This window comes from Bufo bufo, chromosome 6 (genome assembly GCF_905171765.1).
Source record: "Bufo bufo chromosome 6, aBufBuf1.1, whole genome shotgun sequence".
NCBI classification, from domain to species: Eukaryota; Metazoa; Chordata; class Amphibia; order Anura; family Bufonidae; genus Bufo; species Bufo bufo.
The window spans coordinates 18,701,725-18,761,946 of record NC_053394.1 but is presented as its reverse complement, the minus strand read 5'-3'; the positions used below and the strand labels follow the sequence as shown (position 1 = coordinate 18,761,946).

At 44.8% G+C, this 60,222-nt stretch overlaps 1 protein-coding gene across 1 annotated transcript; it reads right to left on the bottom strand.

The window, feature by feature from the left end:
- Positions 1-21,898: 21,898 nt before the first annotated feature.
- LOC121006026 lies at positions 21,899-58,547 on the bottom strand. Its single transcript, XM_040438911.1, has 15 exons — positions 58,461-58,547; positions 48,852-54,017; positions 43,952-44,012; positions 42,896-42,978; positions 42,205-42,458; positions 40,875-41,035; positions 39,257-39,409; positions 38,381-38,510; positions 33,871-33,945; positions 32,672-32,761; positions 31,660-31,814; positions 27,826-28,005; positions 27,353-27,423; positions 22,763-22,867; positions 21,899-22,663 (listed from the first exon to the last, which is right to left on the bottom strand). The coding sequence occupies exons 2-15, from the start codon at positions 54,004-54,006 to the stop codon at positions 22,500-22,502; spliced, it is 6,837 nt and encodes a 2,278-aa protein (XP_040294845.1). The 5' UTR covers positions 54,007-54,017; positions 58,461-58,547; the 3' UTR covers positions 21,899-22,499.
- Positions 58,548-60,222: the final 1,675 nt, after the last annotated feature.

Sequence of the window (60,222 nt, the reverse complement as noted above, 5' to 3'; positions counted from 1 at the left end):
ATAGGACAGGAAACACGGATGCGGCTGCAAAACGGTGCATTTTCCGATTTTTCCACGGACCCATTGAAAGTCAATGGGTCCGCGAAAAAAAACGGAAAACGGCACAACGGCCACGGATGCACACAACGGTCGTGTGCATGAGGCCTTATAGGGTGAAAAATACGGTACAGTGCAGCAGAGACCATAGTCAGTTTATATAATCGTTATATAGTGTTATATATTTTAATATGCAACTTGTGTTTTGTTATGCGCGTGAATCAGTCAGCCCCGCCCACCCCTAAGCCCCCCCCAGAACCCCCCCCCCCCCACCCCACCCGGTCCCTGGGAAAATTGTCTTGCATGAAACTGGTCCTTGGTGCAAAAAAGTTTGGGGGACCACAGTTGTACAGGATATACCAGTAATAACCTTGGTTGGACTCCTTGACCGTCTGTTCCAAACCTCTGAAATATTACTTGGCTTAAACCGCACTTATCCCTTTCACTGCCCTGGGCCTGAAAGAGTTAATTGGCTGTAATCGAAAGAAATTATATCTGCATTGATCGGCGACATGGAAAATCACTCACATCATTCCCATGAGCAGCATCCATAGCCAATATCCTCTCCTGTTAAGCTGTCAAAAATTCCACTCAACCTTTACGTTTTCATCTGTCCCTAGGAAAGCTGAGTGACAACCAATATGGCTGCCATCACCACTCTTACGGGTGTTGACTCGTCACCCAGCTTTCCCAGTCTCCTGAGCTGCCGTTCAGAACTGTGAGGCCCCTTTCACACGAGGGAGTATTCTGCGCGGGTGCAATGCGTGATGCAAACGCATTGCGCCCGCACGGAATCCGGACCCATTCATTTCAGTGGGTCTGTGTACATGAGCGTTGGTTTTCACGTATCACTTGTGCGTTGCGTGAGAATCGCAGCAGGTTCTATATTCTGTGATTTTCACGTAACGCTGGCCCCATAGAAGTCAATGGGGCTGCGTCAAAATCTCATCGTATTCGCAAGCAAGTGCGGATGCGATGCGTTTTTCACTGATGGTTGCTAAGAGATGTTGTTTGTAAACATTCCGTTTTTTATCACGCACGTGCAAAACGCATTAAATCGCATTGCACGCGCGCAATAAAAACTGAACAACTGAACGCGATCGCAGACAAAACTGAATGAACTTGCTTGCGAAATGGCGCATTTTTCACTGAACGCATCCGGACCTAATCCGCTCACGCTCGTCTGCAAGGGGCCTAAGGCTGTGTTCACACAAGCAGGTGCTTGCCAGGAAACACGGTCTGCGCTATATTTATTTATTTTTTTAATCCGTGCAGCCTCTGCCGATCTGAGCTGAACTCGTGGCATCGTGTGAGGACAGGTCAGGACCTCATAGCATCACTAGGACGCGCGGAGCTCGCCTCATACGTGCAGCGATCAATCCGGAAAATGCATCCTTCATACGGAGTGTATTTCTCAGACCGCACGCACTCATTACATTAGGCCTCATGCACACAACCGTATCCGTTCTACAGCCTGCAAATGGCGGAACCGCAAAATACGGATTCTGTCCGTGTGCCCTCCGCATTTTTTTTTGCTGACCCATTGACTTCAATTGGTCAATATTTTTCGGCTAAGGCCACTGTCACACCGGCGTTTGTTTCCGTTTGTGAGATCCGTTCAGGGCTCAGCGGTCCAAAACGGATCAGTTTTGCCCTAATGCATTCTGAATGGAAAAGGATCCGCTCAGAACGCATCAGTTCAGTCTCCGTTCCGCTCTGGAGGCGGCTTGCAGCGTTGCGTTGTGCTGTCCGTCTGACGAAACTGAACCAAACGTTTTCACTGGCACAATAGAAAACGGATCCGTCCTCCATTGACTTTCAGTGGTGTTCATGATGGATCCGTCTTGGCCGTTACAGATAATACAAACGGAGATCAGTTCAGAACGGATGCAGACATTTGTATTTTCTGAACGGATCCGTCTGTGCAGATCCATGACGGATCCGCACCAAACGCGAGTGTGAAGGTAGCCTTAGACTACAACATCTTCTATCCTTTGTGGAACGGACCTACGGATGCGGAAGACACACAGATCGTCCGGCAGTTTTCCGGATCCATGTATGTTCCACAAAAGATAAAACATGTCCTATTCTTAGCTGAAAGATACAGACCCATTGAAGTCAATGGATCTGCAAAAAACGAACGCAACACGGATATCATATAGAACATCAGAATATATGTGTGAATTAGGCCTAAATCACGTGCAATCATTTGCTTTGATTATCTATCCATAGGAAATCTGCCTCATTTTTGGAAAGTGTTTACATTTCATCTGAATTGCAACGGATATTCTGCGCTTAAAGGGGAGTAGCCATGGGCTCTGCAGGCAGCACATGGGGGGCAGTGAGGGGCTCTGCAGGCAGCACATGGGGGGCAGTGAGGGGCTCTGCAGGCAGCACATGGGGGGCAGTGAGGGGCTCTGCAGGCAGCACATGGGGGACAGTGAGGGGCTCTGCAGGCAGCACATGGGGGGCAGTGAGGGGCTCTGCAGGCAGCACATGGGGGGCAGTGAGGGGCTCTGCAGGCAGCACATGGGGGGCAGTGAGGGGCTCTGCAGGCACCACATGGGGGGCAGTGAGGGGCTCTGCAGGCAGCACATGGGGGGTAGTGAGGGGCTCTGCAGGCAGCACATGGGGGGCAGTGAGGGGCTCTGCAGGCAGCACATGGGGGACAGTGAGGGGCTCTGCAGGCAGCACATGGGGGACAGTGAGGGGCTCTGCAGGCAGCACATGGGGGGCAGTGAGGGGCTCTGCAGGCACCACATGGGGGGCAGTGAGGGGCTCTGCAGGCAGCACATGGGGGGCAGTGAGGGGCTCTGCAGGCAGCACATGGGGGGCAGTGAGGGGCTCTGCAGGCAGCACATGGGGGGCAGTGAGGGGCTCTGCAGGCAGCACATGGGGGGCAGTGAGGGGCTCTTCAGGCAGCACATGGGGGGCAGTGAGGGGCTCTGCAGGCAGCACATGGGGGGCAGTGAGGGGCTCTGCAGGCAGCACATGGGGGGTAGTGAGGGGCTCTGCAGGCAGCACATGGGGGGCAGTGAGGGGCTCTGCAGGCAGCACATGGGGGGGGGGGGGAGTAGTCATAGGCTGGGTTCACACGAGCGGATGCCGTGCGTGGCATCCGCTCCGTGAAAGAGTGCCAAGACCCGATGCAGACTGCAGAGGCACGGAGCATTAACATGACTGATAACGCTCCGTGCCTCTCTGTGACCTCTTTACACAGTGACAACTTTATCTCACTGTGATTTCGTAGTAAAGAGGTCACAGAGAGGCACGGAGCGTTATCAGTCATGTTAATGCTCCGTGCCTCTGCATCGGGTCTTGGCACTCTTTCACGGAGCGGATGGCACGCACGGCATCCGCTCGTGTGAACCCAGCCATAGGCTCTGCAGGTTGACTCCTCATTGATCTGCTTTTTATTACTTTGCATTTCCCTCAATCAGCAGTAATGAGCAATACAATAATACAATAAATACGATAATGACGCTGATAATTGCTGAGGATATTACCCGGGGCGCAGGGCCGGCTCTGCTCCTTTTCCTCCAAACCTCCTCCTCCTCCTTCCTCTTCTTCCATCTTCTCCATCTCTTCACCTCTTTGCACATTTACCTTCATTTTGCACTAGGTTGCAACTTTGTGCAAACTTTTTGGACGGTTCCATTCTGTGCCGGGGGAGGACTCCGTCTCCTGTGACCGTGTGCCATCAGTCTAATACCCATACGATGGAAACAGTCAGCTATCCAAGGGAAGTGGAGAGGTGAGAAAGCTGCCAGCCCGGGGATACCCAGTGTACCATCACACACGGGGCACACAACACCCCCCTCCAGTGCAGGTGGTTTGGTCCTGGCTGGGGAATCCCAGGTGATTGAGAGCCCTCATTAGATCAGGTTTGGGGGGAGGTTGATGCCAGAGAAATATAGTGACAATTCTGGAGATCACGGAAATGAGACATTTTTAATGAATTGTAAAAGAAAATAATATAAATGGGGAGAATGAGAAAAATCTGCCTCTAGATGGGGATTTGCCGCGGATTTAACAGGAATTCCCCCCAATGTCAGGCAAAGGGAGCGTTCGGATTTTGCACCTTTTCTGGAAATCTGCAATTTAAATAAATTTGCTGAAATTAAGCCCCACATTGATTTACACTGGATCCACGGCGTTCGCGCGCACAACACTTATTTTTCCATGTGCAGACCTGAACATCAGTTCTGGAAGCAGTTTCCACGCGGAAGCCGCGGTGAAGAGCCGCACGCAGATCAGCCGTCTCCGTCCTGTGGGAATGTACCCCTATTGTAAAAAAATAAAAAAGTAAAGTCAGCATTTTAGGCCTCATGTACACGGCCGTTGTGCGGCCGTTCCGTGCACTGGGGACCGCAATGCACGGGCAACATCCGTGCAGCGGGCCGGACCCATTCAACTTTTATGTGACCATGGTATGTCCGTGCCGCGAATAAATATGACTTATCTTTTTTTTTTGTGGTGCGGAACCACGGAAAGAAACACCACGGAAGCACCCAGTAGTGCTTCCGGTGTTCCGTTCCGTGACTCTGTTCCGCATCTCCGGAATTGCAGACCCATTCAAGTGAATGCGTCCACATCCGTGATGCGGGGTGCACACAGCCAGCAGCCGTGGATTGCTGACCCGCGATTTGCGGGCCGCAATACGGCCATGGCGCCCAACGGCCGTGTGCATGAAAAATTCACTGGGGGAGATTTATCTAAACTGGTGTAAAGGAAAACTGGCGTAGTTGCCCATAGCAACCAATCCGATTCTGCTTTTCACTCTTCAGATCTCCTTTGTAAAGTGAAAGGTGGAATCGGATTGGTTGCTATGGGCAACTACGCCAGTTTTCCTTTACCCCAGTTTGATAAATGACCCCCAGTGTCAGCAAAAAATAGTGCGATGTTTATGGGGGCGACGAGTACAAACTCCCAAGTGCCGCACCTCACAAATTGAACAATTCACTGAATCCGAGAAACGCATGGTAGAGCGTCCAGTGATGTCACACACGCGCTGTACGTTACTCATCAGATTCGCCGCGGCGTGCAATGCTTATTGGTGGAAGATCACAGCACAGAAAATTACACTTTCTGCCTTTTGATGGTAAATGTTCAGATCTGGTGATCCAAAAAGTGGCTTTTTTGTTCTTTTTTTTTCTGTTAAAAAAGCCATAGAAAAAGTTAGTGTTTTTTCCATACTGCGTTCGCTATTTTTGAGTTTTTTTGTTTTTATGTGTTGGGGTGCAGCCACACGGTCATGTGTCCTGTCTTTTGCGGCACAGATGCTTCCGTGTGCTTCCACATCCATGCAGCCGTGCCGCAGAAGATAGGACATGTCCGGTACTTCGCCGCAACATGCGGACCACGGACTCATTGAAGTCAATAGGTCCGCACCGTCATGCGGCGTGCACACGGCCGGTATCCATGTTTAGAGGATGCACAGATTACAGACCAGAAAGCACTTACAGTTTTGGGCCTCCTGCACACGACAGTATTTTTTCACGGTCCGCAAAACGGGGTTCCGTTGGTCCGTGATCCGTGACCGTTTTTTCGTCCGTGGGTCTTCCTTGATTTTTGGAGGATCCACGGACATGAAAAATGAAAAAAAAAATCTAAGTCAAGTTTGCCATTGAAATGATAGGAAAAAACTGACACGGATCACGGACACGGATCACGGACGCGGATGACAATCTTGTGTGCATCCGTGATTTTTCACGGACCCATTGACTTGAATGGGTCCATGAACCGTTGGCCGTGAAAAAAATAGGACAGGTCATATTTTTTTCACGCCCAGGAAACACGGATCACGGATGCGGCTGCAAAACGGTGCATTTTCCGATTTTTCCACGGACCCATTGAAAGTCAATGGGTCCACGAATAAAAACGGAAAACGGCACAACGGCCACGGGTGCACACAACGGTCGTGTGCATGAGGCCTTGCGCTGAGAGGCCTTCCCCTGATTTTATAGCTCCAGCCCCCAATTTTTTTTTTTTTAAAGTTTTTATAGCTTTTTTGCCCAACCCATTATGGATCTGGAAACTTCACATAGAAAACATGACAGTGGATCATCCGTGAAGTCGTTCTGGTGACAGATCTATAGAGGGAGCGCTCTGAGACGCTGCATGTACCCTACAATGTGCATGACCACCATGGGTTTCAGCCGCAAGATGTTCTCATTCACAGACAGCAAGCAAGGATCTTGAAAATGGTGAGGAATGGAAACTATAGGAAAGCTGCTTTAGACTTTATTTGCGTTTATTAGTAAAATACCTGTTACTGCAGTCGCTGATCTTCCATCACACGAAATATCGGAAGGGGCTTCTGCTTTAAGGCCTCATGCACACGCTTTTGTCGCGGACCGCATACAGAACCATTCATTTCAATGGGTCCGCGAAAAAAACGGAAGGTACTCCCTGTGTATTCCGTTTCCGTATATCCGTATTTCTGTTCTGCAAAAAGATAGAACATGTCCTATTATTGTCCGCATTACGGACAAGGATAAGACTGTTCTATGAAGGGCCAGCTGTTCCATTCCGCAAAATACGAAATGCACACCGATGTCATACGTATTTTTTGCAGACCGCAAAATACATACGGTCGTGTGCATGAGGCCTAACTCTTGGAGGACCTTGTGATTTTCCATTTTTGAGTTTTCGTTTTTCTCTCCCCGCCTTCTTTTTATTTTTCCATTCACATAGCCTTATGAGGGCTTATTTTTTTACAGGACAAGTTGTACTTTCTAATGGCACCATTTACGGTTCCATACAATATAGTGGAACGCGGTAAAAAAAATCCAAATGGGGTGGAATTGGGAAAAAATGCAATCCTGACAGTTTTTTTTTTTACACCATTCACTATGCGGGAAAATTGACCTGTTACCTTCATTCCCTAGGTCAGTATGGTTACAGTGATGCCACACTTGTATCATTGTTCTTGCGTTTTTATACTAAAAAAAATAAAAGCCTTGAGAAAAAAAATATATATATATCACCATATATGTGTGAGGGCTCATTTTTTGCGGGGCAATCTGTATTTTTCAGTGATACCATTTTGAAGTCTGTGTGACTTTTTGATCACTTCGTCTGGGGAGTTGAAGTGCCAAAAAATGGCAAATTGCCTGTTTTTTTTTTTTTTTTTCCCGTTACGGCATTTGCTTTGCCGTATGGCATTAATATTGTTATATTTTAATTGTATGGGCATTTTCATTGAACACTTAATTTTCAATATAACAATACAGTGCTGACACCTAGTGGTCTGTGTTGGTATATTCATCTAATGGCCTCTGAAATCTGCTTGAGGCTTCGGGCTATTAGTGTACTGTAACAGGTTTCCCGATCTCAGCTCTGGAATGCTGTTTCCATAGCAGGAGCGCATGGCTTCCGTTTCCGGACTGCTCAGATGCTGTGGTCACATTTGACCACGGCATCTGAGGGGGAAAATGTATGCTATCAGTCTTAGGCCTCGTGCACATGACCATGTCGTTTTTTGCGGTCCGCAAACTGCGGATCCGCAAAAAACAGAAGCCGTCCGTGTTGCCTTCCGCAATTTACGGAACGGGCGCCAGCAATATTATGCCTATTCTTGTCCGCAAAGCGTGGCCAAGAATAGGACATGTTATATTTTTTTAGTGGGGTCGCGGAACGGAGCAACGGATGCGGACAGTACACGGAGTGCTGCCTGCATCTTTTGCGGCCCCATTGAAGTGAATGGGTCCGCATCCGAGCCGCCAATGCGGACCCAAACAACGGTCATGTGCATGAGGCCTTATGGCTGAACACATACATGTGCCGCGGGTGTCTTCTGTTTTAAACAGCAGAAACCTGGCAGCTATGGCGCCCACTCGCACGTGTGAGTGGGCGCCATATTTAAAGACACAATCAATGGTCCTGTCAATCAAAGTGCAGAAGGTGCAGCAGTTGCAGACAGCGCAGAGCCTCTAGGTGTAATGGTAACGCCCCCGTTGCTCCTAGAGGCTCATTTGCATATATAAAAACATCATTTTTCTCAGCAATGCGGGCACATCCGAACATGGGACCAACACAGATGCCTTCAGCTGCCAAGTGCACATGTAACAAATGAGCCAGTGTCACAGGTACAGATCTGCTGACAGATGCCATTTAATTGCCCATAACTCACCTTCCCAAAATGACAAGGATCGGCTGCTCAGGGATCTGGTCACATAAGGCTCCTCTTTTGAAAATGCAGCCCCTTCCGACATCAAGTCCTTTACCAGGTTTGTGGTCTGGACTGTGGATGGAACATCACTTCTGCTGTGGACGGGGCCAGAACTGTTCCTCTCCCTGGTGCATGTACAGATGAGATGGGTTCAGGAGGAGAGGAATAGTTCTGGCCCCGCCACATCAGAAGTGACATCCCATCTATAGCCGAGGCCCAGGGGAGGATGGGCCATAGACCTTACAGGGAAATTTCCCGGTGGGCTGATGCCCAGGGTGCCGCCTGAGCAGTGCCGGCCTTAGGGGTGTGCGAGCTGTGCGGCCGCACAGGGCGCCATGGCATCAGGGGCACCCGGCGGCCGACACAGCCACTGGCGGATCCAGGGGCGCGGTAGGGGGCGGCGGGGGCGGGGCACAGGGAGATGAACGCTTCCATTGTGGAAGCGCTCATCTCCGTAGTCATCTGTATCGCCGTCCTTAGGACAGTGATACAGATGGCTGTGCTGAGGCAGGGGAGGGAGAGGCGTGTCCCTTTCCCTTCCTCTGATAGGCTGCAGGCACTAGGCTGGCAGCCTATCAGAGGCCGGCGCAGGCGGCGCAATGACGTCATCGCGCCGCCTGAGCCGTACAGCGCGGGACACAGGCGGGAAGAGGCCTGCATCGCATCGCTGATATGGAGGTAAGTATAGGTGTTTTTTGTTTTGTTTTTAAATATGCAATACTTTTACTGGCACATTGGGGGGGGGGCTGTTATTACTGGCACATTGGGGGGGGGCTATTATTACTGGCACATTGGGGGGCTGTCATTACTGGCACATGATGGGGGGCTGTTATTACTGGCACATTGGGGGGGGCTGTTATTACTGGCAAATGATTGGTGGGGTTTCTCTTGTTACTGGCACATGATTGGGGGCACTATAGGGGCATCTACTGAGGCCACAAAGAAGGGGTATTTTATATGGGGGGCTCTGTACAGTAAAATGTTATACTGGGACACATTATGGTGGGCACTATGGGGAAGGGGGGAGAGGAGTACTATGGGGTCATCTACGGGGGGCACTAAGAAGGGGTATTTTATACTTGCAAATTAAGGGGCATTTTATACTGGTACATTATGGGGGCACTAGAAGGAAGGGGGGAGAGGAGCACTATGGGGGCACTGTATAGGGGTATTTTATACTGGCACATTATGGGGGCACTATGGGGACATTAGCTCAACTGGGGGCATTACAAGGGGGTATTTTTTGCACTGTCACATTATAATGAGAATTATTTCTACTGGGGGGCATTATGGTGGGCTTTATTACTCCCCCATTGTATGACCCCCTAGTAGCAGCACCAGCCTCTCCCTGCTCTGCTATCCCTCTGCCCCTTCTGCAAATCCTTATTATGAAATCTTTCTCATTAGGATAAAACACGACATCAGCTCCGCCGAGCCCCCGGCCAAAGTGTGGAAGTGGCGTCCGAGATCCCCAAGGGCCGAGCCAAGTAATTGTAAGTTTTCATGTGAAATATACAAAAAGTAATAAGCAGGTGGCTCACTCTGATTTGTCACGATAGGTGCACAGGTTCAGAGAAACACCCCCTAAGTTCTGGTGGATATAGTAAAATTGGATGGAACCGGCATTCAAACAATTCGGAATACACGTGGGAATCAAATAAAATTATTTATTAAACAATCAACGTTACGTCCTGTGTGCACCAGGATAAAATTCTAAAAATCACATAAAACGTATATACAGCTTATATATAAGCCAGAGATGGATATCTCTAATGTATCAAGTTCTGACTGCTGGCCGCAGCAGGCTGCATCCGTGTCCCTCCTGTTAGGTAGGGCTATTGGATCACAGTCGTCTGCGAAGCAAACAGAAGCTGATAGATACTGTGCTGCAAATAAATTCAATAATGATTATCTGATACAAATGTATTCAACACTTCATACTCTCATATAAAGCCACACAGTCCTAAATGTGTCAATTAAGATCTTATGACATCTTCTGGAATACAAGATATTGAATGGTCTAAGATGAAATGTTATTTTAGACCGAGAGCAGATTGTCCATCATCTATGGCGGTATCGGGGTCTCAGTATGCTAAATGTACAAGGTTAGTTGTCCAGCACGTTTGGAATCTCAGTGCTGATACCGCTTTTCTTGTAGCGGTTCGGTATATTTCCACTTATGTTTAATATTACTCACTGCGTCCTCTATGGGCTCACTCAGGTCTGCGGGAGGACTTCTGCCGTGGCGTCCCATGCTTCAGCCTTTCTCCACTACGCTTGTCTCGGGTCCGGTCTTTGCTAGGATCCCGTCTCAACTCTCGTGAGAGACCTGGATTGCCTACTGCGCTTGCGTGAGTCTTCCAACACTCCGTTTGTCTTTCGTGGGTAAGTGGATATCGTCTCCGTCCTTTAGTACATGGCCATGTACCGCTGTTATATTTTTCCCTGGTAATACGTCCAGACGCGTTTCGAGATACCTTATCTCTTCCTCAGTGGGTTCTTCCTCAGTGGGTATATACCCACTGAGGAAGAGATAAGGTATCTCGAAACGCGTCTGGACGTATTACCAGGGAAAAATATAACAGCGGTACATGGCCATGTACTAAAGGACGGAGACGATATCCACTTACCCACGAAAGACAAACGGAGTGTTGGAAGACTCACGCAAGCGCAGTAGGCAATCCAGGTCTCTCACGAGAGTTGAGACGGGATCCTAGCAAAGACCGGACCCGAGACAAGCGTAGTGGAGAAAGGCTGAAGCGTGGGACGCCACGGCAGAAGTCCTCCCGCAGACCTGAGTGAGCCCATAGAGGACGCAGTGAGTAATATTAAACATAAGTGGAAATATACCGAACCGCTACAAGAAAAGCGGTATCAGCACTGAGATTCCAAACGTGCTGGACAACTAACCTTGTACATTTAGCATACTGAGACCCCGATACCGCCATAGATGATGGACAATCTGCTCTCGGTCTAAAATAACATTTCATCTTAGACCATTCAATATCTTGTATTCCAGAAGATGTCATAAGATCTTAATTGACACATTTAGGACTGTGTGGCTTTATATGAGAGTATGAAGTGTTGAATACATTTGTATCAGATAATCATTATTGAATTTATTTGCAGCACAGTATCTATCAGCTTCTGTTTGCTTCGCAGACGACTGTGATCCAATAGCCCTACCTAACAGGAGGGACACGGATGCAGCCTGCTGCGGCCAGCAGTCAGAACTTGATACATTAGAGATATCCATCTCTGGCTTATATATAAGCTGTATATACGTTTTATGTGATTTTTAGAATTTTATCCTGGTGCACACAGGACGTAACGTTGATTGTTTAATAAATAATTTCATGTGAAATATGTTTGTTATACACATATAGCCTACACTGTGCCCCACAATATACAGTATACCTCTACACTGTGCCACACAATATACAGTATACCTCTACACTGTGCCACACAATATACAGTATACCTCTACACTGTGCCACACAATATACAGTATACCGCTACACTGTGCCCCACAATATACAGTATACCTCTACACTGTGCCACACAATATACAGTATACCTCTACACTGTGCCCCACAATATACAGTATACCTCTACACTGTGCCACACATTATACAGTATACCGCTACACTGTGCCCCACAATATACAGTATACCGCTACACTGTGCCACACAATATACAGTATACCTCTACACTGTGCCACACAATATACAGTATACCTCTACACTGTGCCACACAATATACAGTATACCTCTACACTGTGCCACACAATATACAGTATACCTCTACACTGTGCCACACAATATACAGTATACCGCTACACTGTGCCACACAATGTACAGTATACCGCTACACTGTGCCACACAATATACAGTAGACCTCTACACTGTGCCACACAATATACAGTATACCTCTACACTGTGCCCCACAATATACAGTATACCTCTACACTGTGCCACACAATATACAGTATACCTCTACACTGTGCCACACAATGTACAGTATACCTCTACACTGTGCCACACAATGTACAGTATACCTCTACACTGTGCCACACAATATACAGTATACCTCTACACTGTGCCACACAATATACAGTATACCTCTACAGTGTGCCACACAATATACAGTATACCTCTACAGTGTGCCACACAATATACAGTATACCTCTACACTGTGCCCCACAATATACAGTATACCTCTACACTGTGCCACACAATATACAGTATACCTCTACACTGTGCCCCACAATATACAGTATACCTCTACACTGTGCCACACAATATACAGTATACCTCTACACTGTGCCACACAATATACAGTATACCTCTACACTGTGCCACACAATATACAGTATACCTCTACACTGTGCCACACAATATACAGTATACCTCTACACTGTGCCCCACAATATACAGTATACCTCTACACTGTGCCACACAATATACAGTATACCTCTACACTGTGCCACACAATATACAGTATACCTCTACACTGTGCCACACAATATACAGTATACCTCTGCACTGTGCCACACAATATACAGTATACCGCTACACTGTGCCCCACAATATACAGTATACCGCTACACTGTGCCACACAATATACAGTATACCTCTACACTGTGCCACACAATATACAGTATACCTCTACACTGTGCCACACAATATACAGTATACCGCTACACTGTGCCACACAATATACAGTATACCTCTACACTGTGCCACACAATGTACAGTATACCTCTACACTGTGCCACACATTATACAGTATACCGCTACACTGTGCCACACAATATACAGTATACCTCTACACTGTGCCCCACAATATACAGTATACCTCTACACTGTGCCCCACAATATACAGTATACCTCTACACTGTGCCCCACAATATACAGTATACCTCTACACTGTGCCCCACAATATACAGTATACCTCTACACTGTGCCACACAATATACAGTATACCGCTACACTGTGCCACACAATATACAGTATACCTCTACACTGTGCCACACATAATACAGTATACCGCTACACTGTGCCCCACAATATACAGTATACCGCTACACTGTGCCACACAATATACAGTATACCGCTACACTGTGCCACACAATATACAGTATACCTCTACACTGTGCCACACAATATACAGTATACCGCTACACTGTGCCACACAATATACCGCTACACTGTGCCACACAATATACAGTATACCGCTACACTGTGCCACACAATATACAGTATACTGCTACACTGTGCCACACAATATACAGTATACTGCTACACTGTGCCACACAATATACAGTATACCTCTACACTGTGCCACACAATATACAGTATACCTCTACACTGTGCCCCACAATATACAGTATACCGCTACACTGTGCCACACAATATACAGTATACCGCTACACTGTGCCACACAATATACAGTATACCTCTACACTGTGCCCCACAATATACAGTATACCTCTACACTGTGCCCCACAATATACAGTATACCTCTACACTGTGCCACACAATATACAGTATACCGCTACACTGTGCCACACGATATGCAGTATACCTCTACACTGTGCCCCACAATATACAGTATACCCTACACTGTGCCCCACAATATACAGTATACCTCTACACTGTGCCACACAATATACAGTATACCTCTACACTGTGCCACACAATATACAGTATACCGCTACACTGTGCCACACAATATACAGTATACCTCTACACTGTGCCACACATAATACAGTATACCGCTACACTGTGCCCCACAATATACAGTATACCGCTACACTGTGCCACACAATATACAGTATACCGCTACACTGTGCCACACAATATACAGTATACCTCTACACTGTGCCACACAATATACAGTATACGCTACACTGTGCCCCACAATATACAGTATACCGCTACACTGTGCCACACAATATACAGTATACCGCTACACTGTGCCACACAATATACAGTATACCTCTACACTGTGCCACACAATATACAGTATACCTCTACACTGTGCCCCACAATATACAGTATACCGCTACACTGTGCCCCACAATATACAGTATACCGCTACACTGTGCCACACAATATACAGTATACCGCTACACTGTGCCACACAATATACAGTATACCGCTACACTGTGCCACACAATATACAGTATACCTCTACACTGTGCCACACAATATACAGTATACCTCTACACTGTGCCACACATTATACAGTATACCGCTACACTGTGCCACACAATATACAGTATACCGCTACACTGTGCCACACAATATACAGTATACCGCTACACTGTGCCACACAATATACAGTATACCTCTACACTGTGCCACACAATATACAGTATACCTCTACACTGTGCCACACAATATACAGTATACCTCTACACTGTGCCCCACAATATACAGTATACCGCTACACTGTGCCCCACAATATACAGTCTACCGCTACACTGTGCCCCACAATATACAGTATACCGCTACACTGTGCCACACAATATACAGTATACCTCTACACTGTGCCACACAATATACAGTATACCTCTACACTGTGCCACACAATATACAGTATACCTCTACACTGTGCCACACAATATACAGTATACCTCTACACTGTGCCACACATTATACAGTATACCGCTACACTGTGCCACACAATATACAGTATACCGCTACACTGTGCCACACAATATACAGTATACCGCTACACTGTGCCACACAATATACAGTATACCTCTACACTGTGCCCCACAATATACAGTATACCTCTACACTGTGCCCCACAATATACAGTATACCTCTACACTGTGCCCCACAATATACAGTATACCGCTACACTGTGCCACACAATATACAGTATACCTCTACACTGTGCCACACAATATACAGTATACGCTACACTGTGCCCCACAATATACAGTATACCGCTACACTGTGCCACACAATATACAGTATACCGCTACACTGTGCCACACAATATACAGTATACCTCTACACTGTGCCACACAATATACAGTATACGCTACACTGTGCCCCACAATATACAGTATACCGCTACACTGTGCCACACAATATACAGTATACCGCTACACTGTGCCACACAATATACAGTATACCTCTACACTGTGCCACACAATATACAGTATACCTCTACACTGTGCCCCACAATATACAGTATACCGCTACACTGTGCCACACAATATACAGTATACCGCTACACTGTGCCACACAATATACAGTATACCTCTACACTGTGCCACACAATATACAGTATACCTCTACACTGTGCCACACAATATACAGTATACCTCTACACTGTGCCACACAATATACAGTATACCGCTACACTGTGCCCCACAATATACAGTATACCTCTTCACTGTGCCACACAATATACAGTATACCTCCACACTGTGCCCCACAATATACAGTATACCGCTACACTGTGCCACACAATGTACAGTATACCTCTACACTGTGCCACACAATATACAGTATACCTCTACACTGTGCCACACAATATACAGTATACCTCTACACTGTGCCACACAATATACAGTATACCGCCACACTGTGTAGTCTTGTGGCGGCGGACAGAAGATAATCATGAAGTGCCCCTCCCGAGACTAGGCTCTGGATCTGCCACTGGACACAGCTCTCAGTCGGTCTCTTACAGCAGGCCGGCCCGAGATTGTGTGAAAAACTATTTGTTACAAAGATTGTTTTCCTCTTTGTGTATGTTTAGGTGAACCGGGGGGAGGGGGTCTGCGCCACAAGATTAGCTCGCACAGGGCGCCTGAACACCTAAGGCCAGCCCTGCGCCTGAGCCCTCCTCACGGCCAGACAGTGGAAGTTTCTGGGGATTTATTTTGTGCTGTTGGCATTGTTTTGTGAGGGACTTTGGCTCTGTTGGGGCGGTATAATGTGCCACAATATGGTATTGTTGGCCTACCTTCCATCAATTTGGACCTGAATACAAAACGGGGCCACTTTTAGTATGTTTTTCTAGGGCCTTTTTAGGTTCCCAGTCCGCCCCTGCCCCGGCCGGAAATCTGGTAAAGGACATGACATTGGCAGAATATGGGTTTTTGGAAGAGGAGCATCACGTGACTGGATTCCCAGGAGGCCGATCCAAACAACTTTGGGACGATAAGTACGCTATATTACAGACTTTTTCCTACAGGTGTGCTATGTGTAATGAAGGTAGGATGTGCCTCCCACTGGGTCCTGGAGAACTCCTTTAGTTTTGCCACCATGTTAGCTACTCTCTGGGGCCCATGTTCTGGTGCAGACAGTGGAGAAGTTATGTATAACAACCAGACAGGTTATCAAAAGGAAAAAGTCAGGACTGTATGATTTAGAACGTCGTCACATACTTCCAGATGATCAATGGAAAATGACCTGTAACAAGTCTGTGCAGTATGTGGTGGCACTCTGCAGTACAGCAGAGTGATATTTCTCCGCCGCCTTCAGTAGGTGAAGCTACAGGTGCTGAGATGCTCCTCACTCACTAGGATATGCCATCGATGTGCTCTCCTTCACTTCAGGGACCTCGTTTTGGACATCGGAGCTGGTCCCAGAAACTCGCATCTATCTGAAACTGACGGTATATACTAGCGATGCCTCTATTATATATACTGCAGAACTGCATTATGTGGGATCCTTTATACATCTGTAACACCCCAGAGTGGTGTTATCACTTCTGCACCTTGCTACTGTCTTTATTGGTCTAACCTCATGTCATCTTGTGTATTTATTCCAGGTCTTCCGCAATGTGCATTCCTATTTTGTTATGCAACTGTTATGTTCACATGTAATGTGCCTGGTTCACCATCAGGTGGCAGCAAACACGGCAGAGCTATACTTAGATAGAATGGAACCTTCTATTCCATTCTAACCCCCCTCTGTGGAGAAGTTGGCTAGGGTGGGGACCAGTTAGTTCCAGTCTAGTTTACCTCCAACTAGGGGACGAGTGCGCAGAGACGTGCCCACTCCAGCCAGAGCACCCTAAGCTCTGCTGGCCATGGAGGCCAAAGCTTGAAGCCTCAGGAGCCAGGAGCATAGTTCTCTGGCATAACCTAGAGTCAGACTACAGAGAAGAAGGGCAGCATACAGAAGAAGCTGAGTTAGGCTACTTTCACACTAGCGGCAGGACGGATCCGACAGGCTGTTCACCCTGTCGGATCCGTCCTGCCGCTATTTCGCCATGCTGCCAGACAGCCGCTCCGTCCCCATTGACTAATAATGGGGACGGGGGCGGAGCTCCTGCGCTGCACGGCAGTGTACGGCGAGAGGCCGCTGGACTAAAAAGTCGGACATGCAATACTTTTAGTCCAGCGGCCTTTCACATTAATAGTGTTCCGCTATGTCTAGATCTATTATTGAAGAGAATGTATTTATGAGCAGATGCATCTCCTGCACAGGGATATTTGGATCCACACAAATTATATATCTGCATTCACATGAAGCAACGTTTGGATATCCACATGAATTATATTATATTAAATTATGTTCTGGTTATGTTTTGATAACGCTTTTTCTCAAAAAAAAAATTAAAATGTTTTTATTCCCCCCCCCCCCCCCCCCAAGTTATTTGAACCCACTTCATGTATTTTGGATGTCTTTGGATTTGCTTCTGGTTCAATCCATTTGAGTCCACTCCGTGTATTCTGGATGTCTTTATATCTTGATTGGCCTGATTGCCGTCTCTTGTGGTTAGCCCTAGTTAAATGTATGTATTTTCTTCTGACCTCACAGCCTGATGAAGGTGGCGGCCTCCACTGAAACGCATGGCTAGCCTTTTATTTATAGTGTTTTATGTATGCTCCTTGTTGAGCAAACGTGTTCCTATGTGTATTCTGGACTCAATGTGGAGGATCCCGGCGAACAAGCGCAGCAGCCTGACCGGCCCTCTCTGCAGGAGAGACCGCGCCATTTCCTAGTGCTGCGCCTTGATTTCCACAACATTATTCGGTAAGGTATTCTCACCTCGAGTCCTCATCTGGGAACCCTAAGGTATTTCACAAGGGAGCGCCCCCTATTGTTTTTGCAGAAACAGAAGGCAGGAGACGTCGGAAGCTCCAATTCCACAAGTTAGAAGGTAAATAGATAGCATAGGGAAGCATGCATTTTGGGGGTATGCATTTTATGGCTGCTGTACCCCATGTCACCCTGCTTCTTGCACATTTATCTGGTTAATAGAGAAAGCAGAGGAGCTACCACAAAGTGAAGGCAATATCACAGCAGCACCTTTCCTCTGTTCACTGACGGATACAAAGAAAAGGGTAATTGGGGTAAGAGATATTATTGGATTGATCCAGTAGATAACGGGCAGTAAAATCATCCTCCCCTCTCTCAGCTCTAGTTCAGATCCGGGCACCGCTGCACTGGGTCCTGCTGACCTCCAGCATCAACACCCAAAGGAAGGGGGAGAATTTATCAAGCTCGCTTGTGCCAGAAAAGCGGCACCGATTCACTCATTGCTAGGTCTGATATTAATATGGGGTATGAAATTATTTTAGGGGTCTGGTGTGGGGATATGATATGGGTCTATGAATATATTTATTGGGTTCTGGTCTGGGGAAAGGGGGGGGGGGGGGGTCTGCTTTAGCTGCTCATATCTCCTGATTGGTAGCAGCTAGAGACACAAGCCTGGTCTTGTTTAAAAGCTGGCATTCCATACCAGCAGTAGCACAACAGAAGCAGAAGATATCACTATTAGAAATCAAGTAGGGAATAAAAGCAGTAAAACCTGCTTTTACTTTCAGCTGCATTCACTGCATCCCATTTTCTAACTGATATCTTATGTCGTGATTTTGTTTTAAAGCTTGAAATGTCAGCTTTCAAACAATACAAACCCCATATCTCTAGCTGCTTCCTATCCAGAGATGTGAGCAGCTAACACAGCTCCCCCCTTCCCTTTTAGTCTGGAGGAGTGCGGTGGCAGTTGCAGAGCTGACAGCCTGCAGGAGGAAAGAAAAACTAGTAAAAAAAAATATATATATAGAAATGTGACATTATCGTCATTGTACTGAGCCACATAATAATTGATATTTAAACCACACCGTGAACGGCGTAAAAAAAATAAATCCACAAAATAATGTTCAAACTGCTCTTTTTTTATCTTTCCCCCTAAAAATAGTGTAATGAAAAGGTATTTACTACACAATATATACCCCAAAATGGTTCCTAAAAAACATACAGCTAATCCCACAAAATAAAATAATTAAAAAGCTATGACTTCTGGAACATCCGAAAGGGCAAAATGTTATTGGGCCTTAAGGCTAAAATTAATTAATTAGAGGGTTAAAAATGCAATTGTGTCCCCAAGTTGTGCACCAACAAGACACACATTAAAAATCTGCTTTGTATCTCCAGCTGAGGCACGCCTGTGAGACCCAATTTAAATCCTTCTCCTTGTCTTTGAAATGTGGCCCCGTTGAATCGGTGGCTCGGTTGAAACAACCGTATAAAGACCTATGTTATGTTGAAATTCTGAAAATGCAGGATTCACCTCTCTGCCGCTCCTTCGAGCGTTGGAGGGTTGATATCCCGGACCTGGAGGCGTCTCACCTGGAGGAACTGAGCTCTGTATGGAAGAACACGGTGATAAGCGCTCATGATCAGCTCATCCAGCTTAAGTGGTTACACAGGGTTTATCTCACTCCAGTCCGTCTGTATCATATGCGTAGACTCCCAGACCCTACTTGCACCAGGTGTGGAGAGCCGAGTGGATCCTTATATTATATGGTATGGTCTTGTCCGGCGGTACTGGAGTGAGATTTGTGTTAGAGATGTGTGAATTTTATTCTACACAGTATATTTTCTGTATCTCTAGGACTGTAACTGGTTGTTACAAACTTCTTATCTCAGGAGCCTCCCCCCTCCTCTTTCTGCTGTTAGTCTAGCTCTGTTTATGCAATGCTATGAGGGGAATAAGGAGGAGGGGGGGCAGAGAAGCATCTGTGGGCAGTGCTTTTCTTCTATCTCCCCACAGAAGCTTTGAAGAAGATGTGTGCACCGTGAAAGGATGCTAAATCCAATCCACTGCCTATAGAAGAACCCCTCTTTGAAGTGTCATATATGACGTGTGCAGTATTATTACTAGGATAGACGCCATTACAACATGGCGACGATAACCAGATGTTTACATTAGTTCACATTCCAAAGTAGTGCGCAGATGCTAGAGTGTTATCTCTTCTTCCTTTTGAGCCAATGAAATAATGCCTGGGCCTCAGAAAGTACTGCCCTTTTCTGAAGATGTATATACCGCTTACTTTCTGTAATAAAGTAAAGATTGCATTGACCATCTATGTGTCAGCATCTAGTTTCTCAGCCACGCGTGGATATTAAACCCTGGGGGGTACTTTGATTCGGAGCACCAGAGTGTATCTTAAAGGCTTTAATTAAAAGCCGCTTTATCATTTGTGATTTTGTCTCCTCAAAGTTGGGGCTCCCGGGGATACTCTCCCCTATAGTTTGCCTGTTGGGATTGGTTTCGGAAAAAGTACCTACCAAATATGGAAAGAAGCTACTTCGCCTACTCATGTTCTACGGGAGGAAAACAATCCTTTTGAATTGCAAACCACCAAAGACCCCTACCCTGGGTGCGTGGATTCATCTAATAAATTCTGACCTGCAGTTGTACAAACTCACTTTTGCAGCAAGGGGGATTCCTGATAGGTTTGACCAGATTTGGGGACTGTGGCTATGTGCACAGGGTGCTATCTGAGTTTAAGTGCGGGAATTCAGAACTCCAGGTTGTATGAATGTGTGCGTGGATGGTTGTCTAGTCTTGTACTCGTCAATATCCCTTACCTATAACGGGTCTGCTTAATGGTTTATAAACACAAAGTCATTGTTTTACAATGCTCTTTGTAGGAGTACTGGAATTTGGATTTGTTGCTAAGTTGTCTGTGTAACCCTTTGGGATTTGAGATGTTCTTTTACATTTAAAATGTCTTCTATAAATAAAGACTATTAAAAAAAAAAAAAGATATATATATATATATATATATATATATATATATATATATATAAATAAATATAAGCTTTAAAAAAAATTATATTTTTGGGGAAGTTTTTTCAATTTTAATGTGACTGTTCGGAGGTTGATTTAGGGGTCTGAAATTAATTAAGGAGGTTTTGGATGTTGTCTGCTATTGGAGGCCCGAGTACATTTAGGGGGGGGGGGGGGGGGTGTCTTCTGATATTAATAGAGGGAGTGTTACTCCTGTTTTTGCTTCTTCCAGATGCTCGAGTATCACCCTGTGAAGCGTTCTCCTAGATTGACACCTATTTCAGGCTGGAGAGCAGCGGCCATAGGACAGTAGCATGCAGCCTGGTGCTTCCTGTTATCAGCCATTCAGATTAGGGAGAAGATAACTTTAGTTCTTCAATGGGATGACTGACAGAGTCCAGAATGATTCTTACCCCAAATTCTTGCACTGCTGCGCCATAATAATCTGCAAACTCCAGGCTTTCAGGCCCCTGACATCTGGAAGCTTCATACAATCATCCATTACTTAATTTATAATATTCCAAAAACTTTATAAAAAGAAGAAAAAATAATTTTGTGACGGCTGCCATCTTCTGGCCATTCCCGTACATGACACACAGCGGCACGGCAAAGGTGTGTAAACCAATTTATTACTTTTTTCTGACCCTCTTCAACTCAAGGTTGAGATCACTTTACTCAGAAGAAATATGTCCACACAGCTTTATAAAATTTAATGTAAAATTATTTACAGAGGTCGACAACCCGGGAAAGTGCTCAGACTTTGCAATCATTTTTTTATTTTTTTTTTAAATACGTAAGGCGCCCAGAAAGTTTGATAATTAAAAATATAAATAGCTCTTTTTGTGTGAAGGAGAAAATCGCCAGCGTTCAGATTATTTTTATTACATTTACACTGAATCGTGAACTGCTAGGAAAGGGCCCTTTAAATGCTTCCCACTTGGGCTAGATGGCAGATTGATCTGGGTGCAGATGGTCGGACAGCATGGACCACTGGCTGCAACCAGCTTGAGATTTGTGTTGCTGCCACTTAAACACACAGTCTTGTATTGCGCCCCCTATATCATGTAACACACATTATAGATGCAACTGCAGTGTGACTGATGATGCGCATTTTGAGTCTCCATGTAGTCCCAGTCTAAGAACTCAATCGGCATGGGGAGGGGGGGGCAACAGAGTGCCAAAGAGCAGGAAAGCTTGAGGGAACCAGAGTTAGTCAACAGGAGGACATATTGCTCAGTTACTGCCCCTTGGCCCCAGCTGGTTGCAGCTTGGCTCGGGCGGTCTTCAATCTTTGTTCTTCTTGCAGGTTACGCAGACAAGCGTTCCGGCTTATGGGTTGAACATTAGGCTGTGGGAACCAACCAGAATGCTGATCCGAGAGGCGGATACCATGTAGCCATCCTACAAGGTACAAAGAAGTAGATCAACATAGGAAACGCCCCCGAGGAGCAACCTAGACACGTCGTCTTCTCCCCACGCCCACCAAACATCTCTACTCACCATCATCACTGTTCTGCGTTATCATGAGAATATCAGCCTTCTCCAGGGACAATTCATCGTTTTCTCGTGCTTTATAGGACTTTAAACATTGCATCTGGCAGAGACCTGAAACCAAACAATGGTGAGAAGAAAGAGTATTATAGAGGATGCAGTATTATAGTAGTTATATTCTTGTACATAGGAGCAGTATTATAGTAGTTATATTCTTGTACATAGGAGCAGTATTAGAGTAGTTATATTCTTGTACATAGGAGCAGTATTATAGTAGTTATATTCTTGTACATAGGAGCAGTATTATAGTAGTTATATTCTTATACATAGGAGCAGTATTATAGCAGTTATATTCTTGTACATAGGAGGCAGTATTATAGTAGTTATATTCTTGTACATAGGAGCAGTATTATAATACTTATATTCTTGTACATAGGAGCAGTATTATAGTAGTTATATTCTTGGACATAGGATCAGTATTATAGTAGTTATATTCTTGTACATAGGAGGCAGTATTATAGTAGTTATATTCCTGTACATAGGAGGCAGTATTATAGTAGTTATATTCTTGTACATAGGAGGCAGTATTATAGTAGATATATTCTTGTACATAGGAGCAGTATTACAGCAGTTATATTCTTGTACATAGGAGGCAGTATTATAGTAGTTATAGTCTTGTACATAGGAGGCAGTATTATAGTAGTTATATTCTTGTACATAGGAGCAGTATTATAGTAGTTATATTCTTGTACATAGGAGCAGTATTAGAGTAGTTATATTCTTGTACATAGGAGCAGTATTATAGTAGTTATATTCTTGTACATAGGAGCAGTATTATAGTAGTTATATTCTTGTACATAGGAGCAGTATTATAGTAGTTATATTCCTGTACATAGGAGGCAGTATTATAGTAGTTATATTCTTGCACATAGTAGCAGTATTATAGTAGATATATTCTTGTACATAGGAGCAGTATTATAGTAGTTATATTCTTGTACATAGGAGCAGTATTAGAGTAGTTATATTCTTGTACATAGGAGCAGTATTATAGTAGTTATATTCTTGTACATAGGAGGCAGTATTATAGTAGTTATATTCTTGTACATAGGAGCAGTATTATAGTAGTTATATTCCTGTACATAGGAGGCAGTATTATAGTAGTTATATTCTTGCACATAGTAGCAGTATTATAGTAGTTATATTCTTGCACACAGGAGGCAGTATTATAGTAGTTATATTATTGTACATAGGAGCAGTATTATAGTAGTTATATTCTTGTACATAGGAGGCAGTATTATAGTAGTTATATTCTTGTACAGAGGAGCAGTATTATAGTAGTTATATTCTTGTACATAGGAGCAGTATTATAGTAGTTATATTCTTGTACATAGGAGCAGTATTATAGTAGTTATATTCTTGTACATAGGAGCAGTATTAGAGTAGTTATATTCTTGTACATAGGAGCAGTATTATAGTAGTTATATTCTTGTACAGAGGAGCAGTATTATAGTAGTTATATTCTTGTACATAGGAGCAGTATTAGAGTAGTTATATTCTTGTACATAGGAGCAGTATTATAGTAGTTATATTCTTGTACATAGGAGGCAGAATTATAGTAGTTATATTCTTGTACATAGGAGGCAGTATTATAGTAGTTATATTCTTGTACATAGGAGCAGTATTATAGTAGTTATATTCCTGTACATAGGAGGCAGTATTATAGTAGTTATATTATTGTACATAGGAGCAGTATTATAGTAGTTATATTCTTGTACATAGGAGGCAGTATTATAGTAGTTATATTCTTGTACAGAGGAGCAGTATTATAGTAGTTATATTCTTGTACATAGGAGCAGTATTATAGTAGTTATATTCTTGTACATAGGAGCAGTATTATAGTAGTTATATTCTTAACCATATTTCTTTTTATTGAGGTAAGAAAACAAGGCCACACGCCTACACAAGACAACTGTTTCATAACATTAAGAGTCACAATAGTTATCCAGCATACAAGTCATGTGTAAGCAATACCAGCTATTATCGTCTTCATCAGAACCATACATCATAAGAAACGAAAAGAAGGAAGGAAAAAAGGGGGGGGGAGAAGTGAGGGGATCCTGCTCTATCATGTGAAATTCCTGTGTGATTTCCACGGGGACCATAGCTTTAGGAAACAATGGCGAGAGTTTGTTTCCCAATGTGCCAGTTCCTCAAAGCGGTAGATTTGATCTACCTTGTCCGTCCACATATCTAGATTTGGAGGGGAATCGGTTTTCCACAAAAAGGGAACTAGTAGTCTAGCTGCTGTAATCAGCATTGTAGGGAGATTATTTTTGGCAGGGGTTATCGTGCTATTAGGGCACCATAATAAGATAAGTCTAGCATCTAGCACGACTTTGGTTTTGCAAACACTATTAATCATTGATTCTATCAATTTCCAAAACGGTTGAATCTTATGGCAGAGCCACCAGATATGTGATAATGAACCGGTTTCTATGCCACATCTCCAGCACACCTCGGGTACCTCAGGGTTAAGTTTGTGCAAGAATTCAGGAGTTTTGTACCATCTACTTAGTAGCTTAAAAGAATTCTCCTGAACTCTCACACAACGACCAAAGCCATGAGAATGAGCCAGAACAAAGGCTCTCTCTGGTTCAGTCAGGGTCATAGAAAGCTCTCGCTCCCATGAAGTCAAATACCCAAGTTCTGGTGGTAAGAAGGTAAGCATTTCTTTATACATCTGGGATAATGGCCTAAGAGGAGGCCTAGGAGCCAGGACTTTCTTCTCCAGCCAAGAGGGGGAGCTGCTACCAGCAAAGGTTCTAACGCATAACTTGGTATCTCTCTTAAAATCTGCCAAGTGGAAAAAGGGAGCTGTCTTGATTTCGGGGCGATCCATTATTAAATCCCACTGCAAACTACCATCTGGGAGAAGGACATCCCGCAGGAACAAGCCAGCGAGCCTAGACCAAATCCCAGAGGGGCTTGACACAGAAGGATGAATATAGCTCTGTATAGTAGTTATATTCTTGTACATAGGAGCAGTATTATAGTAGTTATATTCTTGTACATAGGAGGCAGTATTATAGTAGTTATATTCTTGTACATAGGAGCAGTATTATAGTAGTTATATTCTTGTACATAGGAGCAGTATTATGGTAGTTATATTCTTGTACATAGGAGCAGTATTATAGTAGTTATATTCTTGTACATAGGAGGCAGTATTATAGTAGTTATATTCTTGTACATAGGAGCAGTATTATAGTAGTTATATTCTTGTACATAAGAGCAGTATTATAGTAGTTATATTCTTGTACATAGGAGCAGTATTATGGTAGTTATATTCTTGTACATAGGAGCAGTATTATAGTAGTTATATTCTTGTACATAAGAGCAGTATTATAGTAGTTATATTCTTGTACATAGGAGCAGTATTATAGTAGTTATATTCTTGTACATAGGAGGCAGTATTATAGTAGTTATATTCTTGTACAGAGGAGGCAGTATTATAGAAGTTATATTCTTGTACATAGGAGCAGTATTATAGTAGTTATATTCTTGTACATAGGAGCAGTATTATAGTAGTTATATTCTTGTACATAGGAGCAGTATTATAGTAGTTATATTCTTGTACATAGGAGCAGTATTATAGTAGTTATATTCTTGTACATAGGAGGCAGTATTATAGTAGTTATATTCTTGTACATAGGAGCAGTATTATACTAGTTATATTCTTGTACATAGGAGCAGTATTATACTAGTTATATTCTTGTACATAGGAGCAGTATTATACTAGTTATATTCTTGTACATAGGAGGCAGTATTATAGTAGTTATATTCTTGTACATAGGAGCAGTATTATAGTAGTTATATTCTTGTACATAGGAGCAGTAATATAGTAGTTATATTCTTGTACATAGGAGCAGTAATATAGTAGTTATATTCTTGTACATAGGAGCAGTATTATAGTAGTTATATTCTTGTACATAGGAGCAGTATTATAGTAGTTATATTCTTGTACATAGGAGCAGTATTATAGTAGTTATATTCTTGTACATAGGAGGCAGTATTATAGTAGTTATATTCTTGTACATAGGAGCAGTATTATAGTAGTTATATTCTTGTACATAGGAGCAGTATTATAGTAGTTATATTCCTGTACATAGGAGCAGTATTATAGTAGTTATATTCTTGTACATAGGAGGCAGTATTATAGTAGTTACATTCTTGTACATAGGAGCAGTATTATAGTAGTTATATTCTTGTACATAGGAGGCAGTATTATAGTAGTTATATTCTTGTACAGAGGAGGCAGTATTATAGTAGTTATATTCTTGTACATAGGAGGCAGTATTATAGTAGTTATATTCTTGTACATAGGAGCAGTATTATAGTAGTTATATTCTTGTACATAGGAGCAGTAATATAGTAGTTATATTCTTGTACATAGGAGCAGTAATATAGTAGTTATATTCTTGTACATAGGAGCAGTATTATAGCAGTTATATTCTTGTACATAGGAGGCAGTATTATAGTAGTTATATTCTTGTACATAGGAGCAGTATTATAGTAGTTACATTGTCAATATTAATATCTCACCATGATCCCCCCAGAAGTCAGTCTCTTCTTTGGGGGGAGACAATGCAGAAATCCATCTCAGTTTCTGACTCCTGGAAAGGTTAAACAATATCGATATTTATATGCAAAACATTTCACAAGAAACAACAAAAGGTAATGATATTAGCTAAATATATGCCCAGGCTGCACGACATGTCATTATATAGACAAATTGTCTCATTCTGGACTCATGTTACCCTTATTGATGCTCATTGATCAGGACAGGGGATGCAGTAGATTTGTGCTGCCGATCTGCTTAGCTCATACAGCATTGACTAGGCTAGATACAATTGTAACAAACCCTCAGGAGTGAGAAGAGAACTATGAAGTTCACACAGATTTTCAGCCTCTAAAATGTAAATAAAATCATTCCCATTCACTGACAAAAAGCAGAGGTGTTAAAATGGTACAGTATTGGGTCTATGAGCAGCTTCAGCATTAAACAATGAACTCACTGCGTCTCGGTCCTGAAGATGAACTCCGTCTCTCTTCCGTCCTGAGAGGACTCCCGCCCCATTGCAGCAGAATCCCGGAGGAAGACGCGGAATATGTTCTTCTGGTTGGTGTGGAGTTTAATTTCACATCGTTCCACGCGGAACTCAGATGCGTGATCGAATACGACAAAACGCCCTCCTCTAAGATACGATGAGAAATACGTCAACAGCTGCTCTCAATAAACACATATATAACGTGGCATTCAGAAATTCTTATAATCCAGAACCCAGTGCAGAATCCCATCTGGAATCATCTCCATATGTCTGGTGACAACTAGTTAGGTAACATTTTAAAGATCAATTCCATGTCTTTCAACCTTTACCTATTTGTCTTTGAATATGTCAGTCTTCACTGTAAGTATGTTATTCTATTCATGTACCAGGATGCTCTGATAACTATAGGTCCTGTTTAATTAGTGTACATAAACTTTTCAAAAGCTTTTGACAGGTCATAGTAATGTGTCACACGTCCATAGAGTCCAAGGTGCTGAGACCTCCAACCGAACGCTACAATGCCCCTTCATGTCAGTGTTTGGTGGGGGGGGGGCTCCGCACCCAGAACCCCACCCATGAAAACTCCTGACATGCCACTATGATAGATGGCGTTATCCTACAGATTTATAACTCTAAGGCTGGGTTCACACTTGAGCGTTTTACAGCGCGTTCAAACGCGCTGTAAAACGCTCAACACATGAAAACCAATGCTTCCCTATGGCCCTGGTTCTCACTTGAGCGTTTTACAGCGCTGAAAAACGCGCTGTAAAACGCCCTACGCTCAAACAAGTACTTGAGCTTCTTTGGGGCGTTTTGACGCGCGTTTGTGGCCATAGGACATTGCAGTCAATCACACAAACGCGCGTCAAACGCGCGTTTACTATTGCAAAAAACGCTCGTTAAAAACGCGCGTCAAAAACGCGCGTTAAACGCGCATATCAAAGACGCTCAGGTCTGAACCCAGCCTTAGGCCTCTTTCACAAGGGCGTTGCGGGAAAATGTGCGGGTGTGTTGCGGGAACACCCGCGATTTTTCCGCGCGAGTGCAAAACATTGTAATGCGTTTTGCACTCGCGTGAGAAAAATCGCGCATGTTTGGTACCCAAACCCGAACTTCTTCACAGAAGTTCGGGCTTGGGATCGGTGTTCTGTAGATTGTATTATTTTCCCTTATAACATGGTTATAAGGGAAAATAATAGCATTCTAAATACAGAATGCAAAGTAAAACAGCGCTGGAGGGGTTAAAAAAAAATTAAAAATATTTTAACTCACCTTAATCCACTTGCTCGCGCAGCCGGCATCTCCTTCTGTCTTCTTTCTTTGCTGTGTGCAGTAACAGGACCTGTGGTGACGTCACTCCGGTCATCACATGGTCCATCACATGATCCATCACCATGGTAAAAGATCATGTGATGACCGGAGTGACGTCACCACAGGTCCTTTTCCTGCACACAGCAAAGAAAGAAGACAGAAGGAGATGCCGGCTGCGCGAGCAAGTGGATTAAGGTGAGTTAAAATATATATTTATTTTTTAACCCCTCCAGCGCTAGTTTACTATGCAGTCTGTATTCAGAATGCTATTATCTTCCCTTATAACCATGTTAAAAGGGAAAATAATAAAGATCGGGTCCCCATCCCGATCGTCTCCTAGCAACCGTGCGTGAAAATCGCACCGCATTCGCACTTGCTTGCGATTTTAACGCAACCCTATTCACTTCTATGGGGCCTGCGTTACGTGAAAAACGCACAATATAGAGCATTGCTGCGATTTTCACGCAACGGACAAGTGATGCGTGAAAATCACCGCTCATGTGAACAGCCCCATAGAAATGAAAGGGTTGGGATTCAGTGCGGGTGCAATGCGTTCAACTCACGCATCGCATCCGCGCGGAATACTCGCCCGTGTGAAAGGGGCCTTAGACTCCTTGCAGACGAGCGTTTCGCAAAGCAAGTTCATTCAGTTTTGTCTGCGATCTCGTTCAGTTTATTCCGTGCGGGTGCAATGCGATTTAATGCCTTTTGCACGCGAGTCATAAAACAATTACGGTATACAAACATCTCTTAGCAACCATCCGTGAAAAACACATGGCATCCGCACTTCCATGCAGCCCCATTCACTTCTATGGGGCCTGCGTTGCGTGAAAAACGCAAAATATAGAACATGCAGCGATTCTCACGCAACGCACAAGTGATGCGTGAAAAACGACGCTCATGTACGCAGACCCATTGAAACGAATGGGTCCGGATTCAGTGCGAGCGCAATGTGTTCACATCACACATTGCACCCGCGCGGAATACTCGCTCGTCTGAGTCGAAGCGAACGTATTGTGCCGGCACTGAATCCGGCCCCCATAGAAGTGAATGGGGCTGCATGAAAATCACATCGCATCCGCAAGCAGGTGCGGATGCCATGCGTTTTTCACTGAGGGTTGCTAAGAGATGTTGTTTGTAAACCTTCCGTTTTTTTATCACGTGCGTGCAAAACGCATTAAATCGCATTGCGCACGCATGATAAAAACTGAACGCAATCGCATAAAAAACTGAATGAACTTGCTTGTGAAATCGCGCATTTTTCACTGAACGCATCCGGACCTAATCCGCTCGCGCTCGTCTGCAAGGGGCCTTACATCCGGAGGACTAAAGGCTAGGCTAAATGCACATGACCGTATGTGTTTTGCGGTCCGCAACTTGCGGATCCGCAAAAAAACCTTTTTTTTTGCGGATCCATTGTAACAATGCCTAAAACGGACAAGAATAGGACATGTTCTATTTTTTGGGCGGAGCTACGGAACGGACATACTGATGCGGACAGCACACGGTGTGCTGTCCGCATTTTTTGCAGACCCTTTGAAATCAATCGGTCTGCATCCTATCCGCAAAGAAAACGACACGGAAGCAAACAACGTTCATGTGCATGTAGCCTTACTGTGGGAGGGCAGCAGCAGCACACAAGACAATCAAGCGCCTACATCTCCCAGGATGCACTGCAATATGCTCTATTTAACCCCTTCCTTCCCTGCATAGAAGATAGTCCTTCATATATAGCCCCAGAGATACATTTGGTATGTGATGCCCGCTGTCTAGGGCAGCGATAGGCAAACTGCGGCTCTCCAGCTGTTGCAGAACTACAACTCCCAGCATGCAAAGACTGCCTACAGCTTTCAGCCTACAGGAGGGCATGGTGGGAGTTGTAGTTTTGCAACAGCTGGAGGGCCGCAGTTTGCCTATCACTCTAGGGAGAGATAAAACTACATATTTCTAGGAATTTAAAATTACAGATGAAAGAATGAAAAGGCGTCTGTCCCGCTTCACAATAGAGAGGAGACTACTGAGCATGTCCGCTCCACCTCTGCAGCGGACCAGAAGGATGACAGCAGGGGGCGCTACCAGAGAGGAAAATGTAATGCACATAATACCCCCCCTCCCCCAAACAAACAAACGAGGGTCATTTACGATTAGGTATACTCCACTTTTTGGCTTATATCAGTCGCAGATTCAATCGCAAAAGGGATTTGCGGCAAAATCTGTGACTTCTTCCCCTTCCACTCACGTCAGTTTTGCGTCAGTTTAGGCGCCAGCGGTAGATGAGCCTAAGTTATGTTGAGGCCGACGCCTCTATATAATTTAGGAGCATCAAACGCCAGGGCAGGAGTATTAACACCGGTCTTTATAAATGACCCCAAATACTCTTATTGCATGTACATTGCAATGATACTTCATTTGAAATGTCCTGCTCATTGCTCAGTAGTACTGTTTGTGGGATAACCCCTTTAACTAGTTGCTAAGACGTAGAAGACTAACTCTCTGATGCGAGACAGCAGTAGACAGTCGTTGAAGAGATGCAGGTAGACAGGCCGAGTGGTGACTTTCCATTTGAAGCTCATAGAATTGAACTCCAGAGACGTCACATCCCCATGTTTAACAAGACGCCGAGACTGGGAGATGAGGGGAAAGATCTGCAACGACAAAGAACCGACACTTAGCGTTCATGGTTAATCAAGGAGCAATCCGACTGGCCAAATTATATATATATCAGTAAATTACTTGTGTTACATCCTGTATTATACTCCAGAGCTGCACTCACTATTCTGCTGGTGCAGTCACTGTGTACATACATTACTTATCCTGTACTGATCCTGAGTTACATCCTGTATTATACTCCAGAGCTGCACTCACTATTCTGCTGGTGCAGTCACTGTGTACATACATTACTTATCCGGTACTGATCCTGAGTTACATACTGTATTATACTCCAGAGCTGCACTCACTATTCTGCTGGTGCAGTCACTGTGCACATACATTACTTATCCTGTACTGATCCTGAGTTACATCCTGTATTATACTCCAGAGCTGCACTCACTATTCTGCTGGAGCAGTCACTGTGTACATACATTACATTACTTATCCTGTACTGATCCTGAGTTACATCCTGTATTATACCCCAGAGCTGCGCTCACTATTCTGCTGGTGGAGTCACTGTGTACATACATTACTTATCCTGTACTGATCCTGTGTTACATCCTGTATTATACCCCAGAGCTGCACTCACTATTCTGCTGGTGGAGTCACTGTGTACATACATTACTGATCCTGAGTTACATCCTGTATTATACTCCAGAGCTGCACTCACTATTCTGCTGGTGCAGTCACTGTACATACATTACTTATCCTGTACTGATCCTGAGTTACATCCTGCATTATACTCCAGAGCTGCACTCACTATTCTGCAAATAGACAAAAAAAAAATCCTAGTGGCCGCAGGACACAGCATTGAAGGAAGGACGGCCACTGAGGACCTGGGACAGACACTCACCTTACACTCAAACTGAATCTTCTGGTTGAGCAGAATCAGCTCCTCTGTGTCCTTCATCCTCTGCACGCTCTCATTGCAGTCTCTGATCAGCTGCCAAACAAACAAGGTACTCTCAGAGACAGAGATACAGGGACTGCCTGGACTCCTCTAACATCATCAAAAAGTCACCAACTATTTTATTTTGCTGTATAGAAGCGATCCGTAACATTGAAATGAATGGGACGGCTTAGGTGTAATTACACCTGCTCACTCCAGCTGTTGTGAAACTACAATTCCCAGCATGCTCCATTCATTTCTATACGAGTTCTTAGAAAAGCAGAGCAAATATGCATGCTGGGAGTTGTAGTTTCACATCAGCTGGAGTGCCGGAGGTTGCCTACCCCTGAACTAGGTGCTGCCGTCTCCAGCATCCTTCAGGGGTCTCTCCTAGACGACAAGACTGCTGATCTTCCACGGAGCTTCTGCCTTCATGGAAGCCGAACACTAGAATCTGAAGGCTTTGACTTTTCTGACTAAACCTGCCTTGTTGCTTAAAGGGGTATTCTGACCCCCACACACACATGGCCGCCAGCATCCTGTCCTACAATGCGAGCAGGACTGGTTGTTTTCACTTGTAGAAATACCTTTGGGGGGAGCTCACTACACACTACATACTGGTGAGCGTTCCTGTCAGGCTGCTCAGACATGGTGACATATGGTAGTCAGGATCGCATCATTATCTATTGTGCCCCCTCACCCACCAGGCAGCTCTGCAAGTGGAGGCAACCAGTCCTAGAGCAGGATGCTGGGCTGACATTTTAAATAATTCCCGGAGAACTCCTTTAAAGTGGTTTTCTAAGAGTATAATATGGATGACCTGTCCTCTGGATAGATCATCAATATCGGATTGGTGGGGGTCCGACGCCCAACATCCCCACCGATCCGCTGTTTGAACGGCACTAGACCGTGCGACGTCACGTTTATCAGTCACATGTCAAGTGAATAGGACTGAGCTGCAATACCAAGCACAGCCACTATACAACGTATGGCGCTCTGTTTGGTGAGCTGCGATACAGCATAACCCACTGCTGTCAGCTGAGACCCCCCCAGCGATCATCAGAACAGAGATGCCGGAAGTCTCCTCCGAGAACGCGCTGCACATAAAGGATCACCGCTCCGTGCACCTATATGGGATCGTCCGGAGAATCCAAGCGTCTCACCTTCTCCAGCGCATTGTGGGCCTCTGTGGCTTGCAGCTCCTTGGTAGACCCCGGAGCAGAACGCTTCAGAATATTCTGCGGAGATGAGGAGAGATATCAGGGGTTAAATCAGTGCAATACAAACAGTTCCGAAATGTTCTAAAATATTTAGGGGGTCATTCATTAAGACCGGCGTTTTAGATGCCAATCTTAATAACCCCTATAGCTGGCGGTGGATCCGGCAAAGCTATGAAGAGGCGCCGGCCTCTACATACAGCGCCAATCTAAAGGTAAGACAGCTCCCGAGCGGTCGCCTAAAACAGGTGTAGAAAATGATGAATGAGACGGGCCTTCCGCCCCTCCCTTTCCCACGCCCGCTTTTTTAGACGTGGCGTGAGCGGGGAAACGTCCCAGTAACCTTTGCGCTGCAATCTGCGCCAGAAATACGCCAAATATAGGCGTATTTCTGGATAATAAATGACCCCCTTATAGTATTAGGTTTAGTATTACTGTTACTTTCAAGATCTTTGTTTGCTGTCAGTGAATGGACACATTCGTAGTTTGCACCCAGAGACTGAAGCCCTCTCTTATTCCTGCGCACACAGCTCGGGGTTTGATACTTGGGTGCTATCTGCCGAGATAAGAGATCTGTTCTGCTTATCATCACTCAACTTCAAGACATTTACAGCAAGCAGAGATCTTGACCTAGCGAGGAAGTGTATTCATAAGGCAGAAGGGGCACAGTGATGAACATGAGGAAAATCTAAATCCCTCAATGTAGTGGCACTGAACAGCCACTAGATGGCACAGGACATAAAGGGGTTTGTTGAGGATTTCAATCTTGATAACCCGTGCACAGGACAGACCATCAATATCCGTTTGGTGTGAGCCTCATGCCCCGCACCCCCTGCTGAACGACACAGGTCTGTCCATCATGTAGTGGACGGAGCTGGTAACCATTCACTTCAATACAAGCACCTCAGTTACCAGCTTCGTCCACTACAAATGGGTGGCGCTGTGTAGTTCCAGTAACAGCTGATGAACAGAGGTGTGGGGTGACGGATCCCTGCCAAATGCTGACGACAGGCCATCTATAGAAATACAACCCCTTAAAGGGAACCTGTCACCTGTATTTTGGGTATAGAGCTGAGGACATGAGTTGCTAGATGGCCGCTAGCACTTCCGCAATACCCAGTCCCCATAGCTCTGTGTGCTTTTATTGTGGAAAAAAAACCTGATTTGATACATATGCAAATGAACCCGAGAGGAGTCAGAGCTTGAAAATATGACTCTTCTCTGGTCACACAAGTAAGATATGACTCTTTTATGTTAATTTGCATATGTATCAAATCGTTTTTTTTACACAATAAAAGCACACAGAGCTATGGGGACTGGGTATTGCGGAGGTGCTAGTGGGCATCTAGCAACCCATGTCCTAAGGTCTATACCCAAAATCCAGGTGACAGGTTCCCTTTAAGGGTGCCTGCACAAGATGCCGATTACGTCAGTTTTTTTTACTCTTTTTACTATTTTCGTGTCTCTTGTGCACACTTTGCTTTTTTCCAAGTTGCTGATTTTGAAATCTGCAGCATGTCAATTGTTGTTGCGTTTTTCTTGTGCCGATTTCACCCATTTCAATGAAAGAATGAGACGTGCGGAAAATCAGTATCAAATTCATGCCGAAAAACACATTAAAAAACGCTATAAATTGCACCGATTTATTTGCATTTTTTGGGGCAGTTTTGGTGCCAATTTTCATGCACATCAAGGCTGGGCTCACAAGTGACTGGTTAGCTGCAAATTTTCTGCAGCAGAAAATGTGCACCAAAAAAACTGGAAAAAAAGCACAAAAATGTGCTAAAAACTAGATAAATAACACAAACTTATTTGCATTTTTTTAGGGCAATTTGATGCGGATTTTATGTAGGTGGATCTACACTATGTGCAGCCATGTTAAGGCTCGGTTCACAAGTGACTGATTCGCTGCAGAAAATCTGCACGAAAAAACCCTGAAAAACGCGGGGGGAGGGGGAGTGGGGGCGCTTTTGGTGCAGCTTTTTACATAAATGTGCACCATGTGCAGGTACCCTAAGGCTGGGTTCAGACCTGAGCGTATTTGATATGCGAGTTTAACGCGTGTTTTTGTCGCGCGTTTTTATGCGCGTTTTTTGCAATAGTAAACGCGCGTTTGTGTGATTGACTGCAGTGTCCTATGGCCACAAACGCGCGTCAAAACGCCCCAAAGAAGCTCAAGAACTTGTTTGAGCGTAGGGCGTTTTTCAGCGCGTTCAAACGCGCTGTAAAACGCTCAAGTGAGAACCAGGGCCATAGGGAAGCATTGGTTTTCATGTGTTGAGCGTTTTACAGCGCGTTTGAACGCGCTGTAAAACGCTCAAGTGTGAACCCAGCCTAAGACTTGGTTCAGAAGTAACTGATTCACTGTGGATATTCTGTAACAGAAAATCTGCAGCATTTCTGCTTCTGATCTCCAGCAGGAAAAATACACCAAAAGGTGCGTTCACACACTGCAGATTTTGTTGCAGAAAATCTGCGAGATTAGGCGCAGTTTCATTCATTGCATTGGAAAGCGAGAAATCCGCGGAGTTAAAAATCCGAACCACGTCAGTTTCTACTTTTGTGACTGAGAATTGCTAAAACTCAAGCACTTTGTGGTACTTTACAACGCTGCAGATTCGCATGAAAATCCACGGCAGCAAATCCACATCTAATCAGTCACTTGTGAACCCTAAGGCCCCTTCCACGCGGGTGCAAACCGTGAAGTGAACGCACAGCACCCAAAGGGTTGCATCGGGGATCAAACTGTCAATACTTTGTACCCAGATCGATTCGGTACCGGGATTTGCCTTTTCCTGATACTAGGCTGCACTACTGCGCAGCCTAGTATCAGAGAACATGGCACGCACTGCTCTCAGCACGCACCATGTTCTCCTCAGCAGCACAGTGGAGAAGCAGTCTCTCTCTCCCTCCCTGCCTCCCCAGTGTGCCACTGCCACCATTGACAAGAAAGAGGGGAGGGACTGTGGCCACTGCGCCACCAATGAAGATAGCTAATCCATTAATACAAATACAGGCGGCGGGTGCCAGCTGCAGAATCGCATAACCGGCCTCTATGACAGGGCTCTGCGATCCACGGCAGTTAACCCCTCAGGCACCTGAGGGGTTAACTGGCACGGATCGCAGAGCCTTGTCATAGAGGCCGGGTGCCAGCTATGCGATTCTGCAGCTGGCGCCCGCCGCCTGTATTTGTATTAAAAGGTTAGTTATCTTCATTGGTGGCGCAATGTGCCCCTCCTTCACCAACCCCAGTATTAAAAACATTGGTGGCGCAGTGCGACCCCCCCCCAGTATTAAAGTCATTGGTGGCAGTGGCCACAGGGTGCCCTCCTCATTGGTGGCAGCTCCGATAGGAGCCCCAGCTGTGTAATCGCATTTATAAACAATAAGCAAACATTGAATACATAATCGCCACCTCCGAAAAGTCCAAACTATTAAAATATTAAAAAATATCTCCTTTGCGGTGAACGCCGTTCCATAAAATGCGGAATGCACGCGGCTTTCTTGGTGTTTAATTTTTTTCCGCATGGTATGGAGTATCGCAATACTTTCTTATGGTATCAAAATTTTGGTATCGTGACAACCCCGCACTGAATCCTGACCCGTTCCTTTCAATGGGTCTGTGTACATGAGCGTCGTTTTTCACGTGAGAACCGCAGCATGTTCTACATTCTGCGTTTTTCACGCATAGAAGTGAATGGGGCTTCAGTGAAAAACACTTAACATCCGGATGCGATGCGTTTTTTTTTTTACTGACGGTTGCTAGGAGATGTTGTTTGTAAATCTTCAGGTTTTTTTTTCACGAGCGTGAAAATCGGATCCAAAGGGATTGCGTTGAATGCAGAAAAAACAAACACTGAACGCAATCGCAGACAAAACTGACTGAACTTGCTTACGAAATGGTGCGAGTTTTACCGAACGCACCCGGACGCAATCTGTATCTTTCATGTGGCGTAAGGCTGGTTTCACACATGTTTTTTGTGTTTTTTATTTTCATATTTTTTTTAAACTTGAGGTGCATGTCTTTAGATTCATGGCATTTTTTAAGCAGCATGTCCGGCTATGGCTCCCCCCCCCCCCCCCCCATTTCTACAGAAGAAATTAAATCAGAGGGGGTACATACACATCGCTTGCAAAAAAAAATTAAAAAAAAAATCATGTAGTAAAACACACTATTTGTAAAAAAAAAATGACACAAAATGCAGCTAAAAACAAACTGTCACAAAGTAAATAGATGTGACATGAAAAGACACCAAATTCATGTGCAAAAGAAGCCAAAGGGAGGAAAATATTTAGAAAATTATTATGCCAATGCCCCCCCCCCCCAAGTGGGCGTTACTGGTAGGTTAGGTAGGTGTTTCTGTGGGGCGGGGAGTATCGGGACTGACACATGTCATGTCTGACTTTAAGAACTACAATCCCCATCGGATATAACGGATGAGCAGAGTCCCTGTACCTGTAGGAGCAGCCGCAGCCGGGTGATTCTCTGGAAGGGAAGGATGAGGAACGATTTCAGGCTCAGTCGTTGGCATACGGGGTCACTCTCCAACTTGGCCAAAACTTGCTGAAAACGCGGGTTACCGTTCCTGCCGTGGAGACACGAATCAGTCATTGCGGTCCAAGTGACAATGGCCGCAGGTATCCCGGGAAGGGCGAGACCCAGATCTATTCCACACAATACAAGCGCCATACATCCCCCAGGGCTCAGTTGTAATGAAAGGTTCAGCAACTTCTTTGCGTTTCAATTCCTCACTATTTTCAAGATCTCTGCTTGCCACCAGTGAACGGGAACATTCTTGTTTACGTCCTAAGAGTTTGCTACAATTGTATCCAGTCGAAACAATCCCGATACATTTTGTGACAAACCCTCCGCTGTGTGAAGCACATCAGCCTCCGGGTGTAAAACAAGAATATTTCCATTCATTTACAGAAAGCAGAGATGATGGAAACGGCGAGGAATGTAAACTGGAAAGTATAAGCCTTATTCACACAAGTCTATGGAAATAGACGGAAATCTGCTGGATGCAGCTTTGGGCCTCAACCAACAGAGGGCAGCACTGAGCAGGGAGCACCAACCTCCGGCTGTTCTGAAACTACAACTCCCAGAATCCTCCTTTCACTTCAGTGAGAGTTACAAGAACAGCCAAGAAAGTGTGCATGCTGGGAGTTGTAGTTTTTACAGCAGCTAAAGTGCCGACGAGTAAGTGATATGGGTTGTGAGTATTTTAACACTCCCCCTGATGGGGGACATTATGGTTGTGCGTTGTGCTCCGTCCCTCTATAATGTATCGGTGAGGGATGTCCTGTAGGTGGATAGGCCAGGGCGACTTACATCAGCCTTTGGAAGGTCCGATCCTGGTAGCTCTGATTGGTGACGTACGGTAGGTAGACCCTGCGGAAGTTGGGCTCATGGCTGATCACCACGTCGCACACCTGGAAGTTGTACATGTTGCTCTCAAATTCTTCTTCCAGGTCAAAGAGGAAACTGAGAGAAAAATGCATGTATAATTAAAGGGCACTTACCCCTCAACCACTGATTACAGCGCCTGTCACCCATATGTCCACAGAATGTCCAAAATGTACATTGCTATAAACCCATTTTTCTCTTTCCTTCTGCTGTGCTCGTGTGTCAGTCTTCACTGTTGTTCTAGCATTCTATTAATGGGCCACGAAGCTCAGAATAAACAGCGGAGGTCTCGATAAAGCATGGAAACTGGCAACACTGCTCTAGGCTTGACTGTTCTCCACATCCTGTGACCGTTACCTCCGTTAGTCCCAGCAATCATGTGATCGCCACGGACAGGTCACATGTAGCATGACTCTGGACAGCGGCTTCTCCAAGTACAATGGAAAAAGTCATACAAAAAAAAACAAAAAACTATTCAATAATTAAGTCTCTACAAGGTTTAAAAATAAAAAAAATTAAAGATAAAAAACAAACCAAAAAATGGCAACCAATCGTATACAAAGTCCTACCCCTGAGGCGGGGACCCTAAAACATGGCATGTCATATGTCGAAATAGCCGTCGCACAATAGAGAAAAAAAGAAAATTTTTATTTTAGGGATTTTACTTTATTGAAAAATGACTTTAAACATGAAATATTTTTTTTAACACAATAAAAGATAGAAAACAAATTTAATTACCTAAAAACTGCCATATAACCAGCATGTGCAAAAATCAGAGACATTTTCTGGTCACAAAGACCCAAAATTGGGTCGATATTAAAGGGGTTCTCCATTTTGACAATGTTTACCTCTGCCCAGATACTGCACATTTCTGCCCCATATACCTGTTTTTTCATGACTGCACTTTCCTTCCCCTGTTCTTGGCATCACTGCCTATTGGCCTGATGTTTACATGCAGAACTTCCTGTTGCCATCAGCTTCCTCAGATTTTTCTAACCAATCCCGGCATGCTCTGCTATGTGATATTTCTCAGCAATTGCTCCTCCTTACACACTGTTCTCTCTACTGTAGTTACACCCCCAACCTCCCCTCTCCATGTTAGCTAGGGGAGCAACCCCTGAGAACATTACAGAGCAAAGCATGCTGGGATTGGTTAGAAAACCCAGCAGGAAACAGATGACAACAGGAAGTTATGAATGTTAACATCCAGCCAGGATGCAGTGATGCTGAGAACAGGGGAAGGAAAGATGAAAAGCTATATGGGGCAGAAATGTGCAGTCTCTTGGGTATTCTGGGCAGATGAAAGAAAATATTAATTCTGAAACTGGGGAACCCCTTTAATACCCACGTTGTTTTGGGCCTTTTTTATATACTGTTCAAACAGCAGCTTTTAGGTTATTAAAATGATTTTTCTCTCTTATTGTGTAAAAAATGAAATTAAAAAAGTATATATATTTCACGTTCAAAGTCATTTTTAATATGGTAAAATAAAACCCCATATAGAAAAAATGGGGGAGAGACGCTGGCAGGAGAGGATACTCACTCGGAGCTGGCGTCCCGGACCTCAGACAGGCGGGAGAAGAGCCACTGTCGATCCTGAGCACTTAGCACCTCCTGGAGTTCTGCGCTTCTCTGGAAATGATCCACAGCGATGTTCAGACTGCGCAGGTACAGCGCCTCCGACATGATGAGCTCAAACTTAGCCTGAAGACAGGGAGACATCAGCAACTGTTAAAGGGGTCTCCTGCTCTATGTAAGTAATGTATAATGGATAGTGCTACAACTCTGTCAGTTCTTCACTGTGTTCAAGATCTCTGTTTGCTGTTAGTGAATGGAAATTAAATCCAGAGACTGAGAATCCATCCTAGTCTCCACAGCTGTGGAGGTTCTCCTAGACCGATACAGTGCATAGAATTCTCCGCAGTGTGAGCAGGACGACAATGGGTTTTCAGCCTCTTAGGCTGCGTTCACATGGTGCAGCCATGCAGCAGCTTTTATGGTTTATCAAGCAGCCATTAACAAAGCACAATGAAAAGTAGTTTGCAATGCGTTACTCGAATAGTGGCGCGGATCACAGGGCTACATCGTGGCCGCATCTTTGCTAACAAATGGCCACACCATGTGACTGTACCTTAAAGCGGGAGCGGTTGATAGGGCACTTAAGATATGTCAAATTCTACACCATACTGTACAGATCCCCCATAACAGTGCGTCATCCACAGATCCCCCATAACAGTGCGTCATCCACAGATCCCCCATAACAGTGCGTCATCCACAGATCCCCCATAACAGTGCGTCATCCACAGATCCCCCATAACAGTGCGTCATCCACAGATCCCCCATAACAGTGCGTCATCCACAGATCCCCCATAACAGTGCGTCATCCACAGATCCCCCATAACAGTGCGTCATCCACAGATCCCCCATAACAGTGCGTCATCCACAGATCCCCCATAACAGTGCGTCATCCACAGATCCCCCATAACAGTGCGTCATCCACAGATCCCCCATAACAGTGCGTCATCCACAGATCCCCCATAACAGTGCGTCATCCACAGATCCCCCATAACAGTGCGTCATCCACAGATCCCCCATAACAGTGCGTCATCCTCAGATCCCCCATAACAGTGCGTCATCCTCAGATCCCCCATAACAGTGCGTCATCCACAGATCCCCCATAACAGTGCGTCATCCACAGATCCCCCATAACAGTGCGTCATCCACAGATCCCCCATAACAGTGTCATCCACAGATCCCCCATAACAGTGTCATCCACAGATCCCCCATAACAGTGTGTCATTGTGCCTGTCTGAATGAGTCGTGGGTATCAGCTGGTCTTTCCTGTCCATAGTTATTGTGGATTTTCTCCTCACCTCCTGCAGCTTCTGCTCCTCTCGGGTCATTGACAAGAAGGTCACACTGTCCCGGATTTTCGGAATGTCCTGCCACAGGGAGTCAGCAGAGGAGATGGACAGACGCTGCAGGTAGGAGTCCTGGGATGACAGGATCCTCCTCCGGACTCTTGGAGAGCTGGGCTGGCTGTCCTCCGCTGGGGAGTCACCTGGTTTCTGTCTTTGGATCTCCTGGTTCAAAGCCACATCACTGTACTCCTGATACAGAAGGTTGGCTGCAAAAAACGAGGATTATTAGTAGTCATGAGTGCAACAATGCCATCTCCTGGCTAAATGGAGGTACTGCACATGAGAGGGAGAGATGTATAGGGAGGCACATGGGGTACATGCCCTAAGCTACAGTGCTCTGCTGGGTCCATCCTAGGAGAGATGCCAGTGGTGCCGGGAGATTCCCGCTGGCTAATGTGGTCTGTCAGTATCTGTCTAGGTGCCCATGGCTTTGGCGTAATAAATAGCGCTGCATGCAGTCAGATAGTGAACACAGCCTAAGACACAGTTTATAGTTCGGAGGGGTAATCACTGTGGACGTTATCCTGCAGCGCGGGGGACATTGGTGACATTGGTCATGAATGGAAGGCCTGGGCCATACAGACTGGAAGACGTTCTTTATTCAGGAGCTTTTCCATTTGCAGGGTGAAAGAGGAAAACTTACAAGAGTTTATGAATGTGGAGTAACGGCGGTGGATACTTTGTATTGAAACCGAGGAAGGTGGTTTGGTCTTACTGCGGCTCCCTCTTGGAATAAAAAGACACAAGATTAAGAAGATATACAGTGACCACACTCACCCCAGTCACAAGCCGTCCAGACAATCAATAAGCTACGTGCCCTCACTTCTCTTCATAAAATCATCAATTTGATAGGGGAAATATATTCAGGCATCAGCTTAAATGACATCCTGTATTATACTCCAGAGCTGCGCTCACTATTCTGCTGGTGCAGTCACTGTGTACATACATTACTTATCCTGTACTGATCCTGAGTTACATCCTGTATTATACTCCAGAGCTGCACTCACTATTCTGCTGGTGGAGTCACTGTGTACATACATTACTTATCCTGTACTGATCCTGAGTTACATCCTGTATTATACTCCAGAGCTGCGTTCACTATTCTGCTGGTGCAGTCACTGTGTACATACATTACTTATCCTGTACTGATCCTGAGTTACATCCTGTATTATACTCCAGAGCTGCGTTCACTATTCTGCTGGTGGAGTCACTGTGTACATACATTACTTATCCTGTACTGATCCTGAGTTACATCCTGCATTATCCTCCAGAGCTGCACTCACTATTCTGCTGGTGCAGTCACTGTGTAGATACATTACTTATCCTGTACTGATCCTGAGTTACATCCTGTATTATACTCCAGAGCTGCACTCACTATTCTGCTGGAGCAGTCACTGTGTACATACATTACTTATCCTGTACTGATCCTGAGTTACATCCTGTATTATACTCCAGAGCTGCACTCACTATTCTGCTGGAGCAGTCACTGTGTACATACATTACTTATCCTGTACTGATCCTGAGTTACATCCTGTATTATACTCCAGAGCTGCACTCACTATTCTGCTGGAGCAGTCACTGTGTACATACTGTACGTAAACATTTGATGCTAGCAGACTATAGTGGGATTCAGCCCAAACATGGCTCCTGCTTAATCCCTTCAATTGACCATTATGTTGGGCTCAGCTCATGGACTTACCTCAGTAGTACGGCCTCTGGACTATTGGAAGTCTTCTCTTTCACCGCGGGATATCCATCCTCTGTGAAGAAATAGAACATGTGTCTGTGTATGGTTACAATCTTCTCTGACCTCTCCACAAGGCCAGCCATTCACCACAAATCCTTTATTAATATGCAATTTCCTCCAGATTAAAGGAATTTTACAGAAGTTTGATATTTAGGATCTATCCTCAGGATAGCGCCATACATGGTATAGTGGCCGTGCGTGGTACTGCATTCACTTGAATGGGACTGAGATGTGCAAAGGCCATGTGCCTGATAAACGTGACGTCACTGGCCTAGAAAGAGGCTGTAGTTTCCGCTCGCCCCTTCCAATAGCGGATCTGATTAATTACAGGTTTTAATGTATTTAATAAGAGTGCAGACAAAAAGCAAAAGGTAAAGCGTACGCGGCTGGCCACACATTTACTCTGCTCAGTGCACTGTAGCCAGCTAAGACCTGTCCTAGGTTCCTAGTATAGATGATATGTGTATACAGCCAGACCTGCCAATAGCCTTAATACAGTTCCTTGGTTTATGTGTTAAAGATAAAAGTAGAGTTATTCACTGTGACTTCATGTTTAGATGTCATATAACTGTTATATATTGTGTTCACAGAAGCAGAAAAGATAATATGCCTTCATTATACACTGTCGGCCAAAAAAAGAGTCGCCACCAAAAATATTTCGTTGGACCGCCTTTAGCTTTGATTCCGGCACGCACTCGCTGTGGCATTGTTGTTTCGATAAGCTTCTGCAATGTCACAATATTTATTTCCATCCAGTTTTGCATTTATTTTTCACCAAGATCTTGCATGGATGATGGTAGAGTCTGACTGCTGCGCAAAGCCTTCTCCAGCACATCCCAAAGATTCTCCACGGGGTAAAGGTCTGGACTCTGTGGTGGCCAAGCCATGTGTGACAATGATGTCTCATGCTCCCTGAACCACTCTTTCACAATTTGAGCCCGATGAATCCTGGCATTGTCATCTTGGAATATGCCCGTGCCATCAGAGAAGAAAAAAATCCATTGATGGAATAACCTGGTCCTTCAGTATGTTCAGGTGGTCGCTGACCTCATTCTTGGAGCACATACTGTTCCTGAACCTAGACCTGACCAACTTCAGCAATCCCAGATCATAGCATTGCCCCCACAGGCTTGTACAGTAGGCACTAGGCATGATGGGGGCATCACTTCATCTGCCTCTCTTCTTACCCTGATGCGCCCATCACTCTGGAACAGGGTAAATCTGGACTCATCAGACCACATCACCTTCTTCCATTGCTCCAGAGTCCAATCTTTATGCTCCTTAGCAAATTGAAGCCTTTTTTTCTGGTTTGCCTCACTGATTAGTGGTTTTCTTACGGCTACACAGCTGTTCAGTCCCATTCCCTTGAGTTCCCTTTGCATTGTGCGTGTGGAAATGCTCTTACTTTCACTATTAAACATAGCCCTGAGTTCTACTGTTGTTTTTCTTCGATTTGATTTCACCAAACGTTTAAGTGATCACCGATCACAATCATTCAGGATTTTTTCCCCGCCAAATTTCTTCCTTGAATACGATGGGTCCCCACTATCCTTCCTGTTAATAATGCGTTGGAAAGTTCTTAACCCAATTTTAATCGTTTCTGCAATCTCCTTAGATGTTTTCTCTGCTTGATGCCAATGATTTGACCCTTCTCAAACAGACTAACATCTTTTCCACGACCACGAGATGTGTCTTTCGACATGGTTGTTTAAGAAATGAGAAGCAACTCATTGCACCAGTTGGGGTTAAATAACTTGTTGCCAGCTGAAAGATAATCGCCCATGCAGTAATTATCCAATAGGAGGCTCATAACTATTTCCTTAGTTAAATCCAGGTGGCGACCTTTTTTTGGGACAGGCAGCGTATAATGTAAGGCAAGCTTAAATGATACAGCAGAAACAACAGAAAGCATAGAGTTAAACTGTTGTTTCTGGGCAGGAGTCAAGACCAATCACAGCCAGCCTCACACACAGCAAGAGTTTTGACCAATCACAGCCAGCCTCACACACAGCCTGTGTGGGAAATTCCCCTAGCAGGAGCTGCTGGAATCAATATTCACCAGAGAGAGAAGCTGAACAGACATTCACTCCACTAAGAGCTGTGTTTTATGGAAGCAGAGAGGCCAAAATAGGTATTTAAAACTGGTATATAAATGTTCGTACTGTTAATATAGTGATTAGAACTGTATACTGAACCAGTTATATGTGTGTTTACTTACAGTTCCACCAATTGCAAACCACAAATTCAATTGAAAACCACAAAGTTCACAATTGCAATCATTCAAATTCCATATTGCAATCCAAACTGCATACAACCATACCAGATCATACTCAACCAATCTGCAAATAGTTACTGCTAACTGCATACTGCAAATTGCGACCAAATTCAGCAAGTGAACTATTAGTTAGACCTCAGATATACCTCTCAGAGAGATCATAAAGTGCTTAAATAACTTAAAGTGAGAGTACAGATACTGAAGAGAGAAATATATCCACTATTTCTATGTTGAATGACCAGATTGAACAGTTGAACCACCATCTTATGCATACCGCCATTTTGTGATACCTTTCCAACACTTTCTATGTACATAGACTATCTGCTGCGGAGGCGGCAGTGTTATATGAAGAAAAGTTGAAGTTAATAAAGAAGTTATTTCAAGCATTTGATGTGCTCTTTAAACCTACTGTTATCATAGAATGGCGCTAGAGGAATCACAGAGTAATAGACAGTCTAGTTAGATGAAAAGTCAGAGATATGAAAATTCTTCTAATGCCACAGAGCAAAAGGCACTTCATAGTGCTGCGCCTGCCACATACACGGCCAATGCCACGTGGCACATGACAAAACACGTTAAAGGCTCAGCCCCACATGATGGATTTTGCTGAGAATTCGCCATGGCTTGCAACAAATCTGCACCACAGTCTTCAGGAATTGCATGCAGATTTCCTGCCGATGTCGCCCTCTGCATCGCAAAGTGTGAAATCCGCAGCCTAACCTGACCTTCTGCGAATATAAAATTCACACTGCAAGACCAATTATCTGCAGATTCTATTGTGGACATTTCCTGCAGCGTGTGGATGAGATGTACGCAATTTATCAAAAAGGGACTGTCCACAGAGTCCAGACTGGCGACCAATGACATAGGGTCTTAGCGAAGCTCTGAGGCTTCCCCCCAGTTCCGAACATGGCGCTCGGCTCAGGCACAATTATCATCTTGCAGCTTGTGACATGTGACAGACCTGCCCAGGGACTCCTACATAAACATAGCTGAATGCTACAGAATGACTTCAAAGTGGACTAACTTGTATTTGAGGTCTTGTGACCTGGAGATGTTAATTATCTCAGCAATGTTCCGTCATTAGGCTAGCACCCATCTTCTGAGGTGGGCAGGGACCTTTTCTGGGGTATAATTAGGATGACCGTATAATTAGGCATCATCATCAAAGAACCTTAAAAATGTGTCCACTAAAATTAAGTCCTAGGCTGGACAACAACCTCAGCAGAAGCTGTAAAGGGGACCATATCAGTTCTCACATAGGGTGCCTCCAATTTCAGTTTTTTTTATGCAGTTTTTGAAACCTAAATCAGGAATGGATTAAAAAAAACATGGAGAAGTTCTGTCTGCCCTTAATACCTTCACCTGTTTTATGATCAACACCTTATTTGGGTTTCAAAAAGTGCATTGAAAAGCCCAAACCTGTGGTGGCATCCTACGTTTTCCCAAAAAGAGAACTAGAAAACAGATGGATTTTAAATGATAACGAGTCCCATAGCGACCTGGCCGTGGGATCTGCATATGGATTACCACTAATTGCTGGTCTTCTCCTGTACTTGCCATGCTTGTACAGGGGCAGCCTGACGAATAGCCTATAGGAAGGAGCCGTCCTATAGAAGTGAATGCTTGTAATTACACCTGCTCACCGCTGCGATGTCGACGAAGAGCAGGTAAACAATTAAGGGAAGACTGAGCTGGCACCCCCCCCGATCTGATATTGATGACCTATCCTGAGGATAGGTCACCAATATTAAAGTCCTGAAAAACCCCTTTAAGATGGCCGTAATAGGACCTAGTTTAATGTCTGCATTATGGTACCAGCAACCCCCTCTCTATCAGTCCCTATCACCATAGAACCCTATGTTGACCAAAGTTTTGTTCAGATGAACCGTGAGAGGTCCAAGTAGTATGGTCACATGAAACCGGGCAAATCTTTTGTAAGGACGAGACACGGCTTGGATTTGAAAAATGGTTTAAAGCCCAAGGCTACATTCACGGTAAAAAAAAGGGTTGAAATGGTCTGTTTTTAAACGCCCCCCTGGAATTAATCGTATGGGGGCTGTCGGTCCTATTTTTTGACAGCCATTATTCACAGACCATTAAAAAATGGCCTTGTCAATAAAACCAGAGACTGCAACGGTTCTGCAAACAGCTGTGTGACCCTAATGCATTTGACCAGGGTACAGATCCCTACCAGATCCATGTGCTCTTAATGGATAATATGCTTCTTATATTTCCTATGGTGGTTGCCATACCATTGTGTGATGCAGTATTTTGTGAGTTTTTTAGGCACAGTCCATATAAAGCAGTTATCGAACACCATACAAAACTTCAGTGATGCCATGTCATGGTACCCTATTTTTTTATATATGGTTTTGTGCATAAGCCTGTAGAACACTGGTCTCCACTGTCTTCAATTAGTAGTTGTAATTTATTCCTTGATCAATTCGCAATCACCACCAAGAGAGGACACTAGACTACAAAAAAGGTCAGAATGTGATACACCTTGTCAACCCATCATATCACTATCAATGTTTAAAAGTTTTCGAGATATAATAATATTACCCTGCCACCTACCTCTTACTGTTTCCATGGAAGGTAAACTTCTTGATTGATCAGACTCTTCTGAAATAGTTTGCTGGTGAGGTAAAGGTTTATTTTTGGAGGAAATTTGGACTTTGTTGATATTAACTGGTTGGATCCTTGGTAACTGACTTATTCCTGGTCCCGTTGGATAATCTCTCTGAGGAATGGCAGGAAGGTTTGGGTTACTGAACCTCTTAGCAGTTGGTTTAGCTCCAACGTTGCTCTTTTTATGCCTTATGGTGGGCCGTCTCACCAGGGGATTCTCTGACGGTTTCATAGATCTAATTTCACTTACCCCACCAGAATTTCCTACGTATCGAGTGGGTTGAGGAGGAAGCCACACAGGGGCCACTGATGGAGCCATCATTGGTTTTGTATCAGATGGTCCCTCAGTAGATTTAAGGGAATATTTGGATTCTACAACAATGTTTTTGGTGTTCTTGTTGCGAAAAAGGACCTGATTATCTATAGGTGCTGACTGGAAGGTCCCTTGACTTGTATTATCCATGTCGCCTTGTTTAAAGTTCTCTTTCTGGTAGAACCCAGACTCTTCTTGCATATCACTTAGCAGAAGCATGGGGTTAAATATTTGCGTAGGATAGAACGTATTTTGCTTTGCTGATCTTGTATCTGTTGTCCCATGTTTAGTTTTGTTTTGATCCTGCATTGGAAACAAGACAGAGGTTGTGGATTGCGTGAGAATTTCAGCTGAAGTAGGGCTATAAGAAGAGGTAAATTTGTCACAAGGAGGAGTCAGACTTCTCAATCGACCCCTCGATAAACCTCCAGTACTGGAGCTGGCTTGTGGCTTTTCTTCTTGGTCAAGAATCAAGCAAGGATCTGTGTTACTCCGCTGCCTTCTTACGAGTTTGACATTTTCCAAATTTGTATCTGTAGTTTTTGCAGTTTCTGAACTAGAGGTCACTGAGTCTTGGCCAGAGCCAATCACAGGATGAACATCACTCAAAGTACTTTCTTGGTAGCATGACTCTCTGAAAGGTTCTTGCATGGTTTCTTGTCTGTTTATACATTTTGACTCTATACTCTTTTGTAACAATTCATGAGCTTTACTTTTTGAACTAGATCGGACTATATCGTCTGATAAAATCCCAATGTCCTTTAATCGGACAGGAAAAAATTCTAGTTTATAGTGGTCAGGCTCATCCGGAGGAACTTCTTGAGCATGATGATCCACGTGTGAGAAACTTAGTTTACCATGAGTGTCCAACATGGTCATTTCCTCTTCTGGAACCGGTTCTGGATCACTTAACCTCGGATGCTGGAGGCTTGAATCATCTTTTGAGTCACTGGTTTGTTCTGCATGTACTACTGATAGGTGCAAACATGGTTCACTGATTTCTTGGACATCAGAAGACACCTCTTGGATATTGAGCTCTGCGTTGTATCCAAGCCACAGACTTTCAGAAGGTTCATTTTGAGTATCTTGCCTCTTCTCTTCCATCAGTCGTGGACTATGAACATCCAGTTGAGTTTCGATACTCATTGTACAGTCCATATATGATTTGTCATCAGTAGTAACTTGTGTATACTGCAGCTCATGCACTGTGTCTTGGTCCAATACATTAGGATTATCTTCAGAAAGTCCTTCACCAGTCCCTACTAGATTCTTAATACTATGTAGCTTGTCTTCAAGCCTCTCAAATTCTACATAGGCGAGCTCTAGATCCTCAGTTAGTTGGATGCTTCTGTTAAATCCCATCTCTGTTTGAAAAACATAATAATCCTGCTCATCTTCAAAGGGGGCATTTTCATCAAGGACTCTTGAAGATCCTACAAAGCCCTCATTAGTTTTCATCTGAACTAGTTTTTTGGCCATTTCACTTTCTTCACTAGACTGTTTAGTGATGATTCTGTCCTCACTCACGACTTCCTTCATGTCTATCATGCTGGCATCTCCAGCTTCTGTATCCTCAGGGTCAGGTATACCCTGTAAAGCATTTTCTTCAACAGCCTTAATATAGATGCCTTGCATCTCATGACCTTCCATCCCTTTGTAGATATCCTGTTTTTCTTCATGGTCTTTCTCCATATAGACAAACTGTGTCTCTTCATGAAAGGACTCTTTACAGACATTCAGGACTTCTTCATTGATGGCTTCTACGTAGATATCGCAAGGCTCATCAGAATCTCTCTCGCCACAGACATTGAGTGTTGCTTGACAAACTGTCTCATGGCGGTCAAGTTCATCAGTCTCTAGTATTTCTGCACTTTTTATCAATCTATTTTCGTATGGTTGCTCTGTATTTAAGGTCCCTTTTTTATCATCGGTGGTTTCATCATTCAGTGCCTGCTCAGGAACAGCAGTCTTACAGTCTTCATCAAACTCCTCACTGTCAATCCCAAAGAGTGTCTTATTGCCCTGTAGCTCTCCTTCTGCATTAAGACCATGAGGCCTAGTCATGTCACCAGCTACTAACCCACTGACTGTGTCCTCATGAGGATACCTAGTCAAGTCATGGACTGGTTCAAGAATAAAAGACCCAGTTTCCTCATGGACCATCTCCTGTTCACAAGCCTTAGCCTCCTCATTGACAGTCTCCTGACCATAAGACTCTATATCATCATTAGATGTGTCCTGACTATGAAGTGTGACCTCCCTGTTATCTGTCGTCTTGTTGCCATGACTAAAAGGGCCAGCCCCTTTACTGGATATCTGTAAAGCAAAAAGCATAGTCTCCTCAGTGACTGACTTTGGACCATGAAGCTCATCTACCTCATTTACAGTCTCCTGTTCTTGAGGCCCAGCCTCCTCAATGACTATCTCTTCACCAGCCGGCTCATTAATTGTATCCTGACCATAAGCCCCAGCCTTCTCACTGTCTGTCTCCTGTCCATGAGATCCAGCCTCCTCATTGACTGCGTCATGACCATGAGGCTCACCCTCCTCAATTACTGTATCCAGACCAGGAGGACCAGCATCCTCACTGAACATCTCATGACTAAGTGTCTTCTGACCATACTGCCCTGCATCCTCACTGACTGTCTCATGATCATACTGCCCAGCGTCTTCACTGACTGTCTCATGATCATACTGCCTAATGTCTTCACTGACTGTCTCATGATCATAAGACCCTGCATCTTCACTGACTGTCTCATGATCATAAGGCTCAGCATCTTCACTGACTGCCTCATAATCATGAGGTCCAGCATCTTCACTGACTGCCTCATAATCATGAGGTCCAGCATCTTCACTGACTGCCTCATAATCATGAGGTCCAGCATCTTCACTGACTGCCTCATAATCATGAGGTCCAGCATCTTCACTGACTGCCTCATAATCATGAGGTCCAGCATCTTCACTGACTGCCTCATAACCACGAGGTCCAGCATCTTCACTGACTGCCTCATAACCACGAGGTCCAGCATCTTCACTGACTGCCTCATAACCACGAGGTCCAGCAACTTCACTGACTGCCTCATAACCACAAGGTCCAGCAACTTCACTAACTGCCTCATAACCACGAGGTCCAGCATCTTCACTAACTGCCTCATAACCATGAGGTTCAGCATCTTCACTCACTTTCTCATAACCATGAGATCCAGAATCTTCACTGACTGTCTCATAACCATGAGGTTTAGCATCCTCATTCACTGTTTCCAGTCCATGAATTTCAGCATCTTTCCCAATTTCTTCCTGTTGAGCCTCATTAATCTTTCTGTGTTTCTCCTGACCAAGAAAACCTGAGCTCTCACTCACTGCCTTATGACCATGAATCCCTGGATCCTTACTATCTGTCTCATGACCATGAATTCCAGCATCCTCACTCACTATGGCATGACTATGAAGCCCATCGTCCTCACTGACCGTTTCATGACCATGAAGCTCATCGTCCTCACTGACTGTTTCATGACCTTGAAGCTCATCTTCCTCACTGACTGTTTCATGACCCTGAAGCTCATCTTCCTCACTGACTGTTTCATGACCCTGAAGCTCATCGTCCTCACTGACTGTTTCATGACCCTGAAGCCCATCGTCCTCACTGACTGTTTCATGACCATGAAGCCCATCGTCCTCACTGACCGCTTCCTGACCATGAAGACCAGCGTCCTCACTGACCGCTTCCTGACCATGAAGACCAGCGTCCTCACTGACCGCTTCCTGACCATGAAGACCAGCGTCCTCACTGACCGCTTCCTGACCATGAAGACCAGCGTCCTCACTGACCGCTTCCTGACCATGAAGACCAGCGTCCTCACTGACCGCTTCCTGACCATGAAGACCAGCGTCCTCACTGACCGCTTCCTGACCATGAAGACCAGCGTCCTCACTGACCGCTTCCTGACCATGAAGACCAGCGTCCTCACTGACCGCTTCCTGACCATGAAGACCAGCGTCCTCACTGACCGCTTCCTGACCATGAAGACCAGCGTCCTCACTGACCGCTTCCTGACCATGAAGACCAGCGTCCTCACTGACTGTTTTCTGACCATGAAGACCAGCATCCTCAGTGACTGTTTTCTGACCATGAAGCCCAGCGTCCTCCAAGATGTTTTCCAGACTATGATGCCCAGCATCCTCAGCGACTATTTCCAGATCATGAAGCCCAGCGTCCTCCAAGATATTTTTTTGACCATGATGTCCGGCATCCTCATTGTGCTTCTCTTGACCACAGGATTCAGCATCTCCAACCTTCTCTTTATCATACGGCTCAGGTTCTAGCGCAACACTCTTTTCGCTGGCGGTCTCCCATTCATCCGTATCATCACTAGATGTCTCAAAGGGAGTCTTATTTTCCTCTTTATGGTGTTTCATTTCACTGTCTAGAGGTCTCTCCTCGGGAGTGGTCTCCACCACAGCAGGAGATGCCTCCAGTTCACCAGGTGAGGTGGCGACATGTATTTCTGCTGTGTCATCATTAGACGATGATGTGTCATGTGATCCTTGACACAGTTCTTCATGGCAGGGAGACAGACTGGCCTGTGTCCCAGGATTTATGATTTTATTACTCAGCATTTCCAAGGTAGGCAGCCGCAAGTTCTCCAGTAAATCAGAGTCTGACTCCATGGCTGTCTCATATCCGAGGCCTCTGCCTTCTGTCTCTCCTGTTCCTCTGCACGTAGACTTCACAGCTGTCTGCCAGCTGACGGTTTCCTGCTCTGGTCCTTGCTCATCTGTACTTTGCATTGTCACTCCATCTGTAAGAGAAATGCAAAAATGTTATGAGGTATCACTTTCTGTTTTAAAATGACCTTCTCCACATCTCCAGGTGCATGGACCAAATGCAGGGCGCGCTACCTGCTAGAGTCCAGAATGTAAAGTGCAAGGTTCCAGCGCAAAACTTCCTTTATTAAATCATGGAAGATGACAAAAGTAAAAACATAAGCAAGACCTACGCATTTCAGGTGGACACCCCACTTGTAAACATGTTTAGGTTCTTACTTTTGTCATCTTCCAGGAAGTTTTATGCTGGATTGGTGATGGAGCCCTGCACTTTACTTTCAAGAGAAACGCAAAAGAAGTGACAAAAGAGAAAACGAAAAATAAACACACAGCGGAAAAGGTTATTTAAAGGGAGTGTCCATCGGTGGTCAGGGCTTGATGGGCACCAACAAAGGTCTCTAGGTCTCTGCATTAACCTCACTGCCTCCTGCAGGTAGATAGGTTTAGGGCCCTTTTACACGGGCAGATCCTCTGAGCGCTAAATCAAAGATACAACATGCTGATCAGCAATCATTAGAATGGGGATAAATGATCGCTAATGCGATCATTCTTCCTTATACACTTTTCATTTGTTGCCAGCACACCCCGTTTACAAAGGCTCATGTTTTGTTGATGAAATTATGGCGGATAAAAAGTAATATCATAGGATAAGCGATCGATCGCTCATCAGGTGGTCAGAGCCATATATAAAAGCGGCAATTATTGGCAAAATGTTCATTCCCGATCAACGCCCAGTGTAAAAGGACCATAGTAGGACTGGATCGTAGGAGGAATGCCAGCCACATAAATGAGGAGGGCGACTCTCTGCAGACAAGTGGAAGAGGGGCTTATGATTATAGTATATATAGCTTAAAGGGGTCCTCGGAGAACAGTAAACTCCATTGAGCTGAAAAAGTGCAAAAGTTAAAACCAACATTTTACCTGTCACAGATACTCTGGGTCCAGAGCCGAGCTCCCTTCTCCTCCGCTTGTGACAGGCTATCTACATGCACATCACCGCTACTGGCCAATCAGTGGTGGTCACCTGCCATGCCTGAACATGTCACAGTTGAGGCCATTGATTGTCCAGCGGTGACTGGAAGTGGCAGGGAAGGGAGCTCCAATGGACTCGGAGTGCCTGTAATAGGTGAAACTTAAAAAAAATATAAATATTTTTGTACCCTGCCCTGTCATGTCAACTTGGGTTCCCAGTTCTGGAGAACCCCTTTAAGACTGGGTAGATAAATTCTGGTCACCACATGGCCGCATGATTTCGGAAAATGGTGGCCACTATGGCAGAGCAGGGTGTCAGTTCGAAGCGCGTAAAATCGGACCAGAGGGTTCACGTAGCAGTTGAGGTGGGGTTAACGCCTCATGTATACAACCATATGTATTTTGTGGTCTGCAACTTTTTTTTACTTCATCAGGTCAATGGTCCGCATTTTGCGGCCAAGTATAGGACATGTTCTGTACTTTTGGATGGATTATCCGTGGGCTTTCCGAATCTGAAAAAAGATAGATTATTTTTGTACAATACGGACCATGGACCCATTGAAGTCAATGGGTCTGCAAAAAGAATGTGCACCACACACAGACTGCATCACAGATACGGTCATGTGCATCTGAACCCTAAAACCACATTGGAAAAAAAACTATGATGGCGGTTTTAATACGATTTTCCATGCGGACACAATTTTTACTGGTTTCACCTTTAATAACCACAACTGCATCAAAAACCACATCACAACTGCTAGGTTTGAACAGACCCTTAAGGAATGAGCATAGCGCTTACCATACAGACCGATAGGCCTGTAACGGTTTTATCCGTTATCCGTATATGCAAATGGTGCAAGTCGCACAATAAAGTCAGAAAGTTGCTGAAATTTTCAATCCAGAAAACTCACATCTTCCTCTGCGCCAGTGGCCTGCAGCACACGCTGGGAGTTGTAGTTGCATAAGAGATACTGAATCACTTTATAAAAAATTTTTTACAGGTAAGTTCACGACCGCCTGAGGTGAGGCGACAAGGCAGTGGCACGCCAAGAACTTTCTGTTAACCCTCACCGCACCAGTGCAGCCCAATTTAGCCATGCTGTCGTACCAGTATCTGTAAAGATAAAATTAGCCAGACTCCTCCCCGGAGGCGCTCACGCCCTGCGACTTTTTTACGTAACCCGGCTGCCAGATGACCCAGGAACCATGGCTCCAGAAAATGCAATTCTAAAATTAGTGGAGGTGCGGTGACCAGACAGCGAAATAATGAGTATAATAGGGGTGTATGATGGGAGTCGTTTTCTGTCTGAATATCCATAACTGGGGCGACATCACCAACTTTTGTTGTGAAAAATGCCGCTTTACGAAACCTCAGGGACAAAGTCGACTCAAATAAGTACAACCAACTCCTTTGATGCCGACAAGTTGCCCTCTAGTTTCGTATAAATAAAGTTTATTGAGAGAAGAAAGATAGGCCTCATGTACAAAGTCAGTGCAGTTGCCCATAACAACCAATCAGATTCTAGCGTTCAGTTTTCTACTGCAGTGAGGAGATCGCTCGGTTGCCATGGGCAACGCCTCCATTTTATGTTCTATTAGTTTATGTATGATATGTTGTCTTTAGTTGCGGTGCTGCCCTGGGGAGGTCCCAGCAACAGCTCATCAGCTCATCGTTTCAATAAGCTTTATTTATACAGAAGTGAACACCTTAGGCCTCATGCACACAATCATATTTTCAGTCCGCGTCCAATCCATGGACACATTCGTTTCTATGGGGGCCACAAAAAATTTAAATACGAACAGCACACATCGTATCGTACATTTGAGGTGAATTTATCAATGTAATTACGCCAGTCAGATATATATATATATATATATATATACGAAAAATGGTGGCGAACTGCGGCAGAGACAACACGATGTACCTCAGTTCTTGCGCCATATTCCTCAAGGGAAACGCCAAATGTCATATTTATCAAGGCTCTTCCCTCTAGAACATTCTTTTTTTTTTTTTTTTTAAACGTGTAAAAGGAGGCAAGGCTTACATCTCGGGCAAATCCGTGTCAAATTCCGCAACCAAATCAGCCAGTAACACGTGCGGATTTTGGTGCGGAAATGCAGTGAAATTCTCATGGAAACCCGCCGTGTGCATGTACCCTGAGGCGCGTTCACGCTGTATTTACTGATGGGGATTTTGTTGCCAGACATAGCCGTTTCACTGGTGTAAATGGAATCTGCGCCGTGGGTCGACGATCAGGTCAGTTCATGGCCACGGTGGCCACATGCAGATTTGTCTCATAAATGAGGCTAAATCCGCAGGGAAAACCACTTAAGAAATCCAAGGGTCAACCTCAGATATCTGCTGCAGATTCCACAGCGGATACATGTAGGGCTTCCCCGAGGTGTACAGGCTGTGTGAACATGGCACATATTTTCATTTTGTCTCTGTTCCTTTTTTTCTGCGGACCATATACGGAACCATTCATTTCAATGGGTCCGCAAAAAAAACTGAAGTTACTCCGTGTGCATTCTGTTTCCACATGTCCGTATTCCCGTTCCACAAAAAAAAACAGAACATGTCCTATTATTGTTCGCATTACGGACAAGGATAAGACTGTTCTATTAGGGGTCAGCTGTTCTGTTCCGCAAAATACGGAATGCACATGGATGTGATCCGTATTTTTTGCGGACTGCAAAATACATACGGTCATGTGCATGAGGCCTTAGACTGACTTATTGCACGTGATATATTGCGATGCAAGCTTGATAGTAGTAAGTAGACATAGGGTACCGTCATATATGTCACACAGCATTTTCTCCGCCATACGTGTATTACCGCAGGGCAGGACGTTTGGGCACTAGTGGTTATTATCGCACGCATTGCCCTAAGGCCAGGACAAATATGCGCACGCCATAACCTCACGTACCCAGGGAAGACACATTGTGAGATCATATGGAATCACATGTAGTGTTGAGCGAACTTCTGTTTTAAGTTCGGCGTCTAAAGTTCGGCTTCCGGTTAGCGGAGAATCACGATATGGATTGCGAATTCCGTTGTGGTCCGTGGTAACGGAATCAATAATGGCCGATTATTGATTCCGCTACCACGGACCACAACGGAATTCGGAATCCATATCGGGATTCTCCGCTAACCGGAAGCCGAACTTTAGACGCCGAACTTAAAACAGAAGTTCGCTCAACACTAATCACATGCTAAAAAAAAAAATACAACGTGGTTATTGACAAAATCCATTTGTGGGCGTTCCCCCAACCTTTAGTCGCGGTTCGCCTATTGCAGGGCGACTATGGACACTGTACAACATGGCTGCTGTGTAAAAAATAAAAAAGGTAAACAATGAACTACAAAAAGTTTCCTCCCTTCAACATGTCGCCTAAACCACAGCGTCACGCGCGGCCTCCTCTGTCCCGGGGTAACTTTCGCCCACCTGATAAGTGGTCACCAGGGTCCACGCCGCCGCCATGCTGGAGGTAACCCTTTCTGGTCCACCTCACTGGCCGGTGTAAAACGGTTAACTGATAGATCTCACTGTCCAGGAGACGAGCTGTGATTTTGAGGTCTCCGTGTGGAATCTGACCCCCTCCCTGGTCCTGACAACTCCGAGGGAGGGGGTCAGAGATCCGGTTAAACATTACACCTCAGTTACAGATCAGCTACAAGTAATTGGACTTTACAATACGTGCCCCCCCGGGGGGGCTCTGCAGGGCCCATCGGCATGTTATCAGGAAAAAGCCAAGTTCTACTACAGACCAGGGGGGGCCATAGCCTGCGACTCTCCTGCTGTTGTGATACTACAACTCCCAGCATGGCCTAGGAAATAGTGCAGGGTGAAGACCGCCAGTATACGCAGCACTGAGCACAGGATGGGTGTAAAGGTTACTGGGAGGAACTGAAAGAGCAAAAGCAAAATGCCGCTTATCGTCTTACCGGTGCACTGCGCAGATATCCCAGGGGGGGGTCCACAGCAGGTTCTCGCCCCCCCTCTAAACGACTAACGATCAATGGGATGTGACAGTCACACTCGGTCCCACCGGGAATAAAGGTATTTCCTGTAATGGAGAGGAGAGCAGGCAGGTGAGACAGCCGCAGTATGTCAGGGATGGGTGGGGGAGGGGAGACACAGGTGAGACACACCTACAAAGGCTCGGACGTCAGTGGAGCAGACAGGCAGGGACAGGCTGAGACAGCATTGCATGCAGCAGAGAGCGCTCAGGAGGACATGCCAACCAGACGTCTACCATACCTGGGGAGAGAGCGTCACTGTGCCTTTAAGAAGATTAAACTGCATTCTCCAAGATTAGGAAATCCCCCCATGAGTCCCGAGTTCTGCTGCAGACTTCTGTCTTTTACCAGGAAAGCTGGGTGACAACCAATTTGGCCACCACTACAGCTCCCAGATGGGGTTTTTTCAACAGTTTTTTTGCGGAATCTGCCGTTACCCAGTGACACGACCGACTGTCCGTCCATTCCGGACTCTGGGAAAGCATTTTTTGCAAATCAGTTTGCCGCCATAATGCATCAGAAAATGTATATGTCAGGTCTGAGATCCCACGCCCCCCAGGGCCACACCAATTTTGGTGGCATTGTTTTCCTTTTTTTTTTTTTCTGCCTTCCAAGAGCCATAACTTTTTTTTTTTTTTTCTGAATTTTTTAAAAAATGTTTTAATGTATTGTAAAACTGAAAAAGGTGGGCTGTAATGGAAAAAAATCCGCAATTTCACCATTGTTTTTTGAGTTTCATTTTAAGGGCTCATGCACACAAACGGATTCTGTTTCCGTGTCCGTTCATATGCAGAACCATTCACTTCAATGCTGCAAAAAAATAAAAAATAAAATCTGTGTGCATTTCACTTCCCTATGTCCGCTCCACGAAAACATGTCCTATTATTGTCTGCATTACGGACAAGGATAGGACTGTTCTATTAGGGGCCGGCTGTTCCGTTCTGCAAAATACGGAAGGCACACAGACATCATCCGTATATTTTGCGGACCGCATGATCCCTAATGATGATCACTTCGTAGTACAAATAACATAACTATATTCAGTGCGATTATTACACCGACACCAAGTTTATATAGTGTTTAAAAAAAACATGTACTCGCACGCGCGAGTGAAATGCGTGACGTGAACGCATATTACCCGCACTGAATCCTGACCCATTCATTTCAATGGGTCTGTGTACATGAGC

Coding starts and splice junctions, on each gene's coding strand:
- LOC121006026 (XM_040438911.1), bottom strand. CDS start 54,006: ATGCAAAGTACAGATGAGCAAGGACCAGAGCAGGAAACCGTCAGCTGG. Junction 39,410..40,874: donor GTCCGGGACGCCAGCTCCGA/GTGAGTATCCTC, acceptor TTTTTCTCTCAG/TTTCCTCTTTGACCTGGAAG. Junction 22,868..27,352: donor TGACTTCTGGGGGGATCATG/GTGAGATATTAA, acceptor GTTTGGTTTCAG/GTCTCTGCCAGATGCAATGT.